This window comes from Balaenoptera acutorostrata, chromosome 19, assembly GCF_949987535.1.
Source record: "Balaenoptera acutorostrata chromosome 19, mBalAcu1.1, whole genome shotgun sequence".
Lineage (NCBI taxonomy): Eukaryota > Metazoa > Chordata > Mammalia > Artiodactyla > Balaenopteridae > Balaenoptera > Balaenoptera acutorostrata.
In genome coordinates this window covers 59,980,064-60,044,525 of record NC_080082.1, presented here as the reverse complement: position 1 = coordinate 60,044,525, position 64,462 = coordinate 59,980,064, and the positions used below count along the sequence as shown (strand labels likewise).

At 45.1% G+C, this 64,462-nt stretch overlaps 1 protein-coding gene across 2 annotated transcripts; it reads left to right on the top strand.

Moving 5' to 3' along the window:
* The first annotated feature begins 25,384 nt into the window (after nt 1–25,384).
* IZUMO2 (IZUMO family member 2) lies at nt 25,385–63,450 on the top strand. Of its 2 annotated transcripts, none has more exons than XM_007184915.3 (7): nt 25,385–25,643; nt 25,843–25,917; nt 30,669–30,755; nt 30,994–31,014; nt 31,920–32,000; nt 55,774–55,875; nt 58,989–63,450. In XM_007184915.3, exons 1-7 carry the CDS (start codon nt 25,412–25,414, stop codon nt 60,833–60,835), a joined length of 2,445 nt encoding a protein of 814 aa, XP_007184977.3. In that variant the 5' UTR covers nt 25,385–25,411; the 3' UTR covers nt 60,836–63,450. The 2 variants fall into 2 exon arrangements, with proteins under 2 accessions (XP_007184977.3, XP_007184978.2); XM_007184916.3 differs by lacking the exons at nt 55,774–55,875; nt 58,989–63,450 and adding exons at nt 34,720–34,843; nt 36,997–37,103.
* Nucleotides 63,451–64,462: the final 1,012 nt, after the last annotated feature.

Here is a 64,462-nt window from a genome sequence, read left to right as displayed (position 1 = left end):
GAATTCTATAACACAAATGCATCACGGCTTATTTTACACAATCCCCAGTTGATGGGGTTGATGGACATTTACATTGATAGACCTCCTTAGATTGTTTCCAGCGTTTTGCTATTATAAATAAGGAAATGGGGGAATGGTGAATGTTCTCATATATGTCTCCTTATGAATACAGAGCAATTGTTTCTCCCTAGTGGATACTAGTACTAGTACTGGTAGATCATAGGGCACGTGCATTGTTCCCTAATTTTTTTTTTTAATTTTATTTATTTATTTATGGCTGTGTTGGGTCTTCGTTTCTGTAAGAGGGCTTCCTCTAGTTGTGGCAAGTGGGGGCCACTCTTCATCACGGTGCGCGGGCCTCTCACTATCGCGGCCTCCCTTGTTGCGGAGCACAGGCTCCAGACGCGCAGGCTCAGTAATTGTGGCTCACAGGCCTAGTTGCTCCGCGGCATGTGGGATCTTCCCAGACCAGGGCTCGAACCCGTGTCCCCTGCATCGGCAGGCAGATTCTCAACCACTGCGCCACCAGGGAAGCCCCCTAATTTTTTATTATGAAACATTTCAAGCATATAGAAACATTGAAAACAAGTATGCAAGGAACACAGTTAGATCCCACAGTTGTACCATTTTACTGTATGTGCTTTATTACAAATGTATCCCTTTTTCCTTCTCTCTATCTCAGTGGTTCTGAACCAGGAACAAATTTGCCCCTGGGGGGACATTTGGCATTGTCTGGAAGCCTTTTTTTATTGTCACGACCTGTGTGTGGGGGGGAGAATCTTATTAGCATCCTGCAGCCCACAGGACGGTCCCCCACAACAAAGCATTCTCTGGCCCCAAATGTTAATGACGCTGAAGTTGAGAAACATGGCAGTCTGCCCATTCGCTAAAATAATTTGCAGACATCAGTCCAGTTCATCCTACACACTTCATCACACACATTAACAGCTAGAGTTTGTTATTTCTTCAATGGTTCTTTCTTTGAGGTAAAATGTATATACAGCAAAATACACAAGTCCTAAGGATACCATTTGATACGTTTTGACAAATATATACCCAACTATGAAAATATAGAGAACGTTTTCATGCCCCAGAAAGTTACCTCATGCTCCTTCCCTGTCAATCCCTGACTCCACCCTGCCCCTCACCCGACCCCAGGCAACTACTGTTCTGATTTTTATCACCATCGATTAAGTTTTATCTGTTCTAGACCTTTTCATAAACAGAAACCTACAGTTGGTAATGTTTTGTGTCTGGTTTCCTTCACTCTGCAAAGTGCTTTTGATATTCATCCATGTTGTTGTATGAATCCGTAGTCTCTTCCTTTTTATCACTGTGTGGTGTCCCATTGCATGGACGTACCCATTTGTTGATCCCTTCTCCTGCTGTTGGACACATATTTCCAGTTTGGGGTTATTATGAATAAAGCTACTATCAATACAGCTGCATAGCACTGGGAGATCAGCTCAGTGCTTTGTGACCACCTAGAGGGGTGGGATAGGGAGGGTGGGAGGGAGACGCAAGAGGGAGGAGATATGGGGATATAGGTATATGTATAGCTGATTCACTTTGTTATAAAGCAGAAACTAACATATCATTGTAAAGCAATTATACTCCAATAAAGATGTTAAGAAAAAAGATACCCATGAAAAAAATAAAATAAAATTATTATAGAATTTACCCCCCCCCCAAAAATATTCTTTTACCAGTCTTTTCTGTGGGTACATGTTTTTATTTCTCTAGAGTGGAATTTCTTAGTCACAGAGTGGATGTGGGTTTAATGTCTAAGAAAATGCCACACCTTTTCCGGAGGTGGCTGTATTAGCTTCCTATTGCTGCTATAACAAATTGCCACAATCTTAGTAGCTTAAAACAGCAGAAATTATATAGTTCTGGAGGTCAGATGTCTGAAATGGGTCTTACAGGTCTAAAATCAAGGTGTCAGCGGAAATGTGTCTCTTCTGGAGGCTCTAATCCATCCCTTAGACTGAGTTTTAGGATCATGCTGCCCAGTATGGTGGCCAACTAGTCACATGAGTCTGTTTAAGTTTAAATGAATTAAAATTAAATAAGATTGAAAATTCAGTTCCTTAGTGTCGCTAGCCATATTGCAAATGCTCAATAGCCACACAAGGCTTGTGGCTACCACATCTGCAGCACAGATCTGGAACTTTAATTTCCAACCCTTCTCAAGGCTGCCTTTATTCCCTGGCTCCTGGCCTCATCACTCCAACCTCTGCTTCCATCTTCCTCTCTGACCCTGACCCTCCTGCCTCCCTCTTACCAAGACCCTTGTGATGACATTCAGGACCCACCTGGATAATCCAGGATAATCTCCCCAACTCAAGATCCCGAATTTAACCATATCTGCCAAGTTCCTTTTGCCACCTAAGGTAATGTTCACAGGTTCTGGGGATTAGGATGTGGACATCTTTGGGGGATATTACTCTGCCTGCCGTTTACATTTCCGCCATCAGTGAATGAGCATTCTGGTTGCTCCACCTCCTCATCAACATTTAACACTGTCAGTTATTTTAATATCAACCATCATGGCAGATGGGTTGTGTCTCATTACGGTTTCAATTTACACTTCCCTGATGACGAATGATGTTGACCGTTTTTCCATGAGCTTACTGGCCATTTGTATTTTTTCCTTCATGAAGTGTCTGTTCAGATCTTTTGCCCATATTTGAATTGGGTTTTTTTGTCTTTTTCTTTCTTTTTTTATTTATTTTATTTATTTATTTATTTTTATGACTGTGTTGGGTCTCTTAGTTTTCGTGTGAGGGCTTTCTCTAGTTGCGGCAAGTGGGGGCCACTCTTCATCGCGGTGCGGGGGCCGCTCTTCATCGCGGTGCGCGGGCCTTTTCACTATCGCGGCCCCTCCCGTTGCGGGGCACAGGCTCCAGACGCGCAGGCTCAGTAGTTGTGGCTCACGGGCCCAGTTGCTCCGTGGCATGTGGGATCTTCCCAGACCAGGGCTCGAACCCGTGTCCCCTGCATTGGCAGGCAGATTCTCAGCCACTGCGCCACCAGGGAAGCCCCTGTCTTTTTCTTTCTGAGTTCCAAGAGGGACGTGTGCCTTTTTTATTTGACTGATTCAATTCACCCTCCTGTCATCCACTTAGAAAGTTCCCAATTTGTCCCTCTTTTTTATTCTTCTATCTCTCTTATCTCCCCTCCACTGCCGCCTCAGAAGTCCTTGAGGCTTTCTGTGTCTTTGAGGAAAGCAGGGTACATTTTTACACTTCCTGGGGAGTAGGTTTAGTTTTAGGACCACTTTGCCCAACATGGTCACCACTAGTCACATAAGTCTGTTTAAGTTTAAATGAATTAAAATTAAATAAGATTGAAAATTCAGTTCCTCAGTCCTGCTAGCCATATTTCAAATGCTCAATAGCCACATGAGGCTGGTTGCTACCATGTTGGCAGCACAGACATGCAACATTTCCCTTTCGTGGAAAGTTCTAGAAGTATCTACAGGGAAACAACCTGTCTCTTGCAGAAGTGACTGCCTTTCTTAAGATTACACAAATGTGTTATTATGCCAGACAACTGCCTTCCCACTGGGGGTGAAGAGAAGAAGAAATAAAAAAGTGGCAAGAATGAGAAAAAAATCCAACCATAATAATCATTGTCTGGCACTTTATAAGCACTCATTACATTAAAAAAAATACACACTTAATTACCATCTAATGAGTATTTACTGAGTGCCAGGTGCTTTCTTTTTTTTTTTTTTAAGATATATTTTTTATTTTTTTAATTTTTATTTATTTATTTATGGCTGTGTTGGGTCTTCGTTTCTGTGCGAGGGCTTTCTCTAGCTGCGGCAAGCGAGGGCCACTCTTCATCGCGGTGCGCGGGCCTCTCACCATCGCGGCCTCTCTTGTTGCGGAGCACAGGCTACAGACGCGCAGGCTCAGTAGTTGTGGCTCACGGGCCCAGTTGCCCCGCGGCATGTGGGATCCCCCCAGACCAGGGCTCGAACCCGTGTCCCCTGCATTGGCAGGCGGACTCCCAACCACTGCGCCACCAGGGAAGCCCGCCAGGTGCTTTCTTGACTAAGTCATCTGACATATGTTTATTCCCAGAGACATAAAGGAGGGGCAAGAGAGAAAGACACTCCAGCCAAGCCCTTTCTTTTCCAAATAGCAGAGGGATTAACTCTTTAAATTCCATACCTCTTGGGGCCAGACATCCTGGAAGGAAGTCTCTCATAAATGTTCTGTGCACTTACCCTAAAACAAGACTCATTATCTTTCCTGCCAAACCTGCTCTAATACCTGTATTTTCTCTCTTGGTAAATGGCTTCTCCATACATCCAGTTGTCTAGGTTAGATAACAGAGGCACCATCATCACTGCCTCTCTCCTCCTTGCACCTCCCCCACAGCTGGGCCCTCTTGCCCCCATCTCTTACCAAGCCTTTCTCTCCATCCCCATGGCTACAGCTTCAGTTCAGGCTCTTACCCCATCCTCCTCCCAGGCCTCCAGGTTTCCCCTCTGGCCTGTCCCCCATGTGGTCCCAGGTCTTTCTACACCCAGAACTCATCCTCTGCTCAGTCCTCCCAGGGCTCCCCAGTGCTTCTAGGACAACATCCCAGCCCTTCAATTTTCATCTCTGCACGAGCACTGCCCCCTTTACCCAGAATTCCCTCCCCCTCTCTCCCTGGTGAACTCCTATTCATCCTTCAACACCTAACTCAAATATCCCCTCTTCCAGGAGAAGAGACATGTGTCTGGAACTGAGAAGGAGGTTAAGTGTCCTAGAGATGCAAGGTTAAGATGTCTGGGTTAGGTGTCCTAGAGATGCAGCACCCTTTAATACTGCATGCCACAGCCCCATAAAACTAACCTGTGCTTTCTTCTCTGTGTAAGCCCAGTGGTTTCCTGCCTCCTTACATTTGCCCAGTCTGCTCCCTCACCTTGAATGCCCAACCTCTCTCTTCCACATATCTGAATTTTACACATCTGTAGTAGTTTGCTAGGGCTGCCTAGAACCAAGTTCTACAAACTGGGTGGCTTAAACAACAGATGTATTGTCCCACAGTTCTGGAATGTAGGAATTCAAAATCAAGGTGTAGGTTGGGTTGGTTCCTTGTGAGTGCTGTAAGAATCTGTCCCAGGCCTCTCTCCTAGCTTCTTGTAGTCTCATGCATTCCTTGCCTTGTAGATGATGTTCACCATGTCTTTACATCATCTGCCCTCTGTATGTGTCTGTCTGTGTCCAAGTTTCCCCTTTTTTATAAAGACATCAGTCATATTGGATTAGTGTCCACTCTAATGATCACAACTTAACTTGAGCGTCTGCAAAGATCCTATTTCCAAATAAGATCACATTTACAGGTCCCTGGAGTCAGGACTCCAACATCTTTGGTGGGGCGGGGACATAATTCAACCTGTCAAGACTCAACTGAAATCCAGATTCCTCCTTAAAGTGTTCCCTCATTGCCTAACCCTCACTACTCTATCTCCTAAATCTCCAGAAACTTGTCCTCCAGACTCATTTCATGCAGACTTGTCTAGTTATTTTTGTCTGTATTTTGTAATTGTCCTCTTAGGATGGGAGCTCACCAAGGGCAGCATCAATGCCTTAGACACCCTCTCTGTCCACGCAGTGCATTGATACAAAGAAAGTGCTCGCTCTACGTTTTCAAAATTAATGAATTAATTGATTCAACAAATATTTATTGAGCACCTACTAATGACAATCTCTGTGCTAGTCCATGGTGATGCAGGAGTGGACAAGACAAACAAAAATCCTTACCTTCATGGATTTTACATCCCAGTGGGGAGAGAATAAACAAGGTAAATAAGTCAGATGGTGATGCACACTGTATTTGTTTTCTGGTGTGGCCATTAAAAAAAAGGACCACAGTGGGCTTCCCTGGTGGCGCAGTGGTTGAGAATCTGCCTGCCAATGCAGGGGACACGGGTTCGAGCCCTGGTCTGGGAAGATCCCATATGCCGCGGAGCAACTAGGCCCGTGAGCCACAACTACTGAGCCTGCGCGTCTGGAGGCTGTGCTCCGCAACAGGAGGGGCCGCGGCGGTGAGAGGCCCACGCACCGCGATGAAGAGTGGCCCCCGCTTGCCACAGCTGGAGAAAGCCCTCGCACAGAAACGAAGACCCAACACAGCCAAAAATAAATAAATTAATTAATTAAATTAAAAAAAAAAAAAAAAAAAGGACCACAGGGACTTCCCTGGCGGTCCAGTGGTTAAGACTCTGCGCCTCCACTGCAGGGGGCATGAGTTTGATCCCTGGTTGGGGAACTAAGATCCCACATGCCATGTGTGCAGCCAATGAATAAATAAATAAATATTAAAAAATAAATAAAAGTACCACAAACTGGATGGCTTAGAACAATAGAAATTTACTGTCTCAGGACTTCACTGGTAGTCCAGTGAGTAAGACTTTGCAGGGGGCCCAGGTTTGATCCCTGGTCAGGGAACTAGATCCCGCATGCATGCCGCAACTAAGAGTTCACATGCCACAACCAAGACCTGATGCAGCTAAAATAAATTAAATAAATAAATAAATATTTTTTTTTTAAAAAGAAGAAATTTACTGTCTCATGGTTCTGGAGGCCAGAAGCCTGAGATCAAATTGGCAGCAGGGCCATGTTCCCTCTGAAACCTGCAGGAAAGAATTCTTCCTTGTCTCTTCCTAGCCTCTGATGGCTGTCAGCAATCTTTGGCACTCCTTGGCTTGCAGTTGCACCCTTCCAATCTCTAATTTTGTCATCACATGGCATTATCCCTGTGCATCTCTGTCTATACATGGTGTTCTCTTTATAAGGACACCGATCACATTGGATTAGGGGTCCACCCTGCTCCAGTATGAGCTCATTTTAACTAATTACATCTGCAATGACCCTATTTCCAAATAAGGTCGCATTCTGACCTACTGGAAGTTAGGACTACAACATACCCTTTTGAGGGGCACACAATTCAACCCCTCACACTAAGGCAAAACACAAACAGAGAAGGGGGACAGGAAGTGGTGGGGTGAGGGGCTGCTCCCTTAGATAGAGTGGTCTGGGAAGGTCTCTCTGTCACTCGAGTCATAGCCTGAAGGAGAGGAGTTGACTGTGTTTTCCTATGAGTAACAAATACAAATTTCACCGCCTGGTGCTTATGACATTTCCCTTGGTATCTTGGAGGTGTTTAATTTGTTTTTTTTCCTGCTCATTTCCTGGTCTGAAACTGGTGAGATTAAGAGGGAGTAGACTCATGGGGGTGTGGTTCTCGTAAGAATCTGAGAATTTTTACACCATGTCGAATTCACTCTGTCAGCGTTTCTGAGAAGCACCGACAGCTGTGAGCCTGCGAAGCCGTCAGATCTCTATTCCACCGAGAGGTCAGGGGGCCTCTAGTGAGTCCCAGCTGCTGTATCCCAGCCATCGCCCCTGCCAGCTTTATTTACAATAATACGCACACAAAAGGGGGGCTCACCCCATAGGTGTACAGCTCAATGAATTATCACAAAGCGAGCATGTCCAGGAAGCCAGATTAAAAAATCAGGATAGCCTTCCTTGTGCTCCTTCCCCCAAGGGTCACCTTTGTCCTCACTTCTATTACCATAGATTAGTTCCTCCTGTTCTTTTTCTCTTTTCCTCTCTCTCTCTCTCTTTTTTTTTCTTTCAGTTCTTCCTGTTCTTGAATTTCATATAAATGGAATTGGACAGTCTGTACCCCTTTCATTTAACATAATGTATCAAGGTTCTATGTTGTGGATTGTTTATTCTCATTGCTGTATGGTGGGTGTTGGCAAACTACAGCCTGGGGGCCAGAGCCAGCTTGTTGACTGTTTGTATAAATAAAGTTTTATTGGAACACAGTCACTCCCACTCATCTACTGTTGTCAATAGCTGCTTGCATACCACAATGGCTATGCCAGAGCCCATATGGCCCAGAAAGCTGAAAATATTTACTATTTGGTCCTCAACAGAAAAAGTTTGTCAGCCCCTGCTGGATGACATTCCATTGTACGAATACAACACTGTCTATTTATTCATCCAACTGTGAATGGGTATTTGTGTAATTTCCAGTCGGGAGTATTACAATAAGGCTGCTAAGAACATTCTAGAACAAGAGTTGTCAAACTTTTTCTGATCTTTTTCTAATTAGATCAGTGATTCTCCACGGGGAGCAATTGTGTCACTCAGGAGACACTTGACAATGTCTGAAGACCATTTTGTTTGTTGCTAAGGTCTGAATGTTTGTGTACCTCCAAAATTCATATGTTGAAATCCTAATTCCCAAGGGATGGTATCAGGAGGTGGGACTTTGGGGCGGTGATTAAGTCATGAAGATGGAGCCTTCACAATCAGGATTAAGGCCCTTCTAAAAGGGACCCCAAGAACCCCCATACCCTTACAACCATGTTTGGATACAAAAAGAAGTCTGTGACCCTAACCTAACCATGTTGATACTCTGATCTTCAACTTTAAGTCTCCCGAACTGTGATAAATAAATATCTGTTGTTTATAAGCTACCTGTCTATGGGATTTTGTTATAGCAGCTCGAACAGACTAAGACAATTGTCATGACTGGTAAGGAGCGCTGCTGGGTAGAGCCCAGGGATGCTGCTACATCCTACAATGCACGGGGCAGCCCCACAACGAAGAATCATTGGCCCCAAATGTCAGTAGTGCAGAGGTGGAGAAACCCCACCCCAGAACCTTACTCTGGAAGTGCGATCCATGGACCGGCCGCATAGCAAATCTGAGAAGCTTGTTAGAAATGTAGACTCTCCAGCCCCATCCCAGACCTTGTAAATCAGAATCTGCCTTTGAAAAACCTCCCCCCAGAGGAGTTATATGTTCATTAAAGTTTGAGACCCAGCCTACATAAAGAAGTAGCCAGGGCTTGCATGGTTAACAATGTACGGATAACAATCAACATGAAAGCAACAGCTATAAACCCAGCCTGACACGGGGATAGGTATGAAGTCAAAAACCAGGAGATACTTTGCTGTCAGACGTGGGATTTTTTCCGAAATGGCGGTCAACTCTTCGGATGTTCCCAGTACAATGGAGCAAAATCTCTCAATTTACATGCCAGCCACACCCCTGGAACAGTTGGTATAACTCAAACTGAGCAAGAAGTATTTTGTGTTTATGGGCAAAACAGAGTTAAGTTCCAGGGTCAGATCATTATAAACAGGTTTTCCATCTACCCAAATTCTCTTCCCCTTGGCTGCCAGGACCCAGGAAGCTGATGTTCCCTGACCGAAGCCACACCGCCAGGATTCTAACCCTCCATTCCTATCTTCAAAAGACAAGCACATGTCCTGGTTACTCCATTCCTGCATTTACTCATTCTTTCATGCATTCATGCATCATTCATCCAATAAATATATATGCTGGGTATCTATTGTGTGCCAGGTGCCGAGGATACAGCACTGAACAAAACAGAAGTCCCTGTGATCCCGGGTGACCTCAGCCTGCAGCGGCTTGAAGCAGGATTTCGGTTCCCCAGCCAGAGATTGAAGTCAAGCCATGGCAGTGAGAATGCTGAATCCTAGCCACTAGACCACCAGGGACCAGTGGCCAGTGCCAAGGCTCTGGCCCATCAGCTTTGTAGAAATGAATTCCCACAAAGAGACGGAAAGTAGTGAAACAAGTGAATTGTTTATTAGGAGGAAAAAGGGTACGTGTGAATAGACTCACGTGGGTGGGCTCAGAGAGGGAGTCGCGCCCTCATGGTAGTTTGAATCACTTATATGGGGTAATTCTGGGTTTCCTTGGTCAATCATCTTGCTTTGCCTGGCTCTGAGTCCATATCTGGTATATCTCAGGGTCCTCCCCTGCGTGCGCGCACATCTCTTAGCCAAGATGGATTCTAGCAAAGAGGCCTATGGGTAGGTTGACATCACCTACTAAGGGAAGGCACCCCCTCCCTTTTTGACCTCCGAGGAGCCTTTCTATGCATGTGTAGTTGGGAAGGTCTCCTTGACCTTGAGAATGAGAAATATGTGGTCTCTTTATCTCTTATCTGGGCAGGGCTCAGCTCCTCTCTCCTGCTATTATCTTCATCTTGGAGTATCTGTCCACAGGGGACAAACTCCAGCTGCTTAGCCTGCAGCCCTGCCTCACCTGCGTGGTACGCCTTTCCTTATCTCGCCCCTGCCTTTGCCTAGAGCTGCAGCGTCCAGAAGATACAGAATGCAAGCCCCATATATGATTTCAAATTTTCTAGTAGCCACACTAAAAAATAAGTAAAAGGAAACAAGTGCCATTCATTTCAATAATATATTTTATTTAACCAGATAGATCCAAAGCATTCCCATTACAACATGTGATCAGTATAACCAATTATAATGAGATATTTGACACATTTTTTTTTTCACGCTAAGTCTTCGAAATCTGGCGTGTTCCTTCACTCATAATCCACCTCAACTCGGACCAGCTGCGTTTCAAGTGCTCAAGAGTGACAGAGAGCAGGACTTCCCTGGTGGCGCAGTGGTTGAGAATCCTCCCACCAATGCAGGGGACACGGGTTCGAGCCCTGATCTGGGAAGATCCCGCATGCCGCGGAGCAACTAAGCCCCAATGTCACAACTATTGAGCCTGCGCTCTAGAGCCAGCGAGCCACAACTACTGAAGCCCTCGAGCCACAACTACTGAAGCCTGCGCACCTAGAGCCCGTGCTCCACAACAAGAGAAGCCACCGCAATGAGAAGCCCGTGCACCTCAACGAAGAGTAGCCCCTGCTCGCTGCAACTAGAGAAAGCCCGCGTGCAGCAACGAAGACCCAACACAGCAAAAAGTAAATAAATAAAAAATAATAAATTAAAAAAAGAAAAGAGTGGGAGGTAGCAACTGGCTGCCACATTGGACAATGCAGCTTAAAAGTGGAGTCCTCTTAGGTCTGGACAAAGCTTCCACTCTCTTGGCTGGATTTCCTTCTCTTGGCCAAGGTTATTATCATTCTTTCTCTCCAAATCCGTCTCCTTCTCTCCCCTCACACCATCCCCAACCCATAATTCCTTTGCCAAAGGGCTTACATTTATCCCTTCCTCTCTGAGTCCATGGCTGTCAGTATGCATCCTTGTTATTTTTGTCATTCATACATTTGCTCATTCATTCATTCATCCAACAAATATTTATTGAGCACCTACTGTGTACCAGGTGCTGGTCTAGATGCTGGGGGGTACAACAGGCAGGAAGTTCTTGTCCTCATAGAGCTTCCTTCTTATGTAAAATCCCCTCTGTGCCAAGGGCTTCCATGGAGAAATGCATGATGCTCTGAGAATATATAACAGAGGGATCTGACCTTGTTGGGACCATCCAGAGTGCTTCCCTGATGAGGTGTCCTCATTGAGCTTTCACTTGAAGAGTGAGTAGGAGTTATTAGGTAGAATGGGAGGGAAAGGTGGTCCAGGCAGAAGGAACAACATAGGCAACGGTCCTGTAACAGGAAGATACAAGGTTCACGCAGAAGACAGAAAGGTCAGTGCAGCTGGAGAGAAGCAAGCAGGATGGGCTGTGAGGTGAGGCTGGAGATGTGGGCACGGCTCAGTGGTGAGGAGTGTGGACTAAATCCTGAGCTCACAGGGAGCCTCCGGACACTTTAAGCAGAGAGGACAGGATGGGATTTTGTATCAGAAGGGTCCCTACAACAAAGAATGAGAATAGACTGGCGGGGGCGGGGTAGGGAGAGCAGGAAGGGAGCCGTTGATCACTCTGGAGTGACCAGGATGACTTCATTCATTCGTTCACAACAAGACCTCTCCTCTAAACCCCAGACTCACTTACCCACCTATCCCCCTGACATTTCCCCATGGGTGTCAAACAGACATTTCATCCTTCTCCCGGACCGAACTCCTAACCTCTCTCCCTCTGTCTTCGTTCCCTGTTGCTGCTGTAACCGATTTTCACACATTTTGTGGCTTCAAACAACACAAATTTATTTTCTTCCAGTTCTGGAGGCCAGAAGTCTGTCATCAGTCTCGCTGGGCTAAAATCAAAGTGTCGACAGGGCTTGTTGGCTGGTTCCTCTGGAGGCTCTGAGGGGAGAATCTGTCTCCTGGCCTTTTCCCAGCTTCTAGAGGCCGCCTGCATACCTTGGCTCATGGCCCATTGCAACCTCTGTTTCCATGGTTACATCTCATACTACTTACTGCCTTTGGTCCTCCTGTGTCCCTCTTATAAGAACGCTTGTGATGATACTGGGCCCATTCAGGTCATCCAGAATCATCTTCCCGCCTCAAGATCCTTCATATAATCACCGCTGCAAAGTCCCTTTTATCATGTAAAGTCACATACTCACAGATTCTGGGGATTAGGCCCTGGCCATCTATGGGGGGGCGTGTCATTATTCATCCTACCCCACCATCCTTAGACCTGCTGCTCTCTGCTCCCTGTCTCAGGGGAAGGAAGGTCCATCCTTCCAGGCCAAAACCTTTGGAGTCATCCTGGATTCCTCACTTTCTCTCACATCTCATAACCAACTTTTCAATAGATTCTGTAGCCTGTACCTTCAAATATATGTTCCAGTTCCCACCACTCCCCATTACCCATCTGCCACCACCCTGGTCCAGCCCACCATCACTTCCTGATTTATCTATTGCCTCCTTGCTGGGCTCTCCGCTTCCATCCACAGCCTATTCCCCACCTGGCAGCCAGAAGAATCCTGTTAAAACCTCAGACAGATCTCATCCCTCCTCTGCTCAAAAGTCTCCCAATATGGACTGAATGTCTGTGTCCCTCCAAAACACATCTGTTGAAGCCCAAAGCCCCCAGTGTGACAGTATTAGGAGGTGGGGTCTTTGGAGATAATTAGGTTTAGCTGAGTTCATGAGGCTGGAGCCCCCAGGATGGGATTAGTGTTGTGCCCCTATAAGAAGAGGAAGAGAAACCAGAGCTTGTGTTCTCTCTGCTGTAGGACAGAGGGAGAAGCCACCGTCTGCAAGCCGGGGAGACAGCTCTTACTGGGGAAAGTATCTGCTGACACCTTGATCTTGGACTTCCCAGCCTCCAGACTGTGAGAAATAAATTCCTGTTGTTGAAGCCACCCAGTCTATGGTATTTTTTATGGTGGCCTGAGTAGACTAAGATACCACCCGGCTCCTACCTCACTCAGAGTAAAAGCAAACTTCTCACCATAAGGCTTGTACAACCCACCCCATCTCCCCTCTGACCCTGTCTCGGATCTTCCACTCTTTCCATCACGCACTCAGTTGCTATCACACTGGTTTCTTTACTGTTCATTGGAAATGCCAGGCACGTTCGCACCCCAGGGCCTTTGCACTTGCTGTTCCCGCTGCCCAGAAAGCTTTCCCCTGGGATATCCCCATGACTCACTCCCTCATCTCCATCCAGACTTCATCTTCATCAATGAGGCCCCCCCTGGCAGAACTATGGAAATTATCAACACCCCCCCCCACACTCTCATTTTCTTTTCCTGCTTTATTTACTTCTCTGTGGTGCATAAGACCATCTAATAGGTTACATGTTTTAAGTGTTTATTTTATTTATGGTCTGTCTCCCCCTTTAGAACATAAGCTCCAGGGATTTGTGTCTGTGTTGGTCACTGTTATAGCCTCAGTGTCTAGAAGAGTGCCTGGCATGCTCTGTCTCTATGAATGAATGAATAAATGAATGAATGGATGAATTCAACAAATATTTCTGCTGTGCCCCTAGGACAGGGGTGGAGGCTGGTTCTGGAGACCCACAGAGCTCAGATAAGGCTCCTGCCCTGGGAGTTCAAGGTCTGGGCGTGGGGAGAGCTGGACCCCTAAAGGGAAAGAGAAACCAATATCACAATATTGTCTGATAAAGACTGTGAGGGAAATGAGTTTGGAGGCTGGAGGGGCATACAAAGCCTGTAAAAATAAACAGTTGCCTCTTCTTCAATGCTAATACGCGGGTCAACTATGACCCACGGGCCAGTTGTCTGTTATATTAAATAAAGTTTTATTGGAACACAGCCTCGTCCATTCTTTGACGCATCGTGCTTTTGTACAATGATAACAGAGTTGAGTCATTGCAAGAGAGACCATATAGTCTGCAAAGCAAAAAATATTTACTAACTGACCCTTTACAGAAAAAGTTTGCCAACCTCTGCCCTAACGTTAAAAGTTCACATTTTCTGAATATTTATATTTATATATATGGTTCCCCCCCTCATGTTTTGTTATGTAATCTTCACCTCAACCTTTGAGATTATGAATATCCCATTTTATAGACGAGGAAATGGAGGTTCAGAGAGGTGAGGTGATTTTCCCAAGCTCACACAGCGAGCGAGGGAGGGGCAGAGCACAGAATACGCTTGATTTTGCACCTTGTGTTTTTCCCTTAGTAACATATTTGAAGAGAATTCTGTCCGTAATTGTGGGAAGCTATCAAATTTGTTTATTTTACAGCCTCCTCCTGGAATCTATCTGAAGTCCCCTCATGATGAACATTCAGGTTATTTCCCCTCTAATCTGCTAGGATTAGCAGTGCTGAGGTGAATATCCATGTGCTTGGTTCTTCAAGTTCATGTGTGACTGTTATCTGAAGGCTGAACTCCTAGACTGGAGTAGCTGGTCAAAGGGCATATGCCAGGCTGTGACTCGGGCATGGAGTTGAGTCCACTGGGCAGGTGGGGAAGGAGAGAATGGGGAGGGCATTCTGGGCAGAGGGACCTGCCTGGACAAAGTCTGGAGGTGTGAGCCAGACTATCCCCAAGTGCCCGCATCTCGTGGGCATAGGTGACATAGACGTGCAAGAGAGGGTGATGCCAGGTGTCTCCAATGAAGGGCTGGGCGCTGTCCTGGGGCCACTGGGGAGTTATGAGAGGGCTGTGAGCAAAGGAGGGGCAGGATCAGCTTTGGGGTCCTGGAGGGAATGGGCTGGTTGAGGAGATTGGAGGCAGGGAGGCCAGGGAGGAGGCTAGGGGAGTGGACAGAGTCTGAGTCTTCCCCAATCAGAATTTCTGAATAGATCAATGGAATACCTCTCCTGCTGCTTTCAGCTTATGTTTATGGGGGTGATACTTGCATCTCGTGGATGGAACCCAGAGATGCAGCTGAACATCCTACAGTGCACGGACGGCCCCCACAAGAAGAATCATACAGCCCCAAATGTCAGTAGTACCTCAGAAATGCTGATATTTATTGATAAACATAACAGTTAATACCATAGAAGTCTCATAGCTCAGGGTTAGGGGTCAGGCCAGGTGACCTGCATTCAAATTCTGGCCCCACCACTTACTCACTGATTTTGGGCAAGTCTAGCCTGTAAACCTCAGTCTCCTCATCTGTAAACTGGGGGCAATACCTTACCTCCTTTATAGGGATACTGTGAGGGGTAAATGAGTCATTATGTCTTAAATCTTAGCCCAGGGCTTGGCGCAGAGTTGCCAATGCTGGCTGTGATCTTGATTGAGCACCAGCTGTATACCAGATGCCCTTGGGACACGTGGTAACTCCCTCCAGCTTCACATCAGCCCTGCAAGTGCCATGGTACAGATGAGAAACTGAGGCACAGAGAGGCAAAGGCTCTTGCCCAAGGTCACACAGCAAGTGTGTGGCTCCCCGAACAGAGGTTAAAGGACGGCAGGAAGGAAAGAAAAGAAAAAGTAAGCCAAGAAAAAGGAGAGACACAGGAAGATGGAGATCCAGAGATGGAGGACAGAGACCAGACAAAGGGAAAGACAAAAAGAGAGAAAAACAGAGTGAGGGACAAAGCTTGAAGAACAGGAAGGACCTGGGGAGGGTGTGGGGCACTCTGGCCCCAGGAGCAGCCTCGGAGCCAAAGTCTGAACAGAAATGTCATAACCCCCCACCCAGCATGGGTGACAAGAGTTGAGAGGAAGCTGGCCAGTGGGTGTGACAGTATTTGGAGCCTGGAGCTTGTGGGTGTAACAGTGCCCCACCCCGTGGGTGTGAAACTCACTGAACCAGGGCAGAAGTGCCCCCAGAGATGCCCCAGGTGATGGGCCCCGGCTCTGCCTCGGGGCAACACCAAGGCCCAGGCCAGGGTGTGTGTGTGTGTGTGTGTGTGTGTGTGAGAGAGAGAGAGAGAGACAGTGTGTGCACTATTAATTCAGCAAATAGCACTGCACATTAATTTTAATTTTAATTTTTAAATTGAAGTTCAGTTGATTTATAATGTGTTAATTTCTACTGTACAGCAAAGTAACTCAGTTTTACATATACATGTATACATTCTTTTTCATATTCTTTTCCACTATGGTTTATCACAGGATGTTGAATAGTGGTCCCTGTGCTATACAGTAGGACCTTGTTGTTTATCCCTTGTGCATATAATGGCTTGCATCTGCTAATCCCAAACTCCCAATCCTTCCCTCCCCCACCCCCTCCTCCTTGCCAACCACAAGTCTGTTCTCTATGTCTGTGAGTCTGTTTCTGTTTCATAGATAAGTTCATTTGTGTAATATTTTAGATTCCACATATGAGTGATATCATACGATATTTGTCTTTCTCTGTCTGACATACTTCACTTAGTGTGATAATCTCTAGGTCCATCCATGTTGCTGCAAATGGCATCATTTCATTCTTTTTTATGGCTCAGTTATATCCATATATATGTGCCACATCTTCTTTATCCATTCGTCTGTTGATGGACATTTAGGTTGTTTCCATGTCTTGGCTACTGTGAACAATGCTGCTGTGAACATAGGGGTGCATGTATTTTTTTAATTGTACTTTTGTCGGGATATATGCCCAGGAGTGGGATTGCTGGATCATATGGCAACTCTACTTTTAGTGTTTTGATGCACATTATTTATTTATGAAGTTTTTTTTATTGTGATATATAACACACATCCAGAAGAGGACATAACACATAATGTCAAAGCAATCCACGTTTGCTGATGGATGACTGGATACACAAAATGTGGTCTATCCAACCAATGTAATATTAATCAGCCTTAAAAAGGAAGAAGGGACTTCCCCGGTGGTCCAGTGGTTAAGACTCCACGCTTCCACTGCAGGAGACATGGGTTTGATCCCTGGTAGGGGAACTAAGATACCACATGCTGCTGGGCACAGCCACAAAAGAAAAAAGAAAAACAAGGAAGGAAATTCTGACACATACTACAATGTGGATGAACCTTGAGGACATTAGTGAAATAAGCCAGTCCCAGAAATGCAAGTATTGCATGATTCCACTTATCTTAGATACTTAGAGTAGTTAAATTCATAGAGACAGAAAGTAGAATATTGGATACCAGCGGTTGAGGGGAGGAGGAAAGCGGAGTTAGTGTTTAATGGGTACTGAGTTTCAGTTTTGCAAGATGAAAAAAGTTCTGGAGACAGATGGTGGTGATGACTGCACAGCAATGTGAATGTACTAGATGCCGCCACATTGTACACTTAAAAATGGTGAAAATGGTAACCGTTTGTGTTGCATGTATTTTACCACAATTTTTAAAAATGTAAGTCAGATCACATCATTTACTTACACTTACCCTCAGAATAAAATATACAAATGAGTTTTAAACCATTTTCTAATTGAAGCATAGTTAATTTACAATGTTGTGTTAGTTTCAGGTGTACAGAAAAGTGATTCAGTTATACATAAATATTTATATTCTTTTTCAGATTCTTTTCCATTATAGGTTATTACAAGATATTGAATATAGTTCCCTGTGATACACAGCAGGTCCTTGTTGTTTACTTATTAAAATAAAATATATAAATGATTTTGAAGATCATAATTTGCAGCTTCATTGATGACTATAAAATGAATCCCTGTAGTTGCTACCCAGTCAAGAAACATAGTCCCACCAGCCCCTCCGTCACAGCCCCACCCTCCTCACTTCTCCATCACTTGCCCGATTTTCTCATCAGTTTATCATCCAAGCAATCTGACCGACCCTGTCATTTGCTTTGGCCTGTTTTGAGCTTTCTGTCAGTGGAATCGTAGATCACGTCTTCTTTTGCGTGTGACTTCTTGGGCTTAACGTCACATGCATTGGAGCCAGTGTGCGTGTCTGGAGATCACGCATCCCACTGCTGTGCGAAAATCAGCAGATCAATGTGCCAGTGGGTTTGTTTCTTTGTTTGTTTGTTTTAATGATTCAAGGATTAAGTCATACAACCAAAACAGACCGCTCCTGCTGTTCATTGCATTAGCAAAAGCTCAATGTAAAAACACCCCACATTTCTGCAACTGTCAATTTAAAAAATTGTGTTCTAATCGTTGAAAGGTCCAACCGTGTATTCTTGCTACTGGATAAGTGGTACGGAGCTCTGTTAGCAGCAGAAGGGGGTTGACATCACAGATCCAAATGAACATCATTAGGCAGAGCGAAGACAGGAAGCGTGTGTCCACGTGGGTCTTGTGAAGAGGAGGGTCAGTAACAGTCCCAGTACAGAGCTGGTGAACTGGCAACCAGTGATTTTTTTTTTTTTTTAACATCTTTCGTTAGATTTATTCCTGGGATTTTTTTTTTTTTTTAACATCCTTATTGGAGTATAATTGCTTTACAATGGTGTGTTAGTTTCTGCTTTATAACAAAGTGAATCAGTTATACATATAAGACAGTGATGTTAACAAGGTTCATGGTTTAAGAATACGGTATCTAAAATATTTTATAAAGACAATGTCAATGAAAAAATAATAATAAAATTAAAATTTTTCAATTAAAAAAATTTAAAAAAAAAATTTTTTTTAAACCGTAAGGCTGCAACACCTGATTTTTACACCTAGTTACTAGAAAACAAAGGGAAGCACTTATTAGTTTTAAATGAAAAAAAAAACAAACATGAAAACAGCAATGCACTTTAATCTATCAATACAAAAAACCACAGTGGGTTTATCTAGTGAGTCTCCTGTTGACGGACATTTGGGTGGTTTCCGGCTTGGGATCCTCACAAAGAGTGGGGACTGTGGGCATTCGTGTCCCCTGGCGGCCGCGTGCACCCATTTCTCACCGGTACACACAGAGGAGGGGACACGTGGACGGCCAGCTCTTGTAGATCCTGCCAAACAGTTTTCCAAAGAGCTTGTCCGAATTTCTCCTCCCACGGCAGCGCTAGGGAACAGGCCACTGTTTCTGCAGCCACGCGATGTGGACTGGGGAGGGGGCTGGGCACGGACAGTGGATGGTGGGAAACAGCTCCCCTCCCCCATCCCCACCCCAGGCGCCGCCTCTTCTAATTCCACCTCCTCCTCCACTGGGCTCAAAGCCAAATCCCTCCAACCGTTTCCCTGGCATTCTTTTCCGCCTGCCTCACGCCAACGCCAAACACGGCCATTAGTGTTGCCCAGCGGGGCTCATGGTCAGGACCCCGTCCTGGTTGCCCGGTCCGACTCCTGCTTCTGTCTCTACCTGCGCGACCCAGCGCAAGTGGCTTGACCCTGCTAAGCCTCAGTTTCCACATCTGTCAAATGGTGATTTTTTTTAAAAAAGAGGCATGCCCATTAAATGTGCTAAGTCATGCCTTCATTTGGGCAATACACTATTTTATGGCAATTACTTTACAAGGTTCATGGAGCACAGTAAAACCTCTGAAAATATCTGAGCAGCGGGCACCATTTTCACAATCACAGTGTGCGCATAAAGCATAAAGTCTTTTCTTTATAATACAGAGTTGTGTTCTAGAGCCTGGACCCTGGAACCGGACTGCCCAGATTCAAAGCCCAGCCCTCCCACTAACTAGCTGTGCCACCTTAGAATAGTTACTTAACCTCTCTGATCCAGTTTCCTATTTATCAATGGGAGTCAAAACAGTACCTGTCTCACTGAGTCGTGAGATTAAATGAGTTGATACACGTAAAGCACTTAGGACTGTGCCTAACACTTAGTAAGGGCTCAATAAATGTAAGGTATTGTTCTATGACCTCGTGTGGTTGTCATGAGAATGACTTGAATTAACATATATGAGTAGCTAGGAAGATGTGTGGTACTTAACGCATGCTCAAGGGGAGATCAGATTTTGGTGGCAACCAGCAGTCTCTGCCCCATTTCCTTTGTGCCCCTGAGCCTATAGGACATTTATGGACCCTTCTGATGGCCAAATGCACACACCACCATTCCACCATACGGCTGCCAGCGGTCGTTTTAGAATATATCCACAAATTCTTTGACCCTCATCCCTTCAAAAGGTGGAGACTGATTCCCCTTCCTTTGAATGTGAGCCAGACTCAATGGCTTGCTTCTAACAGAATATACTAGAAGTAATGGTGTGTGACTTCAGAGGCTAGGTCACAAAAGACATGACTACTTCCTCCTGGCTTTCTCTTGGAATGTTCACTCTGGGGGAAGCCAGATACTATACTGTGGACCTTTGAGAAGCCTGTGGGGAGGCCCACATAGCAAGGACACGAGGCTTTCTGCCAAGAGCCAGGGCCAACTTGCCAGTGAGCCATCTTCGAAGCAGATTCTCCAGCCTCAGTCTTGCCTTCTGATGGATGACTGCAGCCCAAGCTGACGTCATGAGACACTGAGCCAGAACAGTCCAGCTAAGCCACTTCCTAATTCCTGACCCACAGAAACTGTGAGATAACAAATGCTTATTGTTGTTTTTAGGCAGTGTTTTTTTTTTGGGGGGGGGCAGTACTTTGTTACAGCAGTAGATGACTATTACACCACCCCACCCTGATGGCATGAGGGAACTTCTCTGACAGGTTTGTCTTCTTTCTGAGCAAGCCCCAGACTTTCAGGATGAGTTTTCTCAGCTCTCAGGTCCCTAAGTTTAAAGAGGGTTTTGAGGGCTTCCCTGGTGGCGCAGTGGTTGAGAATCTGCCTGCCAATGCAGGGGACACGGGTTCGAGCCCTGGTCTGGGAAGATCACACATGCCGCGGAGCAACTGGGCCCGTGAGCCACAACTACTGAGCCTGCGCGTCTGGAGCCTGTGCTCCGCAACAAGAGAGGCCGCGATAGTGAGAGGCCCTCGCACTGCGGTGAAGAGTGGTCCCCACTTGCCGCAACTAGAGAAAGCCCTCGCGCAGAAACGAAGACCCAATGCAGCCATAAATAAATAAATAATTTTTTAAAAAATAGAAGAAAAATATCCCCCAGGAATCTGAAAACAAAGACTAGATTCCAAAATAATTACTGTGAATGTACAGGGAGCATATCTCTTTAAAAAAAAAAAAAAAAAGGGTTTTGAGCTGGTCATTCAAGCTGCTCACAAATATTCCAACTCTCAGTCCTTCTGGGCCCATAAAAGATCATTCTTCCTTACTCTTGTGAAGTGTGATTTGGCCTTGTGACTCAATTTGGCCAACAAGCAGGTGTCATTTGAGGGTGGAAGCATTTAAGAACAACTGTGGGTTCTCCTCTTTTTTCCTCGCCCCAGAGTTCTGACCAGCCAACCGTAATGACAGCAAAAAAATAAGTTTGTTGTTTTAAGCCACTGAGATATTTGTGCTATTTGTTACAGCAGCATAACCCAGCCCACACTGAATAATACAGCATGCATCTTTCATGTCATCTCACCTCTGCCAGACTCGGAAGGCCCCACATTCACATCCAAATTTTTTATTTTCTCTCTTTCTCGCATCTCTCTCCCCTCCAGCTCAGAGGGCCTCCCTTTTCCCTTACATTTCTAACAACCTCAGGTGCAGAAGATTAAGTAAATAATCTTCAGTTCTTAAAATGTATAAAAAATAGCCAGCAGTTAATAGCACTTGCTATGTACTATGTAAACTCTTTATACATTTTATGTTATTTCATTCTTGTCGGGACGACCCCATAACGTAATGTCAGGACTCCTGTTATCCCATTTTATGGATGAGGCAGCTGAGGCACAGAGAAATTACCTAATTTCACCGAGGGCCCCCAGTAATTAAGAGGCAGAGCTTAATTTTAATTAATTAATTAAAGTGGGCAGTCTGACCCCAGAGGTACACTTAACCACCTGGTTTACACAAAAGCCAGTGTTAGTTTTATTTATTTCTTATTCATTTACTCCATTTTGCCCTCACCACCTGCTTCCTTTTCCTTCCTTTCACTATTTTATCATGTTTATTGTGGTTCTTTCGTTTGTAGGTGCTCTTACACATTGTGTATTTTTGTTTGGGACATATGAATTTTACATTTATATCAACAGTAGTGGGTTGTTTCTTACTATTTTCACTCAGATGCATTCTTGCTGTGTGCACAGCCTGGTCTGTTGCTTCCCACATACAGACTCCTCCGTCCTGGGCCCCCACCCTCCCCCGGCACCTCCTCCTCCCCAGTGATGGACACCAGCTTGCCTTTCACCCTCTCCCCGCCGCCCCCACTATAAACAGCACTGGGATGAATATCTTTGCCCCTGATGGGCGAGTGTGAGAACCTCTTCAGCCTCTTCACCAAAGACAGTGGAATTGCCAGGTTGTGAAATCCGCAGGTGATCAAGTTAACGAAGTTTTACCAAATGGCCCTTTAGCATGGCTACATCATCAGAGAAACAAAACCGGTTCTGCTTCCAGATTCTTCCTGCCTCCCACCTGGACCTGAGGCTTTGGGGCTTAGAAGCGGAGGAATTTGCAGCCTTTGTTTCCCCACATTTATTTTCGGTCCCATTCTGACAACTCCTTACCTTAGGGCAAATAGCCCCTTGACTCACTGCCTGCCTGCGGCATGGTAATGGGGGAAGGGGAAAGGACGGGCAAGTTCATATCTCGGTTCGTATCTCAAAGTATGGTCTGCAGCGCATTAGCTATTATTATAAGTGGCTAATTCTGGGAAAGGTAGGCGAGGGCAGCAGGAAGCCAAGAGTGAGATTTCTCAGGTGGGAAAAAGAGAATTTCACTGGGGTGTGAGCACCCCCTTGTGGTCTAATCTCCCCATTACAACTTGAGTGATTCTCCCCATTAACCCGTTACTTTAATCACACCTAATTCAATTCAAATGATACCTATTAGGCACCATCTATGTGCTAGACCAGCGATGTCCAATTTAAATATAATTCGAGCCCCACATGTGATTTCAAACTTTCTGCTAGCCAAATTAAAAAGGTAAAAAGAAACAGGTGACACTAATTATAATATTTTTCTTTAACTCAATAGGCCCCAAAAACTATCACTTCAACGTGAAACCAATATAAAAATTATTGAGATTTTTTTACCTTTTATTGTACTAAGCCTTCAAAATGTTATCAGGACAGCCCAGGTCAATGCGGACACTAATTTTTTCACTAAAAACATTTGATCTCTATTTAGATTTTCATAACATTTACAGTAGAAGAGGTAGATCCCATACTTAAGTTGTTCCAAACACGTTTAAAGGGTTCCCAATAACTGAATTGAGGCTCCTTTTTTTAAAATCTAAGTTTAAATCTATTACAAATTCCCTCCTAGGGGTTGGGGACATACTGGTGAACAAGATACATGTGGTTCCTCGCCTCAAGGGGTTTATTGGATGATATAGGAGAAAGACAAAAAAAGAATTATAAATTGTAATTAAAGCTACGGCAGAAACTAACAGGATAATTAGAGTTAATGGCAAACCATGACTCCTCAGCTGAACATGGCTTTTACATCTCTAAAGGGTTGAAAAAATTCAAAAGAAGAATATTTTTTGACACGTGAAAACTATACGCAATTCGAATTTCAGTGTCTATAAATAAAGTTTTATTGGAACACAGCTGCATCTATTCGTTTCCATATTGTTGGTGGCTGCTTTCCTGTTACAGTAGCAAGAGAACTATGGACCACAAAGCCGAAAATATTTACAACCTGGCTCCTTACAGAAAGTGTTTGCTGATCCCTAAAATAGAGAATAAAGAGGCAGGCATGCTTTACAGGGAGGGCGTAATCTGGGAGGACGTCTCAGAGGAGGTGATATTGAAGCAGAGAAGAGTCAGGAGGCATTTACGAAAGTCTGAATATGGTTGAACCGATCAAGCCAGTGTTAAATATCCTGAGTGTGAATTTAACTACTCTAGGTACTCTCAATACCTCATATGAGTGGAATCATACAGTATTTACCTTTTGTGACTGGCTTTATTTCACTTAGCATAATGACCTCAAGCTTCATCCATGTTGTCGCATATGTCAGAATTTCCTTCCTTTTTAAGACTGAATAATATCCCATTGCATGTATATACCACATTTTGTTTACCGATTTGTTAATTGATAGGTTGGTTCCACATTTCAGTTTTTGTGAATAATGCTGCTATGAACATGGGTGTACAAAGGTCTCTTCCAGTCCCTGCTTTCAGTTCTTTTGGATGTATATCCAGAAGTGGAATTGCTTCATCATATAGTAATTCTACTTTTAATTATTTGAGGAATGTCCATATTGTTTTCCATAACGGCAGTACCATTTTACATTTCCACCAACAGTGCACAAGGGTTCCAATTTCTCCACATCTTTGCCAACACATTATTTTCTGTTTTTTAGATAGTAGCCATCTTCATGGGTGTGAGGTGGTAGCTCATTGTGGTTTTGACTTGCATTCCCCTAATGCTCAGTGATGTTGAACATCTTTTCACGTACTTATTAGCCATTCTTATACCTTCTTTGGAGAAATATCTATTCAAATCCTTTGCCCAATTTTAATCGAAATTAACAATCTCTATATAGTATATACATAGAGACAGAGAGAGAGATACAGTGGATGCAAGTGTTAATAAGGCATATTCAAGTGTTTATTGTACTGTTCCTGCAACTTTTCTCTAGGTTTGAAGATTTTTCCAAAAAAAAAAAAAAAATCCAGGGAAAAAACAGTGCGTTTTCCTCTTCTGTGGATTCACTGAATTCGATAAATATTTATTGAGCACCTAGGACATGTCAGGCATTGGACAAGGGCAGGGAACGCAAACCCTGACCTCTGGGCACTAGCATACCGGGAACTCATGATATATCACATGGTTTATTTACTTCCCAGCACTGAATGCGGTTTGTCATGATCTTATTTACTAATCTGTTTACTAGGTTTTACATTTCTCTCCCGTGCCCATCCTTCCACTCCTGCTAGAAGGAACCCCAGGAGCAGGAACTGTGTCCATCTTATTCAGTCTGTCTCCAGTGCTCCGCTGGAGATAGTGGTTGCTCCATTGACAGTCTTGAACTGTAAACTCCACGTGAGCAGAGACTGTGTCTGTTTGCCTCAGTGCTCCATCAGGCGCCTAGGACAGGGCCCGGTACACAGTAGGTGTTCAGTAAATATTTGTTGAATTAAAGAATGTAAGTTCTGAAAAGAGCAGGGATCTCCTGTTTTTCTCAGCTCTAACCCTAGCTTCTGGAGCAGACCTGGCACATAGTAGGTGCTCAATACACATAAGTTTAAAGAATGAATGTAAGATCCAGGAAGGCAGGGCAGACCTCTGGTTTTTGAAATTCTCTCCTTAGCTCCCAGCTCCACGCCTGGCACAAAGTAAGTGCGCGGCAAACACGCGCCTGCGCACTCACGCACTCACGCACTCACGGAGTGTTTCTCCCGCGGCCTCCTTGACTCCGCCCCTGCCTGGGGGGCGGGGCCGACCGGGTTCTCTGTGAAGTCACAAAGGCCGTGCTATGCTTCTGGCCTTGGCTCTTCTGCTGCTCTTGGACCTGAGCGCCCGCCGAGGCTGGGGCTGCCTGCAGTGTGACCACTCGGTGCGGGAGGCCCTGAGCCAGCTGCGCGTCGCCCTCATCCCCGACCGCTTCCATCAGGAGCAGCTGCAGGCCCGCGCTCAGGCCCTGCTGCTGGGCATGGAGGGGCCTTTCTTCCGGGACTACGCGCTGAACGCCTTTGTGGGGAGAGTGGGTGAGTGCTGGGGAGGGGAGGGTGCCTAGCACGGTGGAGAAAGGGACCAGTGGGGCAGCCCAAGGCTGGGCCGGGAGACCAACGCTTTGGGGACCACGCCCCAAAGAGGGGGAGAGCGGGGCCACTCTCGGAGGGAGATGGAGGGGATCACGTGGCTCTCGCAGGGACCCACTGGAATTTCCTACCCTCTCGCCCCCAGGGATAGAGCACCTGGACCTTGTGGCATCCTTTATCAAGAATCAAACAAACAACTTAATGGTTAATTCTCTTAGAGGTAGGAGCTAAGAGGAAAAGCCTTTTTCCTTTTTCCAGCCCCCTTTTCCTTCCTCCCTTTCCACCGGTTCACCACGCCTTCTCTTGATGTAAAAACAAAAGCAAACACACTGTACAGCCTTTACTGTGTGTCTGACAGAGTTCTAGAAAAGTCTAGGACAGGTCATCAAGGTGGGCGGTATTGTGATCTGCCCTTTACAGAGGGGGAGGTTGAGGCTCAGAGAGGTTAGGTGACATGCCCAAAGTCACACAGCTAGGAATAACAGAGCTGAGGATTTGAACCTGGGACATCCAGCTTAGACCATTATATTCCTAACCATCACCCCATGAGGTGTCTCCTGGTTTTGTATTCAGCGGCTCCTGGGACGCCACTCTCAGGGTTGGTCCTTGGAAATCATTGTGGTCGTTAAGACAGTTCCCACGGGAGGGCAGTAGAGGGCCCTGTGGACTGGGGTGGGAGGACGGATCTAAGCCCCAGGAACCTCACCCCACTTTGAGGGATGGAGCAGGGAGAAGGGCACCACGGAAGAGCCCACCATTTTTTTTTTAAAGATATGAAATGTTTGTGTGTGTGTGGTTTGTATAAAGCGAGCCCTGAAAGAGGAATGGGGGTGGGGAGGTGGGTAGATTGCCAGAATACTGGTGTTGGTTGTCCTAGGATAAGGGAACAGAAGGTGATGTATGCTTTTCTTGCCTATGCTTGTCAAATTGTTGTGGATTTCAATTTCCTTTTCTTTTTCCCTCCCTCTCCTTTTTTTTTAAAATAAATTTATTTATTTATTTATTTATTTATTTTTAGCTGTGTTGGGTCTTCGTTTCTGTGTGAGGGCTTTCTCTAGTTGCGGCGAGCGGGGGCCACTCTTCATTGCAGTGCGCGGGCCTCTCACTATCGTGGTCTCTCTTGCTGCGGAGCACGGGCTCCAGACGCGCAGGCTCACTGGTTGTGGCTCACGGGCCCAGTTGCTCCGCGGCATGTGGGATCCTCCCAGACCAGGGCTCGAACCCGTGTCCCCTGCATTGGCAGGCAGACTCTCAACCACTGCGCCGCCAGGGAAGCCCCCTCTCCTTTTTAATAACGAATATGCAGTAGTCATAGAATCAGGAGGAAATAACAATCATTTTAATTACATTAAAAAATTAAATTTTATCTCAATTTTTAGTATTGCCCTACCATTTAGTGAATATGAAATTTTAAAAAACAATGCATACTAAGGAGTGCAGGGCTTTTGGGGGGGCAGGGAGAGGTAATGAATATTATAAAATTGTGGCAATGGTTACATAACTCTGGGAATAATCTAAAAGCCATTAAATTGTGTACTTTAAATGGGTGAATTGTATAGTATGTGAGTTATGTCTCAGTAAAGCTGTCCAAAAAAAAAATCCAAATGTGTATAGTCCCCTTTGACCAGGCCCCTTCCTGGGAACTTTAAACACTGGAAGTTCTGTTCTCAGCTGGCGGACAGGGAGGGAGGTTGGGTTCTCATTCTAGACCTTTGAGAGAGGTGTAGAAATTACAGTGGAGGTCCTGAGGGTAGACTGCCCTGGAATCAAAGCCTGGCTAACCTTCAGCAAGCTATTTAACATCTTTGTGCCTCGGTTTCCTCATCTGTAAAATGGGAATAATAGCACTCACGCCATAGTCACTGAGAACCATAAAGAGGTTTGTGAATGTGCATTTAGCACACAGTAAGTGCTCAATAAATGTTAGTTATTAAGATGATTATGCTGCATCTTGCATCTCTGTCTAGAGCAGGGATTGGCAAAATATAGCCTGGGGGCCAAATCTGCAAATAAAGTTTTATTGGAACACAGCCACACCCATTCATGTATGTACTGTCTATGTTGCTTTTGCTCTCCAAGGCAGAGCTGAGTAGGAACAATGACCACATGGCCCTCGAAGCTGAAAATATTGACTGTCTGGACCTTCACAGAAAAAGCTTAGAGCAGGAGGTCTCAACTCAGGCTGCAGGTTGGAATCCCCTGGGGAACTTTTAAGACAATCCAGGAGCCCAGGCAACAGCCCATGCCAATTAAATCAGAATATCAGGGGACGGGGCCTGAACATCAGTAATTTTTAAACTCTCACCTTTTAAAAAAAAGTGATTTTTATATTTTGAAAAAATTCAAATGGATAGAAGAGTGGCAAGAGTAGTACAATAAACACCTATACACCATTCTTAACATTTCACTATATGGTAACCTATTGCCACATTTGCTGTGTGTGTGTGTGTGTGTGTGTGTGTGTGTGTACCATTTGAGACTTAGTGACATTTCAACCCTAAATTCTTCATCAGGCAATCTCCTAAAAACAAGGAAAGACATTCTCTTACACAGTGAGTGTACCTAGGAATTTAACATCGATTCCATACTATCCTCTAATATTCAAACCTCATTAAAACGTCCCCAACTGTCTCAGTCATGCCCTTCATGGCTAGTTTTCTTTCAATCCTGGATCTGTTCTGGGATCACGCATTGCATTCAGTTGTCTTTTATGATGATGACATTTTTGAAGAGTCCAGGCCGACGATTTTACCAACTATTATTATATTATTGGGGTTGGTTACATAGGCAAGGAGCACCCAAGTGGCTGATCTCAGTTATTCTGTCTCCAGCCCCACCAGAGGTCAAGCTGCTACCATGTTGGCCCAAGACCATCACCATGAATCATATTGTTAGCACAGACAATGTGGTGTGACCCAAGGCTTCCAAGTAAAGAAAGACACACTTAACAGGCAGGATATTCCAAGGACTTAGAGGTTACCTCCCAGGAGCCAGGCAAGAACCAAACTTTTTTTTTTTTTTTTGGAATGTGCAGGGTTTGGAAAACTCAGACCTGCTGAGTTAACCCTTTACTGTACAATATAACATGTCAAATGGGAACAAATACTACAGAGAAAAAAAATAAAGCAGGGACCAGGGGATGGAGAGTGCTGGGAATAGGGGCAGGGCTTGCAGGTTAAAATAGGACAGCCAAGAAGGATGTCACTGAAAGGTCAGCACGTGAGAAAAGATGTGGAGGAGAGGGGGAAGCAGCTATGAGAGGGTAGACGTCTAGGCTAGAAGGCTGTAGGCAGAAAGAACAGCAAGTGCAATGCCTGAGATGGGAGTATGATTGGCATATTCACAGAACCTTGAAGAGGCCAGGGAGGCTGGAGTGGAGAGAGAGGGAGAGATGTAGAAGCTGAGGTCCTAGAGGTAAGGGGGAGGGGATGGGTAGGTTGGTACCCATCCACTGGAAGGGATTTATAATGGTAAGGACTTTTGGCTTCTGCTCTGGGTCACATGGGAGGGTTCTGAGCAGAAGTGTGAAGCTAGTGAGATGCCTGAAGTTTTATTGGGGTCCCTCTGGCTGTGGAGAACAGATCTAGCAGGGCAGCAGGGAAGGCTGGGGGACCAATGAGAAGGTTGTGACAATGGCCCAGGCAAGAGATGATGATGGCCGGCACCAGGGAGTGGAGGGGGTAAGAAATGTTGGATTCCTGGAGCTCTCTTGACTATTCACAGACAGGAATTACTCACATGCATGTGGACAAGTTGCATGTGAGATGTAAGGAAAGAAGAATCAAAGCACCAAGGATTTTGGCTTGAGGAACTAGAAACATGGCATCTCCATCTATGAAGATGGAGAAGACTTCTTCACTTTCTATGAAGATGGAGAAGACTTCACTTTCTATGAAGATGGAGAAGACTTCACTTTCTATGAAGATGGAGAAGACTTCACTTTCTGTGAAGATGGAGAAGACTTCACTTTCTATGAAGATGGAGAAGACTTCACTTTCATAGGAAATGAGTTTGGAGGAAGATATCAAGGTTCAGTCTTGGACTCACTGAGTTTCAGATGCTTATTAGACATCCAAGTGGAGATCCTGAGTGAATAGTTGGATATATGCATCTGGACTTCAGTGAGTGGTCTAGGTTAGTGATGCCAATGCAGGAGGCACCAGTGTGTATAGAACAGTGCTGTCCAGTGGAAATATGTGAGGCACAAATAGTCACATATGTAATTTAAAATTTTCTGGCAGTCACATTTTTAAAAAGGTAAACAGAAGCAGATGAAATTAATTTTAATAGATTTTATTTAACCCAATACCTAAAATATTACCATTTCAACAAGCGGTCAAAATAAAAATTACTGAGACATTGTACAGTTATTTTTTCATACCACGTCTTTGAAATCCAGCATACATTTTATACTAACAGCTGATCTCAATTCAGGCTAGCCCTTTCCAGTTCAATTGCCATGTGTGCCTAGTGGCTGCCATATTGGACAGTGCCTTTCTAGGTAATGTACAAAGCCATGAGGCTGGGTGAAATCATGGAGTGAGTGTAGAAAGAATAGAAGAAAAGAGGAGAGCAGATCAGGGAAAAGGAGAGGAGAGGTGATCGAGTGTACCCTTCTACCACTTACCAGATGAGGAAACTGAGACCAAAGGCTGGTGGTTTAGCCTGGGTCCCTGCAGTGGATCAGAAGGTAGACGTAGGACCTCCCTGCCATAGATTCGCCTAGTGGACCCCGAGGAATAGCCAGTCTTGCTTAGAAAAGGACTTTCCTCATCACTTCTCTTTTTTTATTTTTTTATTTTTTGGCTGCACCGCAACCAGGGATTGAACCCACGCCCTTGGCAATGAAAGCGTGGAGTCCTAACCACTGGACCACCAGGGAATTGCCCCTCATCCCTTCTCTTTGAAGCTGCTGGTGGGGTGGGCTTGTTGGGTGCCTCCCACCCCAGGAGGATCCCTTTTTCTCCTCAGATGGGCCTCTGCTGGATGAACTGGTGACTCTTAGGGAGAGGGTGATCAAGGAACTCAAGAAAGTTTTAAGATCATATGAATTAAAAGGTGCGTCATCTCTCTCCACCAAGCCTCCTTCTCCCCTTTCCCATTATCATTGATCCCCTTCTCCCACCCTTTCTTCCAAACTCCTCTCTCACCTCCCCTATGACTCAACCTTCTCTGCCTCTCCCCAAAATTCCCTTCTCTCCTTTTCCAGACTCTTTCCTCCCTCTCCCCGTCCCTTCCCATTAAATTCTCAAATTGCTGGCCCAACTTAACTCACCTCCACTCTTTTCTCTTGCAGCCTGCGATCCCAAAATTTGCCGTGAGTCCTGGGTTTATTGTCTGTTCTTCCCTTTGCTACCCTCCTACCCCTTTTTACCTTGTCTCCCCAAAATCAAGCCCTGTTGTCACACCTACTCCATCTGGTGGTTCCCCCACCCCAAAGCTATGGCACTGAGGGATATCTGATTTTTGAGGGCTTATGAAAGTGATTTCAAACTGCAAAAAAAGATTTTGGGAGGATGTTAGTCAGGCTAGGATAGGCTATGTTGCAGTGACGAATAACCCCCCACATCTCAGTTGTTTAACAAAGGAAAGGTTGATTTCTCTCTTGTCAAAATTCCACTGGGAGTTGAACAGATCTTCCAAGTGGTGACTCCAGGATCCAGGCTGCACCTGTGCGGTGGCTGCTAAGCTAACTTCAGAAGGGAAAGTGAATAGGGAATCCTACAGGGCCTTTTGTAGCTGGCCTGGGAGTGACATACATCGTTCTGTCCACCTTCTATTGGCCAGAACTTGGTCACATGGGTACAACCAACTACAAAGGAGCCTGGGAAATGTAGTCTTCCTGTGTGGCGGGAAGCCGGGGAGACAGATGAGGGAGCAGGCAGCCAGTCTATGCCACACGGGGCAGCAAAATAGGAATAGAGAAGTGCAAACATTCTGTTGGTAGACATTAAGTTTAAAATTAATTTAATGTAATCACATGTCTACCAACAAAATGTTGGGTCAACTGCACAACTGAATTCTACTTTTCAGTGATTATATACAAATTATTTTTAATGTGAATCATCAGTGCATTTTGCTCAGCTAGCTCTGCTGCACGTGAGACCTCCAAATTCAGGAGGGCCAAGGGACTCCCTCTCCTCTTTCCCCTTCTGCCTTCCTCCCCCTTGCCAGTCCTCTGATATATGCCCTCATCCCACTTCTCCCTTTCCTCTTGTCCAGGCTTGCTAAAAGAAGAAGTCTTGGATTGTTTACATTGCCAGAGGATCAGTCCCAAATGCATCAAAGAAAAGTACTGTTTTGGTAAGCTCCTGGCATGGGGGAAGGCATGGGACAGGTGCATGAGAGGTGAAGACAACCATATCCCGGTGGATATGACTTTTGAGGTCTCCCATGTGCAGCCTTAAACCCTGCCCTTTCCATTTGATTACACAGTGGCCCAGAAGTTGCTTCCACATTCTGAAATTCACTTTCCCCCTACTAACTGGAAGACCCCTCTGTAACTTTACAGTGCTTCTAAGGCCAGAATGGCAGGTGCTAGAAAAACATTTTATGTTTAGCCAGTGCCATACCAGGGGAGTCTGAAAGGATGTGCTGAATTCACTCATTCATTCAGAGGTTTTAAAAAACATACATCCTTATTGCACAGAGAATAATACAGTGAACCCCTATATATCCATCAAGATTGAATAGTCATGCTGAACATTTTCACATACTGTTCCCTCTCTCTGTCACACTGTTCCTCTCACTCCCTTACTTCAGTAAAGTCTTCAAGTCCCCCTCCTCAGAGAGAACTCCCTGATCATACTTTCTAAAGTATCACTTTCTTTTTTTTTTTTTTTATAAATTTATTTATTTATTTTTGGCTGCATTGAGTCTTTGTTGCTGTGTGTGGGCTTTCTCTAGTTACGGCAAGCGGGGGCTACTCTTCATTGTGGTGTGCGGGCTTCTCATTGTAGTGGCTTCTCTTGTTGCGGAGCACGGGCTCTAGGCGCGCGGGCTTCAGTAGTTGTGGCACAGGGGCTTCAGTAGTTGTGGCTCGCGGGCTCTAGAGCACAGGCTCAGCAGTTGTGGCGCATGGGCTTAGTTGCTCCGCAGCATGTGGGATCTTCGCAGACCAGGGCTCGAACCTGTGTCCCCTGCATTGGCAGGCGGATTCTTAACCACTGCTGCCACCAGGGAAGCCCTCTAAAGTATCACTTTCTATCAAATTATGTTGACAATGAACATACCTCCACATTTGCTTCACTTTGTTTATTGCCGTCATATTTTAAAAGAAATCAGGCATCACGAGATTTCACCCATAGTGTGTACCTCTAAAAGGAACACTTCCTACATAACCACAATGCCCTTCCCAATGAACCTAACAATTCTTTAGTATCAAATAATTCCAAGTCCCTTTTCCAACTTCCCTAATTTCCCCCAGAATATCTTCACTGCTGATTTCATTCAAACCAGTATTCAATGAGAAGACTTCTCATATCATTTAAGTGTTAGGTTTTTTTTCACTTTTTTTTTAAATCTAGAGGAATTTCTCTTACCAGTCGTTTTCCCCTATGACATTGACTAGTTGAAAAGGAAGGATTCATCTATTTGCTCTCTGAGGATGATGTTTAACTACAACAAATATTTTGAGCACCTTATAATGCCCCAAACTGAGGATCAGCAGAGTGGGAGACAAATGTCTCATAGAGCCCACATTTTAATAGCGTGAAGGGTTAGCCTAGGTTTTCTCAACCTTGGCACTATTGACATTGGGGCTGGATAATTCTTTGTTCTGAGGCTGTTCTATGTGTTATAGGAATTTTAGCAGCCCCCCTGGCCTCTACCCGCTCAGCGCCAGTTAGTACCCTCCAACCAAAGTTATGACAATCATTTCCAGCCTCCAGACGTTTCCAAATGTCCCCTGGGAGGTAAAATTGTCCCCCGCTGAGAACCACTGTTAGATGATAATTACATGAACAAGTAAATGGACTAATTCCAGACAGCGATAGTGCTCTAATGAAAACAGAACAGAACAATTTGATAAAAAGTGCCTGGGGGAGGGGCGGTGCTACCCTAGAGAGTGCGGGTGGGGGGACCTCTCTGAAGAAGTGATGTTTGAGATCTAAAGGAAGTGAAGGCGTGAGGAACAGTGTGAACGACAAAGGGAACAGCAGGTGCGAAGATCCAACATGGTTGAGTAATAAGAGGGAAGCTAGTGTGGCCAGAGGCGAGTGAATGAAGAGGAGGGTAGTAGGGTGGCCACATGGTGACCAGATCGTGCAGGGCCTGGTGGACCATGGTGAGGACTTGGGCTTTGATTCTAAATGAAACGACAGCCACTGGAAGGCTCTGAGCGGAAGAGGGACGTGAGCAGACTTGGGTGTTATCGACGCCCCCTGGTGGCCAGATGGGGAACTGTAGGAGAAGCAGGGAGCCCCTTCCCTTGAAAGGAGTGGTGATGAGAGCTGGACCAGGTCCGCAACCCAGGAGGTGGATCAGATGCTGGTTTTGAAGGTCGAGCCAAGAGGCTTGGCTGACAGAATAAAGAGGGGAGGGAGCAAATCGAAGTTGCAGAATGGGACTCCCCAGGCCACCTTCAGGGTCACCAGCTAAGATGCAGCCTGAGATCGTCAGCATTTTGCATCCCCCTCTCACGTTTGTGGGTAGTTACCAATTCCTCCCCTCCATCCCCGCCGCCCCCGCTCCGATCCCCATCCAATGAGATGCATTTGGCGCTGGGCTCTTCGCCGTCACTGTGCTGTGCTATGTAGACTGCTCCTTCAGGGCAGGGAGGTTTGCCAGCGGAGTTCCCAGCGGTATCCCAAGCACCTAGAACGGTGCCTGGGACACAGAATTTGAGGAACCGATGAAGGAAAAGTCAGACCCAGGAGAGGGCAGGGGCCAAGTAGAGAGAAGGGAGAGAGAGGCCCGACCCTGGCCGGGCTGCCGAGTGAGCAGGTGGGTGTGGGTACAAGCCCGGGGAAGGGTGATGACTTGGAAGTCGCGCTGGCTCCCACCCCCACTGTCCACTACCCAGTCGACGGGCAGCCCCGCATGGACCTGCAGTACCAGGAGAGCGGATCCCCGCGGAATCGGGCCCTGTTCGGCAGCATCATTTCCGTGTGTCTGGCTGTCTTGGCCTTTGGTGTCATCGTGGCTTCGTGAGTCATCCCTGCCCCCTCCTGAGGTCCCCAAATGCCCCCCTGGGCCCCTGAAAAGTAGCATTGCCCTGGGTCCGTCACTCTGTCGTTTGGGAGTCTCCTCCCCAGTCACTTTATGCCTCTCTCTCTGTTTCCCTCTGTCTCTCTTTCTTTCTCCTTTTTTCTTGGTCTCTCCTTCCCTCTTGCCATCTCTTTTCTCTCTCTCTCTCTCTCTCTCATGTCTCTCCGTCCATCTGTCGCTCTCATCTCCTCTTCCCCCCACCCCCTGGGCCACATTATGTCTTTCCTGGGTCCTCATCACTTTGGCCTTCATGGGTCTCTTCCTCCACTGAAAAAACACTAAAAATTATATTTCATGTATGAAGACAGATATAATCCAATCTGGGCTCGTTATTATATATCCATCATCCTCATCATTGTTATATTAATTTATTTTCTCCTGATTTTCAAAGTGTTTATTTATTTACTTATTTTAATTGAAGTATAGTTGATTTACAATGTTGTGTTAGTTTCAGGTGTACAGTACAGTGATTCAGATACACATATATATATATACTTTTTCAGATTCTTTTCACTTATACGTTATTACAAAATATTGAGTATAGTCAAAGTATTTAAAATGAAAACATCTCCAGGGCCCCAAGCACTGAGCCCATGATGCTCCCACGAGGGGAGAAATCACCCCCACCCTCCTTTCTCCATCTTGAGCGCTCCCCCCGCCCCTGTCTGCTTGTCTCTGGTTCAGCCCCCTCTCAGCCCCTCTCCTCTTCCCTCTGCCTCCTCTATCTGCCCCTCACCCTCCTTTCCCAAATGCCTTGGTTTCTTCATATTCAACTGGGGATAATCCCAGTACCTCCCACTTAAGGGTGGTGGTGAGAAGTAAATCAGCCCTTAGCCTAAGGAATCTCCCCTTCTCTCCCCCTCTCAGCCTCTCCCACTGGACTTTCTCCTCCTTTCCTCTGTCCCGGTCCCAATTCTGCCATCTCCCTCTTCCCCTTCCCTGCCTGCCATGTTGAATCTGTGTGTCTCAGTCCCTGTCTCTGAATGTCTCTCCCCATCTCTGGGTCTCTGTTTCTGACTCCCGTCCCTCCCACTCCACAGACTCTGTCCCTATCTGTCAACCCCTCTCTGCTTCTTTAAATCTCTCCCTCTGTGACTCCCCTCTTTCCCCTCCCACCTTCCCACCGTTCCCTCTCCATCTTCTGGTCTTCATTTCTGTCTCTGTCTGTCTTCCCCTCTCCCATCTCTGGATTTCCCTCCCCCATCTTGATTTCTGTTTCTCTCTCCCTCAGCCTCTGTCTCCTGTCTTGATCTCTCTAGAGCAGAACTCTCTCCCTGTTCTCTCCCCACTGTCTCCCTGTGTATTAGTTTCCTCTTGCTGCTGTAGCAAATGACCACAAACTGGGCAGCTCAAGGCAACAGAAATTTATTCTCTCAGAGTTCTGGAGGCCAGAAGTCCAACATCCACGGGTTGGCAGGGTGAGTTCCTTTTGGAGGTTCTGAGAGAGAGTCCATTCCATACCTGTCTCCTACCTTCTGGTGGCGGCTGGCATCCGTGGTATCCCTTGGCTAGTGGCCTCCCTCCAGTCTCTGCCTCTGTCTTCAATGGCTTTGTCCTCAGTATCTGTGTCCCAAACCTCCCTCCCCTTTCTCTTGTAAGGACACCAGTCTTTGAATGTAAGCCTAAAACCAGAATAATCTCATTTTTACCTTAACATAATTATATCTGCAAAGACCCTATTTGCAAGTAAGGTCACATTCACAGGTACTGGGGTTTAGGACTTGGATATATCTTTGGAGTGGGGGGACACAGTTCAACCCAGTACACCTGCTTCTCTCTTTTCCTCATTTCTCTTTCTGTCTTTCTCATCTCTTTGAGTCTCTCTCCCCGTGTCTGTGTCTCTCAGAGTCTCCTGTCTTTTTCCATTCTTTCTGTTCCCACATTTCATACCCTCAGTCCCAGTCCCAACTTTTCTCTCCTCCCTCCTTATGTTCTGATTGGCTGAGAACCCTGGAGATCTTCCCAGAGACCCATGATGTCACTGGCTGAGCCAAATAAAGCCAATGATTGGAGGGAAGGTTTTGGGTGGTCAGTTGACCTGGAGGGGTCTGAAGTTCTTTTTCTAACCTGCAGGCTTTTTCTCTCTGACCAGGGCTATTACATATAGGCGAAACCGAAAACTCCTGCTTCAGTAGGGCTCTGATTTTGAGGTTTGTAAGGGGAAAGGAAAAGAAGTTTAATAAAGTCTGTGACAGATTCCTCAGTGTCTGCATCAGTTTCTGGAGGACCCTGCCCCAATTGGTGTCCCGCTCTGGACACCTGACTGGGTGCTCCTCAAGGGGTGGGGCTACGTCTCACTCATCTGTAGATTCCAAATACCCTAATTAAAAAGTAGAAGTTGCTGATGAGCCAGGAGGTGGGAGGCGGGGGCCGCGTGGCGGCTGCTGCTGCAGTGGGGCAGGTGGTGGTGACTGGCGGCGACTGAGGCGGCAGTGAGCAATTTAACCCAGAGACAGACTTCACTATAGAAACACCCACAGTTGTATCAATGACTGGGGAAAGATAGTGGCAACAGGCAAAGGAAAAACATCTCTGACATACTAAGGACAATGAGTATGCTAAAACCAAGCGGGCTTAAGGTGCCTACCAAGATCCTTAAGCCTGGAAGCACAGCCTTGAAGACACCTTCTCCTGGTAATGCTTTATGTTTCTCCTTAACAGCAAGTTTTTAATCCTATGTGAAGACTTCTATTTGAAAAATTTAAAAAGACAATCTTATAAAACTTCATATTCTTGAAAATACTTGAGAAAGTTTCAATTAAAAGACATAGAATTTTAGGGGCTTCCCTGGTGGCGCAGTGGTTGAGAGTCTGCCTGCTAATGCAGGGGACACGGGTTCGAGCCCTGGCCTGGGAAGATCCCACATGCCGCGGAGCGGCTGGGCCCGTGAGCCACAACTGCTGAGCCTGCGCGTCTGGAGCCTGTGCTCCGCGGCGAGAGAGGCCGCGGCGGTGAGAGGCCCGCGCATCGCGATGAAGAGTGGCCCCCGCTTGCCACAACTGGAGAAAGCCCTCGCACAGAAACGAAGACCCAACACAGCCAAAATCAATCAATCAATCAATCAATCAAAACATACGCATCTGATTCAAGATCCTCATTAAAAAAAAAAAAAAAAAAAAAAAAAAAGACATAGAATTTTAGAGGGGCGGAGTCAAGATGGCATACTAGGAGGACACAGAATTCGTGTCTCCTCACAACTAGGGCACCTACCAGGCACTGGTTGGGGACCACAGACACCTAAGGGGACGGGAGGAGCCCCCAGCGACTGGTTGTTTCAATTATAGTTTTATTTTTCCTAATATATTTTTTATCTTTCTAATTTTATTTTATTTTTTATTCTTTGATATTGTACTGCTCCTTTTTTTCTTTCTTTCTTTTTTCTTTTCTTTTTTTTTTTAACTGTGCCATGAAGCTTGCAGGATTGCAAGTTCTTGGTTCCCAGGCCAGAGGTTGGGCCGAGCTCCTGTGGTGGGACCTCTGAGTCCAAACCGCTGGACTAACAGAGAACCTCAAACCCCAGGGAATATTAATCGGAGTGAGGCCCCCCAGAGGTCCTCATCTCAGCACCAAGACCCGGCTCTATCCAACTGCCTGCAAACTCCAGTGCTGTACATCTCAGGCCAAACAACAAGTAAGACAGGAATACAGCAACATCCATCAAAAAAAAAAAAAATGAAATGACAAAAAAATATGTTACAGACAAAGGAGCAAGGTAAAAACCTACAAGACCAAATAAATGAAGATGAAATAGGCAACCTACCTGAAAAAGAATTCAGAGTAATGATAGCAAAGATGATCCAAAATCTCAGAAACAGAATGGAGAAAATACAAGAAATATTCAACAAGGATCTAGAAGAACTAAAGAGCAAACAAACAATGATGAACAACACAATTACTGAAATTAAAAATACTCTCTAGAAGGAATCAATAGCAGAATAACTGAGGCAGAAGAACGGATAAGTGAGCTGGAAGATAAAATGGTGGAAATAACTGCCAGGGAGCAGAATAAAGAAAAAAGAAAAGAATTGAGGACAGACTCAGAGACCTCTGGGACAACATTAAACACACCAACATTCGAATTACAGGGGTCCAGAAGAAGAAGAGAAAAAGAAAGGGTCTGAGAATATATTTGAAAAGATTATAGTCAAAAACTTCCCTAACATGGGAAAGGAAATAGTCAATCAAATCCAGGAAGCACAGAGAATACCATACAGGATAAACCCAAAGAGAAACACACCAAGACACATATTAATCAAACTATCAAAAATTAAATACAAAGTGGGGCTTCCCTGGTGGCGCAGTGGTTGAGAATCTGCCTGCCAATGCAGGGGACACGGGTTTGAGCCCTGGTCTGGGAAGATCCCACATGCCGCGGAGCAACTAGGTCTGTGAGCCACAACTACTGAGCCTGCATGACTGGAGCCTGTGCTCTGCAATAAGAGAGGCTGTGATAGTGAGAGGCCCGTGCACCGTGATGAAGAGTGGCCCCCACTTGCCACAACTAGAGAAAGCCCTTGCACAGAAACGAAGACCCAACACAGCCAAAAATAAATAAATAAATAAATAAATAAATAAATAAATACAAAGAAAAAATACTAAAAGCAGCAAGGGAAAAGCAACAAATAACATACAAGGTTATATGTTAACCCCATAAGGTTAACAGCTCGTTTTTCAGCAGAAACTCTGCAAGCCAGAAGGGAGTGGCAGGACATATTTAAAGTGATGATAAGGAAGAACCTACAACCAAGATAACTCTACCTAGCAAGGATCTCATTCATATTCGCTGGAGGAATTAAAACCTTTACAGATAAGCAAAAGTTAAGAGAATTCAGCACCACCAAACCAGCTTTACAACAAATGCTAAAGGAACTTCTCTAGGCAGGAAACACAGGAGAAGGAAAAGACCTACAAAAACAAACCAAAAACAATCAAGAAAATGGTAATAGGAACATACATATTGATAATTACCTTAAATGTAAATGGATTAAATGCTCCAACCAAAAGACATAGACTGGCTGAATGGATACAAAAACAGGACCCGTACATATGCTGTCTACAAGAGACCTACTTCAGACCTAGGGACACATACAGACTGAAAGTGAGGTGATAGAAAAAAAAAAAACATTCCATGCAAATGGAAATCAGAAGAAAGCTGGAATAGCAAGTCTCATATCAGACAAAATAGACTTTTAAATAAAGACTATTACAAGAGACAAAGAAGGACACTACATAATGGTGAAGGGATCAATCCAAGAAGAAGATATAACAATTGTAAATATGCACCCAACATAGGAGCACCTCAATACATAAGGAAATCAACAGTAACACAATAATAGTAGGGGACTTTAACACTCCACTTTCACCAATGGACAGATCATCCAAAATGAAAATAAATAAGGAAACACAAGCTTTAAATGACACATTAAAGAAGATGGACTTAATTGATATTTATAAGACATTCCATCCAAAAACAACAGAATACACTTTCTTCTCAAGTGCTCATGGAACATTCTCCAGGATAGACCATATCTTGGGTCACAAATCAAGCCTTGGTATATTTAAGAAAATTGAAATCATATCAAGTATCTTTTCTGACCACAAAGCTATGAGACTAGATATCAATTACAGGAAAAAAAAACCTGTAAAATACAAACACATGGAGGCTAAACATTACCCTACTAAACAACCAAGAGATCACTGAAGAAATCAAAGAGGAAATCAAAAAATACCTAGAAACAAATGACAATGAAAACACGACGACCCAAAGCCTATGGGATGCAGCAAAAGCAGTTCTAAGAGGGAAGTTTATAACAACACAACCCTACCTCAAGAAACAAGAAAAATCTCAAATAAACAACCTAACCTTACACCTAAAACAATTAGAGGAAGAAGAACAAAAAAACCCCAAAGTTAGCAGAAGGAAAGAAATCATAGAGATCAGATCAGAAATAAATGAAAAAGAAATGAAGGAAACAACAGCAAAGATCAATAAAACTAAAAGCTGGTTCTTTGAGAAGATAAACAAAATTGATAAATCATTAGCCAGGCTCATCAAGAAAAAAAGGGAGAAGACAAATCAACAGAATTAGAAATGAAAAAGGAGAAGTAACAACTGACACTGCAGAAATACAAAGGATCATGAGAGATTACTACAAGTAACTATATGCCAATAAAATGGACAATCTGGAAGAAATGGACAAATTCTTAGAAAAGCACAACCTTCCGAGACTGAACCAGGAAGAAATGGAAAATATAAACAGACTAATCACAAGCACTGAAATCGAAACTGTGATTAAAAATCTTCCAACAAACAAAAGCCCAGGACCAGATGGCTTCACAGGTGAATTCTACCAAACATTTAGAGAAGAGCTAACACCTATCCTTCTCAAACTCTTCCAAAATATAGCACAGGGAGGAACACACCCAAACTCATTCTACAAGGCCATCATCACCCTCATACCAAAACCAGACAAAGATGTCACACAAAAAGAAAACTACAGGCCAATATCTCTGATGAACATAGATGCAAAAATCCTCAACAAAATACTAGCAAACAGAATCCAGCAGCACATTAAAAGGATCATACACCATGATCAAGTGGGGTTTATCCCAGGAATGCAAGGATTCTTCAATATATGCAAATCAATCAATGTGATACACCATATTAACAAACTGAAGGATGAAAACCATATGATAATCTCAATAGATGCAGAAAAAGCTTTTGACAAAATTCTACACCCATTTATGATAAAAACTCTCCAGAAAGTAGGCATAGAGGGAACCCACCTCAACATAATAAAGGCCATATATGACAAACCCACAGCCAACATTGTTCTCAATGGTGAAAAACTGAAACCATTTCCTCTAAGATCAGGAACAAGACAAGGTTGCCCACTTTCACCACTATTACTCAATATAGTTTTGGAAGTTTTAGCCACAGCAGTCACAGGAGAAAAAGAAACAAAAGGAATCCAAATCGGAAAAGAAGAAATAAAACTGTTACTGTTTGCAGATGACATGATGCTATACATAGATAATCCTAAAGATGCTACCAGAAAACTACTAGAGCTAATCAATGAATTTGGTAGAGTAGCAGGATACAAAATTAATGCACAGAAATCTCTTGCATTCCTATACACTAATGATGAAAAATCTGAAAGAGAAATTAAGGAAACACTCCCATTTACCACTGCAACAAAAAGAACCAAATACCTAGGAATAAACCTACCTAAGGAGACAGAAGACCTGTATGCAGAAAACTGTAAGACACTGATGAAAGAAATTAAAGATGATACAAACAGATGGAGAGATATACCATGTCCTTGGATTGGAAGAATCAACACTGTGAAAATGACTCTACTACCCAAAGCAATCTACAGATTCAATGCAATCCCTATCAAACTACCAATGGCATTTTTCACAGAACTAGAACAAAAAATTTCACAATTTGTATGGAAACACAAAAGACCCCGAATAGCCAAAGCAATCTTGAGGAAGAAAAACGGAGCTGGAGGAATCAGGCTCCCAGTCTTCAGACTATACTACAAAGCTACAGTAATCAAGACAGTATGGTACTGGCACAAAAACAGAAATATAGATCAATGGAACAGGATAGAAAGCCCAGAGATAAACCCACGCACATATGGTCACTTTATCTTTGATAAAAGAGGCAAGAGTATACAATGGAGAAAAGACAACTTCTTCAATAAGTGGTGCTGGGAAAACTGGACAGCTACATGTAAAAGAATGAAATTAGAACACTTCCTAACACCACACACAAAAATAAACTCAAAATGGATTAAAGACCTAAATGTAAGACCAGACACCATAAAACTCTTAGAGGAAAACATAGGCAGAACACTCTATGACATAAATTACAGCAAGATCCTTTTTGACCAACCTCCTAGAGAAATGGAAATAAAAACAAAAATAAACAAATGGGACCTAATGAAACTTGAAAGCTTTTGCACAGCAAACGAAATAACTGACAAAGGATTAATCTACAAAATATACAAGCAGCTCATGCAGCACAGTATCAAAAAAAAAAAACCCAATCCAAAAATGGTCAGAAGACCTAAATAGATATTTCTCCAAAGAAGATATACAAACACATGAAAAGATGCTAAACATCACTAATCCTTAGAGAAATGCAAATCAAAGCTACAATGAGGTATCACCTCACACCGGTCAGAATGGCCATCATGAAAAAATCTACAAACAGTAAATGCTGGAGAGGGTGTGGAGAAAAGGGAACCCTCTTGCACTGTTGGTGGGAATGTAAATTGATACAGCCAAGCCACTACGGAGAACAGTATGGAGGTTCCTTTAAAAACTAAAAACAGAACTACCATATGACCCAGCAATCCCACTACTGGGCATATACCCTGAGAAAACCATAATTCAAAAAGAGTCATGTACCACAATGTTCATTGCAGCACTATTTACAATAGCCAGGACATGGAAGCAACCTAAGTGTCCATCGACAGATGAATGGGTAAAGAAGATGTGGCGCATATATACAATGGAATGTTACTCAGCCATAAAAAGAAATGAAATTGAGTTATTTGTAGTGAGGTGGATGGACCTAGAGTCTGTCATACAGAGTGAAGTAAGTCAGAAAGAGAAAAACAAATACCGTATTGTAACACATATATATGGAATCAAAAAAAAAAAAGGTTCTAATGAACCTAGGGGCAGGACATGAATAAAGACACAGACGTGGAGAATGGACTTGAGGACACGGGAAGGGGGAAGGGTAAGCTGGGATGAAGTGAGAGAGTAACATTGACATATATACACTACCAAATGTAAAATAGATATCTAGTAGGAAGCAGCTGCATAGCACAGGGAGATCAGCTCGGTGCTTTGCGACCACCTAGAGGGGTGGCATCAGGAGGGTGGGAGGGAGACGCAAGACGGAGGGGATATGGGAATATACGTATGCATATAGCTGATTCACTTTGTTATACAGCAGAAACTAACAGCATTATAAAGCAATTATACTCCAATAAAGATGTTTAAAAAAAAAAGTAGAAGTAGACTTCCCTGGTGGCGCAGTGGGTAAGAATCCACCTGCCAATGCAGGGGACATGGGTTTGATCCCTGGTCCAGGAAGATCCCACATGCTACGGAGCAACTAAGCCTGTGAGCCACAACTACTGAGCCCGCTTGCTGCAACTACTGAAGGCCACATGCCTAGAGCCGGTGCTTGGAAGCAAGAGAAGCCAACACAATGAGTAGCCCACACACGGCAAGGAAGAGTAGCCCCTGCTCACCACAACTAGAGAAAGCCCGCTCACAGCAACGAAGACCCAACGCAGCCAAAAATAAATAAATAAATTTATTTTTTAAAAAAAGAACATAGAACCTAGACTGGTTGAAACCAGAAGATTGATGATGCTTGAAACTTCACCTTGATGCCAAGCAATCCGAGAATTTTCCACAAGCTGATCACGCCTTGCTCCTTGAACACTATAAAACTCCTCATTACCCCCTCCAGGGTGGGTCACACAGTCTTGAGGGCATTAGCCCCTTGTGGCCCCTTTGCCTGGCAAAGCAATAAAAGCTACTCTTTTCTACTTCACCCAAAACTCTGACTCCGCATTTCTATTCAGCACCGGTGAACGGAGTCCGAGTTTCGGCAACAAGATTTTATTATTTTGATATATTAACAGACGAATTTATAATAACCCAATGCATCCTTGCATTCCTGCCCATCTCCAGCTCCCACTATAGGGGTTTGTTTCCTTTACCACGCTGCCCCTTAAGAGGTGATGGATGAAACTGAGCCAAACAGGAAGGCGGTTGCCCAGGGAAATTGAATAATTAAGTAACAGAGGCTCGATTCATTCACCATCAGTTTAGGTGGTGTCTTGAAAACTTTTGCTTTGGTAGGAGAAATTTGAGTTAGATGGGTTAACTGGACTATGACGTCGCCTCCTGTGGAGGGCAGTGAAAAACTTTGGCTATAATGGAAATATTCACGGTGCCAGTACAGCCATACAGTTGCCAAATACCATGTTTCGGCCAGCTGCAAAGTAGCTGTTTACAGCACTTTTTCTCCCGCCCCACTTTCTACTCGTGGACTCCATTTCCCAGCATTCCCCTGCCCTCAGAGACCTTAGGCCTAGAGGAGCGTGAGCCGCAGTGGTTTCTGGGAAATGCAGTCCAGCTGCGGAGCGCAGTTTAAAGTACCAGGACTTGAGGTTCCGAGACAGCGACCGCGCAGGCGCTTTCCGGGGCCCGAAGGAGGGCGGGAAGGCCTGGCCGCCGTGCACAACCTGCGGGGGCGCACAGGTGAGTTCCGAACTGGCGGACACGAGAGGCTGCCGTTGGGTGTGGGCTGACCGAGGCAGGCGCGCAGGAGGCGGGCCGAGTCTGCCTGGGTGGGAGGGGAAGGGCGCCGTGGGCGGCTCCCCGCCCCCTCCTGTCACTCGTGAGGCTGCCTCAGAGCCCCAGTGCCCCAGTGCCATCGACTCAGCGCACAGGAATTGGGCACCCGCTGTTTTCCAGGAGTCTAGCCGAGTGCGGATCTGCGGCCATTTCCCAGGAGGGAGAATGTACCTTTTCCTCACTTAGCAGGTGAAGAAGAAACAGGCAAGGGAGATTCCATGGCTTCTTCCAGATCACAATGCCAATGAGTTGTCGACATGGTGTGAACCCAGGGATGTCTGACCCGAAAGCCCTAGCCCCTCTCTCTGGGTCTCATCTCCCCTCTCCAATCTCCCACCACCACCCCAACCCCCATTCTGCCTCTCTCTCCCTGGGTCTCTGCTTCTCTTTCTCTGTGTCTGTCCCCTTCTCTCTGGGCCTCTGCGTGCCCCCAGCCTCCATAAGTCTCTGTGTTTTTTCTAAAAACAGTCATTTTCTTCCAAAACCATTGCACTATGCTCACATCAGGAAAGGAACGTCCATACAATACTGTTGATTAGCTAATCTGCAGGCCTTTTTCAGATTTTGCTAATTGTCCCAATAATGTCCTTAATGGCAAAAGAAAATCCCGTGTCATGCACTGCATTCGTTGTCGTCACTTTAGTCTCCGTTAACCTGGAACAGTTGTTCAGTCTTTCTTTGACCTTCATGATCTTAGCAATTCTGAAGATTGCAGACCACGTACTTCTAGAATGTCCCTCAGTTTGGATGTGTTGGTTATTTCCTTGTGATTAGATTTAGGCTACATGCTTTTGGCAGGAATACCTTAGGAGTGAGATGTGTCCTTAACAGAGCAGGAGCCTGTGATGTCCGCTTGCCCATCACTGGTCACATTGGCCTCAATCACTTGGCTAAGGTGGCATCTGCCAAGTTTCTCCACTTTAAAAAGTTATCCTCTTCGTTTTGTAATTACAGTAGATCCCATTATCCTCGGAGGGTACATTCCAAGACCCCCAGTGGGTGGCTGAAATCTTGGATAGTACTGAACCCTCTATATACTGTTGTTAACCTAAAGAATAAAGCAGCGGGTTATTTTACCAGCAAAATGGGCTTATTCAGGAACAGCAAAGAATTGCAATTCGGGACAAGCAGGCTATAGCAAAAGCCATAGGAAGTCCAACAAACAAGAGAGGAACTTTATCTTATGGAAAAAGAAAACCCAGGAAATTGAGAGGAGTTCTTTTGAATGAAAGTCCATTGGAGAAAAGTGAGAATTCAGAGTGGTGATGGTTTCTCATTGGCCTAGTTGCTGCGGTAGTTGATTTCTTGTAGGGGATGCAATGTACATCTTTTCTGGTTGGGGCCTATAATAGATGGTTCTTTCCTGCTGAAGCTTCTTGCATTAGGGCCTGTGATGGATGTGGAGTGGTGCTGCTTGAGAACTCCCCCTCCTGGCCTCCCAACTCCACTTTTTAAATAATCTAATCTAATTTAATTTAATTTAATTTTTGGCTGCGCCACGCGGCATATGGGATCTTACTTCCCTGAACAGGGATCGAACCCACGCCCCCTGCATTGGAAGCATGGAGTCTTAACCACTGGACTGCCAGGGAAGTCCCCCAACTCCACTTTAAATGAGGTTCGCCTTTATTAATTTTCACACTGTTTTCTTCTAAACACTCGTACCTATGATAAAATTTCATTTACAAATTAGACACAGTAAGAGATTAACAATAATAGCTAATAATAAAATAGAACAATTTTAAGAATATACAGTAATAAAAGTTATGTGAATGTGGACTCTCTCAAAAAATCTCATTGTACAAATTTAATGCCTCTTCTGTAAAGCACTTATGCTTATGCGCTGTGGCTGTAACTTTTGCAGTTTGTTGGGGGTTTTTTGTTTTTTTGGCCACACGGCTTGTGGGATCTTCCCCGACCTGGGATTGGACCCGGGGCCATGGCAGTGAAAGCGCTGAATCCTAACCACTGGACCGCCAGCAAAGTCCTGAATTTCTTTTTCTTTCGTCACAGTTTCACAGATAGAACATGCACTCTTACCATAGATCTTAGCAACCTCAGCATATGATTTTTTTTCTTTTGTTTTTTTAATTTTATTTATTTTTGGCTGTGTTGGGTCTTCGTTGCTATGCGCAGGCTTTCTCTAGTTGCGGCGAGCGGGGGCTACTCTTCATTGCGGTGCGCTGGCTTCTCATTGCGGTGGCTTCTCTTCTTACGGAGCATGGGCTCTAGAGCGCAAGCTCAGTATTTGTGGCGCTGGGGCTTAGTTGCTCCACAGCATGTGGGATCTTCCCAGACCAGGGCTCAAACCCGTGTGCTCTGCATTGGCAGGCGGATTCTTAACCACTGTGCCACCAGGGAAGTCCCGGCAGGCAGATTCTTGACCACTGCGCCACCAGGGAAGTCTGATATTTTTTTCTTTCTTTATTGAGGACTTTTACCTTTTCACTTAAAGGAAGCACTTTACAGCTTCTCTTTGGCATATTCGAATTACCAGCATCACTACTCTTGCACTTTGGGGCCATTACTAAGTAAAATAAGGGTTACTTGAACACAAGCACTGTGATACCGCGACAGTCCATCGAGACAACTACTAAGTGACTATTGGGCAGGATACGCTGGACAAGGGGATGATTCATGCCCCAGGTGGGATAGAGTGGGATGGCGCAAGATTTTATCACGATACTCAGAATGGTGTGTGATTTAAAACTTGTGAATTGTTTCTTTCTGGAACTTTCCACTCAGTGTTTTTGGACCACAGTTGACCTCAGGTAACTGAAACCGTGGAAAGTGAAGCCGCGGATAAGGGCACGCTACCTTAGTAAGTGACTCATGAGGAGGTGGTTAAGCCTCTGTTCCTCATCAAAATTTCACCCACTGGTTTCAGCCGTCAGGTGGGTGCGTTCCTGTGTAGCTGGGTGTACGTGCAGCTGTTTGCCTGGAAGCACGTGAGGCTCTGAGTCTTTATTTCTGGACCATGTTAGTTTCCCATTTCTGCTCTAACAAATTACCGGAAACTTAGTGGCTTCAAACAACACAGATGTAGTATTCTCTTACAGTTCTGGAGGCCAGAAGTCTGAACTGGTTTTCACTGGGCAGCAATCAAGGTGTCATCAGAGCCATGCTTCCTTCAGAGGCTCTAGGGGAGAATCCGTTTCCTGGCCTTTTCCAGCTTCTAGAGGCTGCTTGCCTCCCTTGGCTCGTGGCCCCTTCCTTCAGCTTCAAAGCCAGAGGCGTAGTGCCTTGTCTCTCTGACTCTGCTCCTCTTTACTTCTGTCACATGGGCTTCTCCTCCGTGTCAGATCTCCCTCTGCCTCCCTCTTCTAAGGACACTTGTCATTGCATTTGGGGTCCACCCAGATAATGCAGGATCATCTTCCCGTCTCAGGATGCTTAACTTGAGAGGCAGTGTTCCAGGCTGGGATTACAGTCCTGCCCAAAGACTCAAACCTAGTGTTTTTTATCTACCTTGCAGTGTATGGGGCTTTCCAGAGCCCACAAACACCAATCCCTGCAGGCAGCCTGTGGAAAGCTCACATATTTAACTTGGTTTTTCTAAGAACTTGCTGGGGCTCTGAGCTCACAGCCTGGCTCTGTTACAAATGTTACAAGTGGTTGTGATCTGCACACAGCCCGCTCTGCTCTGAGTCAGGAGAGGCTGGCTGCATTCAGGAACTCACCATCCCCCCAAAAAAGCAAAAGAAAGATGCTTAACTTAATCACATCAAAAGTTCATCCCAGGGCTTCCCTAGTGGCGCAGTGGTTAAGAATCCGCCCGGGGCTTCCCTGGTGGTTCAGTGGTTGGGGGTCTGCCTGCCAATGTGGGGGACACGGGTTCGAGCCCTGGCCCGGGAGGATCCCACATGCTGCGGAGCGGCTGGGCCCGTGTGCCACAACTACTGAGCCTGCTCTCTAGAGCCCGCGAGCCACAACTGCTGAGTCCACGCACCACAACTACGAAGGCTGCGTGCCTACAGCCCGTGCTCCGCGGCAGGAGAAGGCACGACAGTGAGGAGCCCCCGCACCGCGGCGAGGAGTGGCCCCCACTCGCCGCGGCTGGAGAGGGCCTGCGCGCAGCGGCAAAGACCCAACGCAGCCAAAAATAAAAACAAACAAATTAATTAATTAATTTTAAAAAAAAACCAATCCGCCCGCTAATGCATGGGACACGGGTTCGAGCCCTGGTCCGGGAAGATCCCACATGCCGCGGAGCAACTAAGCCCCAGCGCCACAACTACTGAGCCTGTGCTCTAGAGCCTGTGAGCCACAACTACTGAGCCTGTGCGCTTAGAACCCGTGCTCCACAAGAGAATCCACCACAATGAGAAGCCCACGCACGCAACAAAGAGTAGCCCCTGCTCACCGCAACTAGAGAAAGCCTGCGCGCAGCAACGAAGACCCAACAGCAGCCAAAAATTTAAAAATTAATTAATTAATAAAAATTTTTTAAAAGTTCATCCCAGGGATATCTTTTGGGACCATTATTCAGCCCACCACCTGGTCTATGTCCAGGCCTGTCTACCTCACAGGCAGGAAGTCCCTCGAGGGCAGGATCACATCTCACTCATCTCTCTGCCCTCAGAACCCCAAATGGAGCCTGTTACTCACATGGGGCACAGAGCATGTTTGACGAATGAATGGGGGTGACCACAGTCTGAGCACCAACTTCTCTTTGTAAAGGATTCTTCAACTTCATCTCAACAGCTGGAATCCTCCTTTAAATGACATCTTAAGCAGGAGTCCAGGATCCTTGGATACTGCTTGGATTTTAGGACAGATAGAAGGAGCTCTGCAAAATGTGGTCCATCCACACAATGGAATATTATTCAGCCATAGAAAGGAATGAGACACTGATTACATGCTGTAGCACGGATGATCCTTGAACACGTTGTGCTGAATGAAAGAAGCCAGCCACAAAATGTCACATATGGTATGGTTCCATTGATATGAAATGTCCAGAATAGGCAAATCCATTGAGACAGAAAGGTTAGTGGTTACGAGGGGGGGCTGGTGTGGGGGAAGGGAGATTCAGGGGTGACTGATTAAGTACAAGGTTTCCTTTTAGGGCGATGATGAAAATGTCCTGCAACTAGATAGCAGTGATGGTTGCACACCGTTGTGACTGTATTAAATGCCACTGAATTGTATATATTCAAATGGTTAAAATGGTATATTTTCAGTGTTTTACCACAATTTAAAAATTATAAGACACTACTGTATATAAGATAGATAACCAAGAAGGACCTACTATATAGTACAGGGAACTCTACTCAATATTCTGTAATGACCTATAAGAGAAAAGAATCTAAAAAAGAATGAATATATGTATATGTGTAACTGATTCACTTTGCTGTACACCTGAAACTGACACAACACTGCAAATCAATTCTACTCCAGTAAAATTAAAATTATTAAAAATAAGTAAAAATTATAAGAAAAAAAGGGGTTGGCTCTGGAGGCAGACTTCTGGGTTTGAATCTCACTCTGACACTTGATGTCTCTATGACCTTGAGCAATGGCCATGGCCTCCTGTGCTTGGATTTCCTCATCTGGGGATAACTGTAGTTACTTCTCTGAGAGCTGCTGTTTGGGTGCAGTGAGCTGAACCCCTTGATTGCTAGTGGTGATCGCTACAGAATGGGGGCCTCGGGACTTCCCTGGTGGCGCAGTGGTTAAGAATCCCCCTGCCAATGCAGGGGACGTGGGTTCGAGCCCTGGTCCGGGAAGATCCCACGTGCTGCGGAGCAACTAAGCCCGTGTGCCACACCTGCTGAGCCTGCACTCTGGAACCCGCGAGCCACAACTACTGAGCCTGCGTGCCTCAACTACCGAAGCCCACGCACCTAGACCCCGTGCTCCGCAACAAGAGAAGCCACCGCAATGAGAAGCCTGCTCACCGCAACGAGGAGTAGCCCCCGCTCGCCCCAACTAGAGAAAAGCCCGCGCACAGCAACAAAGACCCAATGCAGCCAAAAATAAATAAAATAAATTTATTTTTTAAAAAAAGAAGGGGGGCCTCGGGCACCCTGCCCTGAGCCTTTGCTTTGTCTCTCAGGAGACCAGGGTCCCCTCTGTTATGAGGCATCTTTGGCAAAGTGTCTGTCTAGGCCAGAACTGACCCCCTCTCTGCTCCATCTTCCTCCTGTAGCTTTGCGGACTTAGGCCTGGTCCTTTCTTCTGGAGGTGCATGCCTGGGACTCAGCAATGGCCATCAGGACCCTGACGGGCAAGGGCCAGGTGAGTCTGGGCTCCCTCTTCCCCAAGATGACTTTGTGGACCCCAGACGGCTTTCCCCGTCTCTGCCTGTGCCCTCAAGATCTTCTGCTCCTCCCAATACTGGGAGAGATGCGGTGATGGGAATTTCTCTGGGACTGGGAGGTGCGGGGTCTGGGGGCAGGATGCTCTGAGATGGGACATGATGACACGGTCTAAAAATCAATCATCTAACGCTCAGCAGCCTCTTGGTTACCCGGTGAAGTGGGCAGTGGATGGTTTTGCTTCATCCTGAGCCGTATTCTTGGAGTCAGGAGTCGGGGTTGGGATCAGAGTTGGAGTCTGGGATGGAGTGCGACTTAGGAATAGCTCCAACACACAATGACTTGGTAGTTTGTTTGTTTGTTTGTTTTGGCCGCGCCGCGCAGCATGCAAAACTTCCCCAACTAGGGATTGAACCTGTGCCCCCCTGCACTGGAAAAGCGGAGTCTTAACCGCTGGGCCACCGGGGAAGTCCGCTAGCTTTTTAAAAGTGTTTCTCAGGGCTTCATGTACAGGTGTGTAGGTTACGTACTGCACAAGGGTGCCTCATCTCAGTGGCATGATTTGCATCTTCCACCCACTACATCGGTATATTGATTACAGCAATTTACACGCAGATGGCAGTCAACTGTCACGTGCTAGAAATAGCTGGTGTATTATAACAATTTTCCGACAGATGGCAGTAAAGAGTCATGTGAATGCGGGGGGGGTGGGGGGGCTTGTTCTACTTTCTACCAAGGTGCCTGTGGGCTAACAGCTGCCCTACCTAGACTTTTTACATTCCCATGGGCCGGTTTAATTCAGTCGTCCCAAATCTGCCAAGTCAGAACGTTCCAGCACAGGGAACAAGTGGTAGGCTCTTGACCCATGACCTGTCCCACCCCAGAGTTCTGGAAAGACGTGCCTGTCCATGATATAAAATTGGCCCTTGCAGGAATCGGTGACCTTCAAAGACGTGGCTGTGGACTTCACCCTGGAGGAGTGGGGCCAGCTGGGGCCTGGCCAGAGAGAGCTGTATCGGGATGTGATGCTGGAGAACTACCAGAACCTTCTCTCGCTGGGTGAGGCCCTGCCCCCTGCCCTCCCAGGAAGAGGCAGGATGCCCCCTTCAGCCCTCGTCTCCTCCGTGCCCACTCACTGCTTAACTGTGGGCATTCACAGGGGTCCTCTCTGCTCCTCTCACCGGACCCTCCTGGGCGGCCCCTGTCCATCTCTCTGTCTCTCCGCTGGCTTCTCCCAGAGTCCCAGCACCCCCGAGGGCCCCAAGTCCTCTGCCTGTCCCACAAAATCTTCAGCCTGTGCCCCTGCCCTCTTCTTTTTTTAAAAAATTTTATTGGGGGCTTCCCTGGTGGCGCAGTTGTTGAGAATCTGCCTGCCAATGCAGGGGACATGGGTTCGAGCCCTGGTCTGGGAAGATCCCACATGCCGCGGAGCAACTGGGCCCGTGAGCCACAATTACTGAGCCTGCGCGTCTGGAGCCTGTGCTCCGCAACAAGAGAGGCCGCGATAGTGAGAGGCCCGCGCACCGCGATGAAGAGTGGCCCCCACTCGCCGCAACTAGAGAAAGCCCTTGCACAGAAATGAAGACCCAACACAGCCATAAATAAATAAATAAATATTTTAAAAAAAAATTTTATTGAAGTATATTTGATTTACAATGTTGTGTTAATTTCTTTTGTATAGCAAAGTAACTCAGGTATACATACATATATATTCTTTTTCATGTTCTTTTCCATTATGATTTATCACAGGATATAAATATATTATTGAATATATTTCCCTGTGCTATACAGTAGGACCTTGTTTATCCATCCTATATATAATAGTTCGCCTCTGCTAATCCCAAACTCCCAATCCTTCCCTTCCCCACCCCTCCCCCTTGGCAACCACAAGTCTGTTCTCTATGTCTGTGAGTCTGTTTCTGTTTCGTAGATATGTCGATTTGTGTCATATTTTAGATTCCACATATAAGTGATATCATATGGTATTTGTCTTTCTCTTTCTGACTTACTTCGCTTAGTATGAAAAACTCTAGGTCCATCCATGTTGCTGCAGATGGCATTATTTCATTCTTTTTTATGGCCGAGTAGTATTCCATTGTATATATGTACCGCATCTTCTTTATCCATTCATCTATTGATGGACACTTAGGTTGCTTCCACGTCTTGGCTATTGTGAATAGTGCTGCTATGCACATACAGGTGCATCTTTTTTTTTTTTTTTTTTTTTAAAGAGCAGGTGATATACAAGCTGGCTTTTTTATTTTTTTTATTTTTTTTTATTTATTTAAACACTATTTTATTTATTTATGGCTGTGTTGGGTCTTCGTTTCTGTGCGAGGGCTTTCTCTAGTTGTGGCAAGTGGGGGCCACTCTTCATCGCGGTGTGTGGGGCCTCTCATTATCGCGGCCTCTCCAGACGCGCAGGCTCAGTAATTGTGGCTCACGAGCCTAGTTGCTCCGCGGCATGTGGGATCCTCCCAGACCAGGGCTCGAACCCGTGTCCCCTGCATTGGCAGGCAGATTATCAACCACTGCGCCACCAGGGAAGCCCCCAGGTGCATCTTTTTTTTTTTAATTTTTATTGGAGTGTAATTGCTTTACAATGTTGTGTTAGTTTCTGTACAGCAAAGTGAATCAGTTATACGTATACATACATCTACTCTTTTTTAGATTTCCTTCCCATTTAGGTCACCACAGAGCACTGGGTAGAGTTCCCTGTGCTAAACAATAGGTTCTCATTAGTTATCTATTTTATACATAGTAGGGTATGCGTGTATCTTTTTGAATTAGAGTTTTCTCTGGATATATGCCCAGGAGAGAAACCACATTGTTTTGAACAAACAGTTCAGGCACAGGGAGCCCCTCTTATCAGTTAGAGAGTTCTGGAACCCTCCTGAAACCCAGGTTCCCAGATGCCAGCAAGGGCAAACTTGCAAGCAGGCCTTGCCAAGGAGAGCAGTCAGCCTGCTGTGTTAAACCCTTTTCTGCACAATCTGCACATGTAGATGAGGTCCCTTCAGTCTGTCCCCTGAGCTTCAATCTGTGCAGCTGGTGGCCTGCAGAATGACTCCCTGGGGAGATCCCGGCCCCCATGTTCCCTGTCCCCACTGAGCTCACCATATCCCCCTGGACCCACTCCTTCTCCGGTTTCCGCATCTCAGGGACAGTTTCTGCCCATCCAGTCACCAGGCCAGTCCTGGGCGTGGCCTGTACCCACTCCTTCATACCCTTATGTGACCTGGCCCCTGCCAACCTCCTCAATGTTATCCCCTTCCATTCTCTTCCTCCTCCCACTTCTCCATTTAAGGTGGGAGCGATTTTTCAGCATGTTTGCTCACAGGAATGATCATTAGGGAGTATGTTTGTTTCCTAGGGCGGCTGTACCAAATTATCACAAACCTGGGGGCTCACAACAGCAGAAATGTATTCTCTCACAGTTCAGGAGGCCAGGTGTGCAAAATCAAGGTGCAAGCAGGGCCGGGCTCCTTCTGAAGACTCCTGGGGAGAGTCCTTCCTGGCTTTCTCCAGCATCTGAAGACTCGCGGCATCCTTGGTGTTCTTTGCCCTGTACCCGCATCACCCCAATCTTTGCCTCCATCTTCACCTGGCCTTTTGCCCTCCAAATGTGTCTGTGTGTCTCTCCTCTTCTTATAAGGACACCAGTCATTGGATTTAGGGCCTACCCGAATCCAGTAGGACCTCATCTTAACCATTTACATCTGCAAAGCCCCTCTTTCCAAATCAGGCCACGTGCTGAGGTTCCTGGGAGCGTGATATTCCCCCACTGCAGGAAGAGAGGAATTAGTGATCTCAAAGACAGCAGGCCTGAAAAAGTCAAAAGAAACCGATGAGATGAATCTTAGTAATCTATTTTGTTGCACCCAGCCTAGCCAAAATATGATCATTTAGGCACATGTTGACATCATAATCAATCTATGAATTATTAGTGAGATTGTTTCCTTTTTTCTCCATATCAAGTCTTTGAAATGCTATGTGTATTTTTCACTCAACTTGAACACAGAGCTGGAGCCTTAAACAGTGATGTCAGGGCTCAGGTTCTCTCTAGAATGTAGTAGGCACTCAATAAACGAGTCTTGCAGATCTTCTAATCATTAGGTGTCCAATGTATGCATCTCCCCTGCAGACCCAGGGCTTGAGGCCCAGCCCCGAGGCCTCCCTGTGACTGCGGCACCCATGGCCAAGTCTCGCATCTTTTTCAGGGGCAGGGCTTCCTGAGTCCAAACCCGACGTGATCACCCGTCTGGAGCGGGGGGAAGAGCCCAGGATGGAGAGGAGAGAAGCCCGGCGAGTTACCTGTTCAGGTGGGTGAGGCTGTCCAGCAGGTGCGAGCTGTCTTCCTACCCTCCATCTGTCATGATCAGTTACGGTCGTTCGAGAGTGAGGGAGTGTACCATACAGGCCATCACTGTGGGTACTGGGTTCAAATCCCATCTCCACCGCTTCCTGGCTGTGTGACCTTCAGGCAAGTCATTTAGCTCCTCTGTGCCTCAATTTCCTCATCTGCAAAATGGGGTCAATAATAGCACCTGGGGTTGGGAAGAATAAGTGAGTTAATACATACAGAGGGCACCCAGAACCCCCTGCTCAGAATAGGCTATGATGGGGAGTTCCCTGGCAGACTCTGGGCTTTCACTGCTGTGGGCCCAGGTTCAATCCCTGGTCGGGTAACTAAGATCCCGCAAACTGCGCAACGTGGCCAAAAAAAAAGAAGAGGCTACAATGGTTATCGTTATGATTATTTATTGGAAATCATTTGTGTAAGAGACCCAGAAGTGGGATCTGGCCTGACATGTTGGGGGACAGGAAGAGGCCAGATTTCTGCCCCTACTGGCCCGTGACCTCATCAGAGGAGGGAACTGAAGCATCCTTTTTTCCGTCACTTGTCCATCCTGTTGTGAGGCCAGTACTTACCCCCTCCTACCCCCTCACTCACCATAGCCCATCAGGCTCCAGTCTTGTCCCTCCTGCCCCCTCTCTTTGCCCGTCCCCCCCACCCCGCCCCGCCAACAGCCCTGGCTCAGCCCTCAGCGACCCTCACCTGGAACCTCACCCCAGCCTCCTCCCTGGCCTCCCAGCCTCCAGTCTTCTGGTTCATCTCACACACAGCCCCAGATCCCGTCCCTCCCCTGCTCATAGCCCTCCTGTGTCTCCCCAGTGCCCCTGAGACAAAGTCCTAGCTGCACACCTGGCACTCAAGGCCCTGCGTGATCCAGCCTACTCTGTCTCTGGCCTCATCTCTCATCACCATCCACCCGTGTTGGTACCCCACGCCCTGACCTCACTCCCTGAAGTGCCTGTTCCTCCCTGAACTTGAATGTGTGTTCCCACCTTTGGGCTTGTGCACATGCTGTTCCCTCTGCCTGGAACACCCTTCCCTGCTTTGTCTGCCTGGCAGACACCTTCTTGATCCTCAAGGCTACAGGTCATCTCTTCCAGGAGGCCTTCCCTGACTTCCAGGCTGAGTGACCTGCCCCTTCTCGGTGCTTTCACGGCTCCTTGCTTGAGCTGCTATTACTGCACTTGTTCATGTGGCAGTTAAGAGTGTGGGCTCTGGAGCCCGACTCTCTGAGTTCAAATCCCAGCTCTGCCACTGTCAGGCCATGTGACTGTGGGTAAGTGACTTAAGCTCTTGGTGCTTATCTGTAAAGTGGGGACATTGACTGGGGACACTGATAGTACCCACTTCACTGAATTTCTTTTGGGGACTGAATTAGAGAACTCTGGACTCTAAGACTCAAGTGGATTTCCCTGGGTGAAGACCTCTCCCATGTGTCTCCGAAGTTCACATCAGTAGAGAAAAGCACATCCAAGTGACCCTTGCAGAGAAAGGCTGACATGGAAGCCCGCACATGATCTCTCTAACCTTCACCTACACACATATTTGTTATATACTTTGCTGTAAGAAATTTTAGCTGTGCGTACAACTTGTTGTTGAGTCATGTAGATCCTTCCAGAAAAATCACCAAACTAGTGGATGGTTGTGGGATCACTCCAAACAGAGACATAACAACTAAATGCTCTGCGGGATTTTGAAAATAATTCTGTTGTCATTGGATTAGACAATGGTTTCTTAGATATGACATCAAAGGAACAAACAAGAAAAGAAAAAATAAATTGGACATCATCAAAATTTAAAACTTTTGTGCTTCAAAAGACAATATAAAGAAAATGAAAAGGCAACCCACAGAAAGCAAGAAAAATTTTGTAAATTATATGTCTGATAAGGGACTGATCCTTCTTACAACTCAATTATAAAAAGACAAATAATCCAGTTAAAACTGGGCCAAAGATCTCAATAGCCGTTTCTTCAAAGACACACAAATGATCAGTAAGCATATGAAAAGATGCTCAATATCATTAGCACATACCTGCTACATGACCAGCCGTGGTGAAGAACCCAAATCAGGCACCAGATGGGCATCATGAATCTTCCATTTACAGTAAACAATGCTGGGACTTCTCGGGCAGTCCACTGGTTAAGACTCCGTGCTTCCAATGCAAGGGGCACGGGTTCAATCCCTGCTCGGGGAGCTAAGATCACACATGCCATGTGGCCAAGAAAATATTGATTTTTTTTTTTTAATCCCAGCAAATTATACAGTAAACAATGCTGACAGCCTAGTACATTTTGACCCATGGTCTTGAGCACACCGAAAAAGATCATTAACCAGTAATTATGTAAAATACCAGGAGTTCAATTCTCAGAGCTTAGCTAAGGGTCATTGCCATGGTTACAGAGATAAACAAAAACTGAGTAAAGTGGACCTTTCTGTGTTAACTCTTTCCCTGCACATGTCCACCAACATAGTGTGAGAATGCTTCTACCATGCTCGTTTGCCAACATTGGATATTTTTAATATTTTCCAATGTAAAAAGTGTCAAATGGCATCTGAGAAATTTGACTTTTTAGACTATTACTGATGTTGAGCATCTTTTTCACATGTTTATCAGCCACTTGTTTTTCTTCTGCAAAATGTCTATTCACATTCCTGCTTCACTATTTCATTAGATTGTTTCTCTTTTTTTATCGATTTGTGAAAATGTATTACACATATGGCTAAGAAACCACTCTGCATATAAACTGCTTTGCAACTCATTTATTTGCATGTTTAGAATATACTGAGACCATTCTTCCGTGTCACAACATGAATCTTTCTACCTCATGCCTTTAGAACTAGCAATATAAACTTTGAAATCTTTCTTTTTAACATTACAATGTCAGGGAATTCCCTGGCGGTCCAGTGGTTAGGACCCTGCGCTTCCACTGCAGGGGACACGGGTTCAATCCCTGGTTGGGGAACTAAGATTCCACAAGCCGCGCGGCCAAAAAAAAAAAAGATTACAATGCCAGATCTAAATAACCAGCTTCTTTTGTCCTGGGACAGATGAAGTTCATATTTTCCATTTCTTTCAGACTTGGAGACAAGCTCTGAAACTACTCAGGAGACACTTCCAAAAAAGAGTATTTCCGAAGAGGTGGCTTCCCCAATGGGAAAGATGGAGGGCATTTTAAGGGCAGTGCTTGGAGACACCAAGCTGGGGGACTCCTGGACATGCGGCCGTCAACTGGAAGACCAGGGAAAGCAGGAGAGGCGTTTGAGGTGGTTGTTTGCTACTCCCGAGGAAAACACCCATGGCGAGCTGAGACACTTCAGGCGGACCTCAGCTTTCGTTGGGAAGCAAAGAGTGCCTGGGGGAGAGGATCCTCAGAAGTGGACCAGGTCAAGAAAGAGCCTGAAACACCAAAGGAAACCATTTAACTGCACGGAATGTGGGAAAGCCTTCATCTACCATTCGGACTATGTCCTACACCAGAGAATTCACACTGGAGAGAAGCCCTACAAGTGTAACGAGTGCGGGAAAGCATTCAGCAACAGTTCATATTTCATCCAGCACTACATCATCCACACAGGAGAGAAGCCCTATGCCTGCAACGAATGCGGCAAGACCTTTACCCAGAGCTCATCGCTCACCGAGCATCAGAGGATCCACACTGGAGAGAAACCCTACAAATGCAAGGAATGTGGGAAAGCCTTCACCCAGAGCTCCTCCCTCATCAAACACCAGCGATGCCATACCGGGGAGAAACCCTATAAATGCAACCAGTGTGGGAAGTTCTACTCCCAGGTGTCCCACCTCACCCGCCACCAGAAAATCCACACAGGGGAGAAGCCCTACAAATGCAGTGAGTGTGGCAAGGCTTTCTGTCACACCTCCTCCCTGACTCAGCACCAGACAATCCACACTGGTGAGAAACCCTACAAGTGTAACGAGTGTGGGAAAACCTTCAGCCACAGCTCGTCACTGACCCAGCACCAGCGAGTCCACACTGGAGAGAAACCTTACGAGTGCCCCGAGTGTGGCAAAGCCTTTAGCCACAGTTCGTCCCTGACTCAGCATCAGAGAATTCATACTGGTGAGAAGCCCTATGAGTGTCATGAGTGCGGGAAGGCTTACACGCAGATCTCCCACCTCATGAGGCACCAGAGCGTTCACGTGGGGGAGAAACCCTATATATGTAATGAGTGTGGAAAGGCTTTCAGTCACACCTCCTCCTTTACTCAACACCAGACAATCCACACCGGTGAGAAACCCTACAAGTGTAACGAATGCGGGAAAACCTTTAGCCAGAACTCCTCGCTTATGCGCCACCAGAGAATTCACACCGGGGAGAAGCCCTATGAGTGTACAGTTTGCAGGAGAGCCTACACCCAGATTTCCCACCTCATCCAACACCAGAGGACTCACACTGGAGAGAAACCTTATGAGTGCGGTGAGTGTGGGAAAGCCTTCAGCCGGAGCGCCCATCTCATTGAGCATCAGAAGATCCACACGGGTGAGAAACCCTATAAGTGTAAGGAGTGTGGGAAAACATTCAGTCACAACTCATCCCTAACTCAACATCAGAGGATTCACACCGGCGAGAAACCCTACACCTGTAAGGAATGTGGAAAAGCCTTCAATCAAAGTATCCACCTTATTCAGCATCAGAGGATTCATACCGGGGAGAGGCCCTACAAATGTAAGAACTGTGGGAAAATCTATGCCCAGATTTCACACCTCATTCAACACCAGAAAGTTCATATGGGTGGCAAGGGCTATGCGTGTAAAGAATGCGGAGAGGATTTCAGCTGGGGTTCACACCTGGCGGAACATCAGAGACTTCACACTGTGCACGACGGCTACATCCGCAGTAATTTTGAGAAAGGCTTTGCTTGGAACATGCAGCTTAGTGATCATCAGAGAACTCATGCTGACTAGAGAGCCTGAGAATGAAACAAACTGGTGATTCTGCTGCTGGGTTCCGTTCAGCCTTCATCAACAGTAGAAGCTTCTTCCCGGAGAGGAGCCGTAACACTGTATATTGAGAGAGTTGGTTCCTTTTTTGCCTCCTAGAAGGAAGATGGCACTGTTTATCACCAGCGGAGACAGCTTCTGATCATTTAAAGGGCTCCCCCCTAAAATCTAAGCTTCCCCCCCATCTCTCAACCCTACAATGTCCCTGGATGGTGGTAGGTATGGGGTGGTCTACATAGGATGCAACTTCATCTGGAATCTTTAATAAGGTCTCTCTGAGCTTTTTAAATTTATTCATTATGTGTTAAATTGGAGCCTGGAAATTCAAGAAAAAACAAACACAGCTGGAAAGATTCATCTGTTAGAGTAAAAGTCACAAATATATGTAACTAAAGATAAATGCCAGGCGATTTTAGTTTCCTTTAAAACTTTAAGCTACAAATTTCACTGAAAAATCTGCAGTTGGCTTAAACATGGAATATGTTTCACATATTTCCAGCCATTTTTTATGCCCTATTGTTTCTGTTTTTTCCACTTCCAGGGATTCTGCTTTACAAAGTAATTGCCCTGTTAGACATCATTTTCTGATTTTATTCATGCCCAAAAGGAGGTTTTTATTTCCTCATATTTTTGAAACAGTATTTTCTATTAGAAAAATAATACATACACTTTTATAACAGGAAAATTTTTTAAGTAGAATAAGATAAGCTTATTGTAAAGGATAATTTGAAAAGTGTAGAGAAGTATGAACTAAAATACCAGTTCCCCATAATCCCACAGCCCAGAGAGACCCACTAGTCATTTTTGGGTGTATGTCTTTCTGGTTTCGTTTCACTCTGTATTCCATATCCATATATTTTAATGTTGAAAATTTTGGATCATAAAACAAAAAGCTATATACTCACCTACAACTTGGCCACCCTCAGAAGTCAGGTTGTTTTGATTTTTTTCATCTTTCCTTCTGAATATCATTTTAAAATAAGTGTTACTTTATTTAATTGTAATCAGAAACAATTTTGGCTTCTCTGTTTTGCCCTCATTATACCATGACATTGTCCTTTGTCACCACGTAAACTCCATCCTTATCATTATTAGGGCTAATGATGTTTCACTGGTGGGCATAGAATAATCTACAAATCCATGCCCCCATTTAGCCTTTGCTCTAAGCCCCCGATTGACACAGGTTATTCACCAATTTTCCCAATTATGAATCATGTAATAATGAGCATTTCCATGCTAACTTCCTCTCTCCTTTTGGGGGGATTATTTCTCTAAGTCAAATTCCCAGGATGGGAATAACAGAATCAAGACTCTAACCATTTTCTTGGTTCCTGGAACATATTGTTAAATTGCTTTCTAAAGGGGCTGGACCTAATCTACCTGGAACAAGCTGGGAAGTGAGGACTACAGTTCTGTTACATTATAACCAGCACTGAACATCAATCATATAATGTTTTCCCATGTCAAACATATAAAATGGCTAGTGATTTCAGTAACTTACTGTGTGCCAATTTTGTGCTAAGTCCTTGGTACGTGTGAACTCCTTTCATTCTTCAAACAGCCACATATGTTCAGGGCTATATTATCCCATTTCACAGATGAGGACACCGAGGCGTGCTGAGGATGTAGACAAAGCCCCACAGCTATGAGGTCATGGAGCCTGAACTCAAGTTCAAGTAGTCAAGCTCCAGGAGCTATGCACTGAACTTCTATTGGGATTGAACACATTCCACATATAACATTTCCTTCTTAAAATAATGTTTATTATCTTATTATAAAAACCAATACATGCTTTTTATAAAAAATTTAAAAGATCCAAGAAATCCAGAAGATTTTACACAAAGTCCAGTGCTACCCAGAGATAACATTTTGGTATACTTCTGCTATTTTTAAAACTTAATCACAGTATTATAACGCTTTAATAAATCTGGGACATAGTTAATATACAGTTTAGCATACTTCTATGTTTACTTAACTTTATATCACAGGCCCCTATCATTAAATATGATTTACTGATATCATTAAATACCCACGTCATTAAATAATCTTTAACAACCTGATGTTTGGGGGCTTTGCATAGTTTGTGTTTAGTAGTAGCCCTTCCCCTCTTGGATATTTTGGTTGCTTCCAGTTTTTGACTTTTATAAACATCCCTTCTGCTGAAGTCTTAGGCTGAGCACCCCACCAGTTCCCAAGTAAAATCCTGGCAGGGAGTCTGTGGGGTCAAAGAGAGAACATTTTAATGACCCCGTGCACGTAGCTAATGGCTTCCTGAAATTTCTGCATCTGATTGGCAGTGGATGGGACTGCATCTCACCAACATCATCACTGGTAGTTACCATGTTTAAAAGTCTTTGCTCAGGTATTTCTTCTTATCTCCTGTGACTTCCTTCATGGTTGACGAAATACTCGTTTATTGTGAATAATTCAAACAACACAAAAATGAAGAACACTATGGCTCTCTATAAATCTTCATTCCAAAGATTCTAGACTCTTTTCAAAGATTCTAGACTGCTTTCTGTTGTTTCTCCCTTTCTGTTGGTATGAAATATATATGTACATAAAATATTATTTATATGGCATAATCACAGACGTGATTTTAAAAGTGACTTTTTTCACTTGATATAATATGAATATTTTCCCATGACAATCCAAAATATATATATAGTACATATTGTACAAAAATATGTACACATGTATATATGTATATATATATGTATCATCATTTGCCACTTTTAACAGCTGCATAATAGTTCATGCTAGAGTTTCTTGAATTTACTTAACCAAATTCTATTAATGGGCATTTGGGTTGTTTTATTTTCTTTTCCATCATTGGACATATATTATTTGACACTTGTGCAAATTATCTCCATATGATGAATTCCTAGAAGTAAGCTTGTGGGATCATAGAATGTCCATGTTTAAAATTTTGATAGTTATTGCTAAATAATCCTCCAAAAAAGGATGACCCAATTTACACAACTCCTGAAAGTGTACATGAGTGCCTATTTCTCTCCTCCACTTCCTTCACAAATACTGTATTAGTCTTTTATTATTTTTAACATTTCTCATCTAATAAGTAAAAATGTCCTATTGGTAGGGAGATTAATGATCTTCTTATGCCTTTATTGATGTTTTGCCTTCTTCAAATTGCTTATTTGTATATTTTGCCCATTTTTAATTGGGCTGCCTTTTTGTATTGATTTATAGGAACAAGTCTATGTATTACATATACTAACTCTTTGGTATATACATTACTAATATTTTCTGCCAGTTTATTATTTCTCTTTCAGTTTTGTTTATGGTGTATTTTGCTATACAGAATTTTAAACTTTGTAGGTATTCAACTCTATCTGTATTTTCTTTTATAGTTCTTGGACCAGCTTCACACTAAGAAAAGCCTGCCTCATCCCCCAGGATTATGAAGAAAGTCCTCCTATATTTTATTCTAGTACTGTTACGATTTTTTAACAAGTAAATTTTTATTCCTTCTGCATTTTTATGGCTTATGGTATAAAATTTAAGTTCCTAGAGGCCACCTGCATTCCTTGGCTTGTGGCCCCTTCATCCTCAAAGCCAGCAGTGTAGCAT

Excerpts from the sequence above, each read along its gene's own strand:
- IZUMO2 (XM_007184915.3), top strand. The coding sequence starts at position 25,412 with ATGCTTCTGGCCTTGGCTCTTCTGCTGCTCTTGGACCTGAGCGCCCGC. Across the intron at positions 25,918-30,668 it reads AATGGTTAATTCTCTTAGAG|ATGGGCCTCTGCTGGATGAA; the intron begins GTAGGAGCTAAG and ends TTTTCTCCTCAG. Across the intron at positions 31,015-31,919 it reads CTGCGATCCCAAAATTTGCC|GCTTGCTAAAAGAAGAAGTC; the intron begins GTGAGTCCTGGG and ends CCTCTTGTCCAG.